The following is a 52,529-nucleotide window of genomic DNA, read 5'->3' as shown; positions in this document are numbered from 1 at the left end:
TTGCCCCTTTTTGCCAACATTGTCAGCTGAAACGCAGCGCAACTGTGAATGGCTTTTAACAGAAATGAAAAGTAACGAATAGCAAACAGTACAGGAGCATCTATCTGCCTGATGTGAAGATTTGCCTATTAAAGCTAGGATAGGTAATGTTATTTTTTTTATTATATTTGTTGAAAATGTAGTTATCTCGTCTAATCACTTCATTCGGCCTGAATGAAATCATCGAACTCTACCTCTGCACTCATTGATCTTCACCAGTCTTCCACAAGCTGCTAGCTCAACAGCTGTGAGTGCTGGCAATAGTCATGTTCGTTGTTAACGTTCACTATGATAATTTCGGGGGAGTGGCTTTGGAGGGAGGCCTGAAGGGACAGGCTGTCAGTGTTGCCGACTTGGTGCTTTTCCCGCTACGTTTAGCAACTTTTAGAGCTAGTGAAACACTACAAACCCTGGGCTGGGCTTTTTGGTTGGGTCGTTTTTTTAATCTACCGTACTCTTGCTGGTTTCTCTAATGTTGCCGACCCTGAATTTAACCCTCAACTGTGAAGGCAAGTTCCTCAGTGGGCACCACTAATAGACTGTGACTGTACTGGCTGACCATGATAGTGTAAAATAAAAAATCTGAATAAGGTTGTCAGTGGTGCAATCTGTCAATCGTTTTATAGACCACAGAAGTTGATCTCTTAAATTAAATCTATTAAATACTCTTAAGTTTGGGTTTCCCTAAAGCATCATATTTCGGTTCGTACCACATCAATTACAATTACACTTTGAATTAATATCAGATGGAAACCTCTGGGTACGATAAGTGAAGCCAATGTTGAAGTGACTGAAACCTGCATTCTTTCTAATGGCCATTAGGGGGAGACTTCTCTGGTTGCAAAAAGAAGTCTGATTGTATATAAATCTATGAGAAAATGACTCTACTTCTCACTTTTTTATTACCTCAGTGAACATGAGTTTATGATCTCAATCGCTAGTTTAGAGTCTTCTTCAATGGATTATGATGTTAATTTTGTAAATTGTCCCATTTAGAGTCAAATAGACCATAAAGCAGGGTGTGCTTTAGGGTGGGGCTGCCTCATGATTGACAGGTTATATAGTGTAACAGGGACACTGTTTCTGAAAAGAGATGTTGCTGTAGAAAATTTACATTTGATCCCGAGCGGTGTCCAACTTGGCTCTAGAGGGGGGGGGGGCGACAGAGTGTACACATGTAGTACCAATCACTTCTGAGAATGAATTAAATGACATTTTATGATATTTCAAAAACCTACGTGATGAAGAAATTCTGATAAAATGGACCATGTAACCTATTTGAATCACTCAAAAACATATATATACACAAAGTACTACAAGATACAAGATACTACAAGTACTACCACAATTTCACCTATTTTTCACCAGGAGAAGGCGAGCTATGTTCTCCGTTACCGATCCCAGGCGCGACCTACGTCACTTTTACAGACACCCCGCATATCAAACAGGACCAGCACAACACACTGCATCGAACCATATCCAAACGTCTCTCCGTGAAACCGTTCAAAAGTTACATCGAAGAAGCCACACAAAGCACAACACCACACTGCCAAAACATTAGAACCGTAGCATACCTTGAGGTAGTTTCCAGGGCGAAAACGGAGAAAAACGAAGTAAATCCAAATGAGAAATATGTTCCTTAGCTCATTGTGTTTGTCTGAAACCTATAATGGCGATTTTCCGTTCATCTGACACAAGATGGTGGTTAATATGCCGACTGGCGATTCATACAGGGGCTTGGGGCGGGAGTGCGGCACGGTTTTGGCTTTTTAGTGGCTGAAAATTCTGTCAATCACTTCATGGAACACATGGGTGTGTTCCAAATATCCTCCCGGATCTAACGAGATGTCACATGACAACATGCACCCACCACAGGCTGAGCAAGCGCTCCAGAGACACAGACAGAGACGAGGAAATTGCATGGAGGAGAGATATGAGAGGTCAAAATTATGCCAAACAGCTCTGTTATGATAGATTGTACAATATGAGTGACAAACAAAGTGAAATAAATAGTTATATAGTATATAAAAGTACAATGGAACAGCTGCAAATCCTGGTTCGAAAATGAGAATTTGGCATGTTTTTTCGTACATAAACACCTATAACTGAGGTTTGCTTCACTTTATTTACACCAAATCTTTTTGTGAGGCACCTGCACCCTTTTTGCTATGAATTGGGAATGTTTTAGGCTTGCCAGAGCCTCATTTAGCAAATGTAAGTGCTTTTTCTTCAGGCGAACCTGGGAATTTTCCCAGGTTCGTAGTCTTCAGCTACTATTAACCAGTAACATATACACAATATTTATTCATCTCAACAAATAAACTCACAATTCCTAGTGTTATTCAACCATCAACATTTTTAAAATAGACCTTGTAGTTACAGAATTATAGTCTTTTTAGTATGGGTTACAATTTTCGAGCAGAGGACTAAAAATAGGCCTTGTGGTTAAAAGGGTTACTAAAAGCACAAAAACCTCGGGACATCAAACCAAAACTATGTGCATGGCCACATACCCTCAGTCTAAACCAGACATGTTTTAGCTGCGTTTTTCAGTCATCCAACAGAACAGATGTGCTTTGGTTTTAATCAATACAGTCTGTCCAGATGGCGCGATCGGCTACAACTCAAAGCATCGTCTATCTTACATTGAAAGCAGGGAGTCGCCGTGTGTCCTCATGGGTCTCCATCTTCTATGATGGACAAGATATCCAGTGATATGCTTCTGGTATTTTTAAAAACAATGTTCTTGCTCAGAGCGCTAGCTAACATTGCAGATGCAGCAGACTCTGATGGATATATCTGAGTGGTAGAGAGGATGTAGATTTGTCCTAAATACTTAACTTTCGGCACCGAGCGAGGACCATTTGGGGTTCCAGCGAGAAAGTTTAGCGAAGAGAGTGTCGTAGAATGCACTTTTCAGAAACGAATATCATGAATGTTACATACATGTTATATACCCAGTTAAAGAAGAGATTCTGGGCAACAATATCCTGTAAGACATTTTACACACTCCAAACACAATTCTACACAACTAATATAATCAACTAGAAGATGTATCACAATATCACATATTTTTCGCCATGACTCAGCGAACTACGCACTATGGACAAAGCTACGAACACAAAGCTAAAAGTTAACACGGACAACCAATACATCAGAAAGCACGAGAATTCGACACAGATTCCAGAGATATCTTCAGAATTTCTCTCTGTGAAACCATTACAGAGCTATGAGCAAACAAGCACCAGAACCACAAACCGCTTTATCAATAATAATCATAAATGCACCATACCGTGAGCTGATTTCGTGAAGAGAATGGATACATTCCCGGTTATTTACATTCAAATATGTGTTCGACGTATATCCTGTTTGTCATTGAACTGTTTCCTTGAAGAAAGGGGGGTCAATCTAGCTTAGGGGAGCTGGGGGTAGGGATTTTACTTTCGGCATATCGGATTTTACGCTTCACGAGGGACGGCGCGGTTTTGATTCTGACTGGCTAACGATTCTGTCAATCAATACCACGTTACCCCAGTTCAATTCTATGGACTCTGACACATCGAAGGAGGGTTCATTCACTGAACTCGACCAATGGGCTGCTGAGGTAGGTCTCCACAGACGCAGAGAAACTGCAGTCAGACGAGACAGCTCCATGGATCACAGACACAAAACAGGGCTCAGATAGGATTCAGGCTCTCAAAATGAAGCCAAACTGTTGTATTTGGATAGATTGAACACTATTAGTGATAAAACAAGTGAAATATATAGTTATATAGTATATACAATTACAATGGTTCCAAAATGACAATTTCATGACCTCGCCTGACCTCTCTGTACTAAAACCTCTCTAATTTTGTTCTGCTTCACTTTATCAAAGTCAAAATGTGCAGAGAAACTGTTCACATATTGTGTTATGATTTGATAGAGGTTTAAACTTTCGTTAGCATCATTCAAAAGAGATACTCATGCTTTCAGTGCTTTTTTTTTCAGGCGAACCTGAAACTTTTCAATTTGAGCTGTGTGCCATCTTTATTTACTCTTAACCAGTAACATATACACTGATATTTACACATCTGAACAAATCTCACAAGTGTTACCTTTATTATAACATCACAATTATTCAAATAGACCTTGTAGTTGCAGAAATACACTCTTTTTAGTATGGGTGTGCAATTTTCGAGTAGAGGCCTAAAAATAGGGCTAGGGTAGGTCAGAGATAATGCAAGGTGAATAGTATATGCCAGGGGTATTCAATTATAGTTCAACGAGGTCCAGTTAGAGAGAATATCCTCTTGCAAAGGTCTTGCAAACATCACAATAATGTCTAATTTGGGCTTTGACTTAGTCCAATATATATTGAATTAGCCAACAGTTGTATTAACGTCTGTATGTAGTCAACAGCTGACTGTCAAATCAAATAAAGAAAGTTCAAATGAATAATATCTCAACAATATTTATTGTCAGTTTTCAAATTGAACTGGATGAATTATAAATAATAATTATCTAATAATAAATAAATGTTCTTCTCTCATTTCAAGTAAAATAAGGGATGCATTTAAGAATATATTACATAACAGAAAGCTTTCGAAAAATGTGCATCTTAAAATAAAGTACTTAACTTTAGAAAAATGAATTTCACTAAATTGTCCTGCAGCTTTAAATTCAGGTGTGAAGTGATCTCAACCAAAAAAAACATAATATTATATTTTTCTCATCTTCAAATAACAAATAACAATTCTAAAATTGTGTGCAGGGACTTTATCTGTAGTTATTGAAACCACTGTTAGCTCTATTCCTCTCAGTTAACACATTGTTGGACAGTTAATTAATGTGTTAGGATTGTGATCATTGGGCTCTTAGATTGTTTATTATCTGTGACTTAATTTCGGATTTGAGTGGGTACGTTTGCTCAAAAGAGTTTGATTTTTAATTATCACCACAGTCTCTAAACATATGAAACATAGTGGTTTTAAACTTCCCGTGGGAAGAATGAAGATATAAGAGTTCCATTCTTGGTTAAAGACTCTGGTCTCTCTGACCACTTTTCTCTTTTGGAGAACATCATGTAAAATAACTTCTCTGACTCACGTAATACTCCTACTCTTCATTGTCTTTCCTCGTCTCTCCTCTGTGTGTGTACATCTCACAGAGTCGGGAAACTTGTCAGAATACACATATTTCATTGGCTGAGCAGCATCACGTGGTGTGATTTACAGCGCATGTAATTGGTTGGTGTTTTTCCTGGACTGCTGAACGAGTGCCGTAAAGGCTAGAAAAAATCCGTCAAAGCGCCGTCAAATTTAATAATTCTCAATTATCTATCGGTTTTAGGTCCAGGGTCCGGATACGGCGGCGTCTGTTTCTGGATCCACTCCGACTATTAGTGACCCCTGGTATATGCGATGCAATTGCATCGCTAGACAATTCTGGTGTGTTCTTGCCCAGATCAGGGTGAATGTGATGTTGAATTGTACTTGAGGGGCGTGGAGTACAGGTGATGTCACCGATTTTATTGTAGGATTTGTCTGTTAAAAATCAGGGTAGAATTACTTGATTCTCTCTGGAAAAGGCAAATAACTGCTGATGCAATGGCCACTACAGACTGACCAGAAGAAATTGATGGCATAATAAAACCAGAGACCAATAGTGAAGTCAAATCGTCAAATCGGCGTAAAGTGGGTGGGCCAATGATACCTTCTCCACTTCCCATCCTCCATACCATCTTCATGCTCAACCTTCAGTTTTACACACCTGCGAAGTTTCGTGACTGCATCTTGCGCAGCTGTGACTCTATTGCAGAGACAAAGTCTGTCCACAGGCAGACACATTAGACACCAGTTGACTCACACACAAACTCGCTGGTATAGGTATTAGGTTTAATGGTTACGTTACTCTTTTAAAGGTATAGTTCAACAATTTGGAAATAACCATTTGCATGAGAGTTAGATGAGAAGATTGCGTCTGTGCGCTAAATGTGAAGCTCAAGCCAAGAGTCAAGCAGCTTATTTTAGCATAGATATTGGACATAGTTGGAAACAGCCACCCTGGCTCTGTCCAAAGGTAAAAAAATAAAAAATCTCTACCAGCACTTCTAGTTCACAAGTTAACACTGTGTGCCAAGATAACCAACCGTAGCCTCATATTTACCATACCGACATGAGAGCGGTATCCATCTTCTAAATCTAACACTCAACAAATTAGTGAATAGGCGAAAAGAAAATGGTGCGCTTTTCCTTTAAGGATCACCTGTCTGCCGATGGCAAAATATGTATCACTACCGCTGCAGTTATCTCTAGGCTCTCAGATGGAGCCAACCATCTGAGAGCCGACTGAGGCGAGATGCAGAAAGACAGAGACAAAGGGTGAGTAAGTGATGAAAAGCTACAGGTGAGGGAGGAAGCGAGAGTGCTTGTGTGTGCGTGTGTGTGTGTGTGTGTCTCTTTAAGAGCTGGAGTGTGCTATTGAGCAGGAGGAGGGGGGGGGGGGGGGATTGGCTGGCTGCATTGGTTGGCTGCATTGGAACAGTCCTCTTTAATGAGCAGAGATTCTGAGAGCGAGAGACACACACATAGATCAAGAGAGAGAGAGAGAGAGAGAGAGAGAGAGAGAGTGAGAGAGAGAGAGAGAGATCCAGCAGTAGGAGGAGAGGAGATTGTAAGAACCAAGACAGCAGGCAGGAAGGCAGGCTGTGCGTCAGCCGGCGCTCCGTAGGGAAACATGGAGACGAGCAGGAGATGCTGAAGAGGACGAAACACACCATTAACAGGATCATATAGATGGATGGTGTTTCATCAAGCGGGTCAACCTGAAGGCAAACCACGCAGAGGATAAACCACTTATGGACCCAGTGGATTAAAGACCTACAGACAGACTGAGAGAGAGAGAGCGGGAGACAGAGCGGCAGACAGAGAGGGAGACAGAGAGGGAGAGAGGGAAAAAAGGAGGAGAAATTAATCAATTCAGCTGTTTATTTTCATTGTCTGTGTGTGCGCACTTGCTGTCAGAGACTGTGTGTGTGTGTGTGTGTGTGTATCAGTGTGTGTGTGAGCGGATGAGGCAGGAGACTGCATTGCTGCTCTCCAGCACCACAGGACAGACAAAAAGAAGAAGAAGAAGAAGGCAGCCAAGCTGATTACCTTATGTGTTTACCCCATTTTTCTGTCTCTCCCTCTCTCTCTATGCATGTGTGTGTTCCGCCGCTGCGCGACCAGGCAGAGTGTGTGTGTGTGTGTGTGTGTGTGTGAAGGCTGAGGATAAGAAGAGGAGGGTGAAGTGAAGTGAGCTACAGAGTCTGACTTTTAAATGGTCTCTTTTTTTGTCTGATCATTGGGACCGGGCTTAAGGAAAAAAAAAGAAAACCTCTCTTTTTCTTTCTTTCTTCATCGCACAACATGTCACAGCTCCAGTCTGGGCATCGGTGCTGATCAGAGAGCCTTTAAGGGTGGCTTCTATGCTGGAGGCTCTACACCCCAGAGAGGCGGAGGCATCATCAGGTAGGAGGCGGCTGAAGGCGTGGGGGCACTGAACGGTAAAGCAGGAGGAAGAGTTGTCGTAGACCGAGCAGGCCGATGGCCGGGCCGGTGGAGCTGCCTCATGGTTTAAACCCCTGCTGAGAGAGGATAATGGCAGCTCGGGGCCCGTTCTCCTCCTCTCTCACCTGCGTCTGCCACAGAGAAGCAGGAAAGTGCTAGCCGATGCCACAAGGAGCCCACCAAGAGGATGGTGTGAACCGCATCGCCCTTTCTCACCGCGCCGGAAGACCCCTGACAACCCCTTGAAGCGGCCACGTTTCTGTTGCTCACCTCGTTCATCCTCCTTCTTCTCCAAAACCAGCCGACAACAAGGGGTGGCATTGCTCGATTTGCGTGGGAGTTCTCTCCCTCTCCCTCCCACCCTCTCCTCCTCCACCTCCACCTCCTCCTCACCCCTGACCTACGAGCTGCGCTCCGTGTACTGGTTCTAGCACCAACCTGTCCTTCTTCTCTCTCCCTTCTTTTTCTTTTCTTCTTCTTCTTTTTGTCGAGGCTTCAGGGGAATTGCCAAGACCTGTTTCATGCATGTCCACTGGCGGCAGGTTCAACTTTGACGATGGGGGGTCATACTGCGGAGGGTGGGAGGAGGGCAAGGCGCACGGCCACGGGATCTGCACGGGACCCAAGGGCCAGGGCGAGTACTGCGGTTCCTGGGCCCACGGCTTCGAGCTGCTGGGCGTCTACACCTGGCCCAGTGGGAACACCTACCAGGGCACCTGGGCTCAGGGCAAGAGACACGGAGTGGGCGTCGAGAACAAGGGCCGCTGGGTGTACAAGGGCGAGTGGACACACGGCTTTAAGGGACGCTATGGCGTGCGGGAGAGCACGGGGACGAGCGGGAAGTACGAGGGGACTTGGAACAACGGGCTGCAGGACGGATACGGAACAGAGACGTACTCAGATGGAGGTAAGAGGGGGAGGAGACCCACGGGCAGATGCATTGTGGGTGTTTTGGGAGTGGGTTTAAGTGTGTATGTGAGGATGTGTGAACCAACCAGCGCCTGTCAAGGAGTGTTATTTGGGATTGACTGATGATTGTCATCTGTGAAAATGACTCGTTACTTGAGAATGATTGACATGTCGATGTTACAGATGAGACAGATGTGCAATAGGAGGAGTTTGCCCAGAGGTCGTCTCGGGTCATCCTTTCTTCTGCCGTGCCTTGTCGATGCACACACACACCCACGCACACACGCACGCACGCACGCACGCACGCACGCACGCACACACACACACACACACGCACACGTACACACACACACACACACACCCACACACACACACACACACACACACACACACACGTACACACACACACTCGTCCAGAGGCAGGGGGTTGCATCAGGACCGGCTATGAAAATGACTCTAATTTTCTACCTCTGTCTCTTCCTCTCTGTCTTTTTGTCCTCCTCATCCTCACCCCTCAGCTTCATGAGGACACACTGTGTATTTGGAGGCCTTCAATTCAGGCCATGCAGTCTTAAGGGATGAATAAAAGGTTGGAGGGACAGATGAGGACAGCAGCTCCCAAGTAACAAGTCCCAAGAAAAACAAGGTGTTTTAGAAAACAAGGTTGGGCGGAGGGCTGAGACATCAAATCCATGTCTTCACCCTCCATTTCCACGCTTACATGTACCATGCCAGTTTAATTACTCCGGTTTGCTGTAAAAGATCTCGTCAAATACACCACAGAACAAAAACATTCACACTTCAATGGCAGTGTAGGAGCCTAATTTATTAATATTATTGATATAATAATAATATTCTTTCACTCCAACCGAGCTAGTTGTGGTTTTGGTTGGAGTCTACACCCATTTGTGGCTCTGTGAGGCCAGTTTAGCATCAGCATGCTAACATACTGATGCTAAGCTGGTATGATGTTTACCATCTTAGTTCAGAGTGTTACAATGTTTACATTTGCTAATTAGCCCACATGTTTTATTAACAATACTTGACAGGGAAGGCGTGTCAGCTTTGGCTCATTACATGAATAGTGTCTTTTCAAAATAAACTTCCGCGTTCACAGAAAATGTACATCTCCTGCTCATTGTCTTTTCAAAATAAACTTCCATGGTAGACTTACTTACGTTGCAAGTAAGTACTTGCAACAAAACTTCTTGGTTAGGCTCAGGAAAAGATCGTGGTTTGGGTTAAAATAAGTATGTTTGTAACAAGTCAGGTAAAGGACGTCAATGGTGACTTGGTTTCACACGAGACATGAACACTAGTCTCCTGGGTGAATAAGCGGTGTTCAGTCAGCCATTCACCCCAACCTCCATCCTTGGTGGACTTTCACCCCTTTTTAAGAATACATACCTTCTAGGGGTGGGGGAAAAAATCGATACAGCATAGTATCGCGATATTTTGCGTGGCGATATTGTATCGATACACGGAAGCCAAGTATCGATCTTTTATTCTATAAACTATAAACTTTTTGGTACTAGAAAAATAAAATCAATTGCTTTTTCAGTCCTCTAGATGGTGCTGAGTTGTTTTCTGGTGAGGTCAGAAGAGGTCATGGGTCAGTGAGATTGGTAGGAAGTTGGTCAAAACAAAGAGAGACATCGATTGGAGAAAGAAATCAGAAATGTGCTGTCTGCGTTTGAATCAGACGTCTGGACTTATTTGGATTTTTATTTAACAAACAGTTTTTTCACCGACACAACTCTACAGAGATTAACGCGAATCGCGTTAATCGCGTCATTCGCGCTGCCGGTCTCGCCGGGGACTATTTGTGTTCATTCGCGTGAATCGCGCTGGACGCGCAGGAGAGGGTGCGAGGCTTATCGCCCTGAAAGCCGTTCAACTGTCCGCCATCAACTGTGGAAAAAATAGCCTCTATTTCTGCTCAGTACGTGTTGTGGAAGTCCCAGATATCACGGGGAACTAAACGCCGTCATGTCTGGTTCATAACATAGTCCGGAGGAGCTCCGTGGATTTCATAGAGCTCACTGTGTCTAGTGAGACACACGTCGGCTGTTTACTACAGCTGTATGAAGACAATATAAACTGATTTTACTGTGATTTAACGGCAATAAACCGACAAAAAGGGACCCCGAAATAACTACGTAATGACGCCCATTTGTACTTGTTTTCTCAATGGAGCTCGGATCGATCAGTGCTATTCTATGCTAACATTGTAGCAGCTCCATCAACACTCAACATACCGTCATCTAGACGTAAATACAGCAGCGTCTTTTTCATTGTTTGCACCATATGGTGCATGGGCCTGGTTGCATGTGAAGTGTTTCGCTCACCCGCTCAATCTGGCCTCACAACGGGCGTTAAATCTGCCAACAGCAGCCAGGCTCATGGGGAGAGTGCAGCGCATAACTGGCTCTCTGCCCTCGACGTCCACGCATCGCAGGTTATACCAGGCAGTTATATAACTCTTATATGGTACTAATAGAAGTTATAGACATGTTTGCATTCAGTTAAGTTTGTCAGGTGCATGCAACATTTGTGACAGTGTTGGTCAGTCTGTCTGCTTGACAATCCCATTTTGCTGCAATAAAAATGATTGAAGTGAGATGAACAGACTGAAAACTTTATCTTATTAGATAAAACATGTTGACACAGTTTTCCTTTGGGGACATAATTTGCAGTTCAAAAAAGGTAATACGTTGCAATATATGTTATCGCAATACTCAGCATATTGCAGTATCGTGATAATATCGCAGTATCGTGATAATATCGTATCGCGGGATCTCTCGCGATTCCCACCCCTAATACCTTCTAATACTGACACAGATGGCTTTATATTGGTGCGTCTCATACAGTGACGTATGTGCCTAAATGCATAAAATGTGCCTCTGTGCCTCTGTGCTTTTGTATCAGATGCCAAGGGCCACTGACCAAGCGTCTGAATTTGACGAGTTGGGAGTGAGAACAGGTTGTTCTTGGGAGAACCCAAAGATAAATCACCACTGAGGTGGACGTTAAAATCTAATCTAATCTACACATTAACTATAGCTGAGACTGATGGGAATGTCATTAGTTTTGCAGTTATTTGGTCATCAACCAAAGTATTGCATGAATTGAAATGCTGACCAAATGATGGTGTTCGAAAAAAAAAGATCAGAGTTGAAACAATTCATCTTCTGGTGACAATGAATGTCTGTAATCATCCAACAGTTGTGTCATTTCACTCAAAATCACAAATGTGAACCTCATGATGGGGTTAGAGGAAAAGTCACAGGGTTGCCAAAGTCATTAGGCGTCGTCTTCTGGGAACCATGAGTAATGTAGTTAAAGTTTTGTGCCACTGCATCTAGTGGCTGTTAAGATATTTTGTGGTGGTTCGACTGATCGGCATTGCCGTCCCTAGAGCCATGATGCTAGCATGACAACAAATACAACCAAAACAAGTAGGACGCCAGAAAGATCAAATTGTTTTACTATTGTGACACTTGCAAACTCTCTAAATCTGAAAGTTCTGCCAGATTACGTTTTGGCCACTTTGATCCATGTAATATATCCATGACTACATGTTTCTACAGTAAAAAACTAGAATATTTTTATAATTTTTTTTCATTTATGATTCACGATTTCTACATGTAAACATCTTTAATTTGTAAAATATTCTTTTGAAGTATCAGATTTACCCTGTAATTGAAATCAGTGCCATTAATGCACTATGAGTCTCTTAGACCGAGACAGTCACTGTTAATGAGACACCGCACACCATATGGATTCCTGCATAAAAATAGACACATGCGCACGCACACACACACAAGCACACTCGCACACACCCACACACGCACACACTCACACACTCACACACGCACACACGCATACACGTTGTGCGTGCAGAAATGCACACACATGAAATCTGGCGTTGTGAGTTGAGCAACAGAGCTGACAGCAGCATACACGCAGTTAAAGCTTTGTTACATAACTCTACAACTTGCAGGGCGTTTTACAATGCCGGCCTGGACCACACACACACACACACACACACACACACACACACACACACTCCTGAGCTGCCCGATAAAATCCGCAGACCAGACTGGTTTGAATCAGGACAAGGGAGACGATAACCAGACAGATGGGGCAGACGGACGGATGGACGGAGGTGGGGAGGGATAGATGGATCGACAGATGTACAGATTGATGGATGGATGGATCAGTTAAATGATGAACAGATCATGCAAAGATGGCTGGTTGGATGGATGGATGATTATTGTGATTGCTATGAGAGATTCACTCTAATCAAGGGAGGAGTGAGATGAAGACAAAATGGATGAAAAAAAATTGATAAGAAAACCACCCAGAGAGAAACGTGTTGGAGAGACGCTGTAGCTCTGTGAAGTATTTGAACCCACATACTGTAAATGCAGCAGAGATTGGCCTAGTTATGAGTGTTTATCTTGCTCAAGCAGTACACTGTGTCCTTATTATAACAGCATGTATTTGTCCTTTGTATAAATATATGAGGTGGAATTATTTTAATGGAGAGAGTGATTGATTAAGCCAGAGCACAACAGCACACAATTTAAAAGTAAGATGATAAGAAATAAGGCTAGAATTATAGATATTAAACAGGCATCTTGACCCACCAGGTTTTTGATATTTTTGTCTTTCTCTTTCTTTATTTCTATTGTTTTTTTACAATATGTAATTAAGATCATTTTACATTATTAGTCAAAAGTAGTCTTCTAATTATGTCATAGATCATACCTCCCTCCCTCCCTTTGGTATTTAGTTTCTTCTGAAAGTTTGAGAATGAACTTGATTCACACCAGCAGATAGCATGCGCCCTGCGCATCAATGCTACAGGAGTTTCAGGCTACAGATTAACGGTGTGTTGCTGAAGTTGTTTGTAGAGCATCAATCCCCTTTTAAAATGTGTGAAAATGAAATACAATTAGCACTTAATTGCTTTTGACAAGTATAAAGTTGGCAGCAATCCCTCAATCCGGTTGTTAGGTGGCTAGCTAGTTGGGACTTGTGTTAGCATAGCATCCTATTTAATATTAGTTAAAGAAGAGCTGTGTGAATCTTGTGGCAGTGAGCTGATAGTTTTCACCACCTGAATTTTATTTAATATCTCCAGGTCAAGATGCGAAAGACAATCATGTCATTCTTTAAAAGAAACAACAGAAAGCTACAGTCTTGCCCTCAGTCGGGAGGTTGATAGTACAAGAGCCCCCAAAACGCCCAGTATCATCCCTTCACCCGAATTTCAAAAATACAAATATTTTTATCTTGTCCTTGTCGATTCAACCAATCATAAAATATACCATTGGTTACATTTACTTCAACCAGTTTAGCATGGCGGAATTGGGAAGCCAGCTAACTAGCCAGCTGTCCACTAGTTAGTAGCTAGCTTGCTAATTCCACACTACTTTAATGCTACACTGGTTACAGAAAATGAGCTGTGGACAGAACCAAACTGGACGTAGTCATCGTGATGTCGCACCATTGGTTGGTGGCCTACTGTTTGTAAGATTCGAGTTTGGCGTTTTCGCAGTTGCCATCTTTGATTACGGCTGTTGCCATGTTGTTGTTTTGTGCAACCAATGAATTGAAGTTACTATTTTTGGAATTATTTTTGGAGTGACGTGGAGACGCCGTATACGGCTCTGAAAGCGGCAGCGACCTGTCAATCAGCATAAGCCTGCCCTAAAGCATACTCCGCTTCATGGTCTATTTTACTCTATTTAGTAATTGAACATCATGCTGTATTGAAGAAGACTTGAAACTAGAGATTGAGACCATAAACTCATGTTTACAATGTTTACTGAGGTAATAAATCAAGTGAGAAGTAGGGTCATTTTCTCATAGACTGCCATACAATCTTCTTTTTCCAACCGGAGGAGTCACTCCCTGATGGTCAGTTGATAGAATGTAAGTTTTCAGACTCTTCCGCATTGGCTTCACTCGGCAGAACCTGAGGTTGCCACCTGGGTTGACCCCACTTGGCACTGCCCACATTCAGCAACAATTCGCGCAGGTGGGACTGTGCCCGTAACAGTCTATCTTTGAAACCTCAGAGTTATGTCTTATCCATAGCAATACAAGTCAGGAGCCAAGACATCCAAAGATGCTCTGCTGCCTACATACCTTTGGATCACACTGTGCACCTCAGAGCCAGCTACATTTCCCACAGCCAGGTCTAAGCTCACTGCCAGTCCCACTCTCCCCTCCAACACCTGATGCCACGTTTCTCGGAAACACTCCTCCTCTATCTTATCTCTGCTGTTTGGCTTTTGGTTCCTCTCCTACGTTTGCCAACATTCCTCTCTCTCCTCTCCTCCCACCTTTCGCTTTCCTCCCTCACTCCACTGCATTTCCACGGAGCCGCTCTGTACAGTAGGGTTTCCATAGCAACGCTCACCGACATGCAGCAGGTCAGCGTGTCACGAGGGACTGAGTGTTCCTCGCCGCTATTGGCCGCCCAGCCGGCACTACCGGGCTTTGATTGGCTGGCTTGGCCTACCGGGCTAATGGTGTTTACTGAGATGAAGAGCTAAGCTGACTGATTACCAACCACGCACACACACAGAAAGACAGAGAGAGAGAGAGTGAAGTAGAAAAATAAAAAGACCGCTTCAGTAATCATTTTAGTGAGAAATGAAGTGAGTCACAAAAGGAGAGGCAGAGATTACAACTGTCGCTGTGTACGACGGTGGCAACAGCTAGAGATTACAGCAGCAGTGGGTGTTGTATCTGACTAGCTAATACACCACACACAGTGTCAAAAGCACAGAAACTCAGTCAGCTGTCCCCCTTGCTCCATGTAGACACACACCGGAATTAGAAAAAAAGCATTCTTATCAGGGCACATCCAATGGCAGACGCAACATTGAACGACACTCGTGACAGCTCAGCGGAACCTCCCTCCTGTCCCCCAGCTGTTGGCAAATACGCCACATTGTAATTGTATTACATTAACATATCTCACTAGCTTGCTAAAGGCCGCTATCAGTGCAGCAATTATGTAAGCTGACATAATAAATTCACTTCTCATGTTTAAGTACACCCAGCAACTACATAAATGATTATCTATGCTGAGATGTGATAGGTGGGCCAAATGAAGTCAAGAACCTGCTTCCTTTGGGTTGTGTAATGGTTGGACATGATGTTTGGAAGCTTGATGACGGGTGCTTGGAAAAGAGGGTATACATGCAGCCTATTTCAGCGTGTGGGAGGATGCTCTTCAGTGCAACTGTGTATTCTATCATCCCGTAACTAAGACGTGTTTCTCTGGACCACTCACGCACATGTAGATGGGTTGTGTTCAGGTTGGAAATATCGAGGACCATTATTAGGTTGGCCATCCTCTTTTCCTCTTACCCTCGGGGCTCTTGCTTATGTGACCAACCTATCATCCTTCCATCTTCTACAGGTTTATTATTAGCCGTAGCATTATTTTCGGACATGCACTGAGTAATGCAAACACTTTATTGATGGCTGTCATGGTGACAGCATCTTTGATGCTCACTTGTCAATGATACTGCGCATGATACTGTCAGGTTTTCCACCTAACCTCCACCTGCCATTGAACAACACAACCTCACAGCAGTTTGTGAAATAGTCCTGAAATGTAATCTATTGGTTTCATATCCCTTTTTTTCATGTAGCTCAGAACGACTTCTTTTGTCCGGACGATATTATGTTACAATACAAAAGTTAGGTTTCGGACAACCATCATGGTTGGACTGAAAATAACTATGTATAACAACACTTTGGGGACAAAGAGTTTTTGTCACTATTTAATAATACATCACAAACTCTGACCATTTCATTTGTGTGTCCACCACGAAAAAGGATCCTAATTGACTTTCCATTGGCATAATTTTCCATCAGTGACATACTATACTTTATCAACCTGCCATGTTACTGGGCTGCATTGTAACTGCACTGGCGTTGATTGTGTTTACATTGAGGATCTTGGTTTGTCCCCTGTGGCTGTTGAGTCCAGTTTATCCTAAGAATGAACTGCTAAATTCACTGGTCTTCTCATGCATCTGTTGATAAGTATGGGATAGTAACACCAAGTCCTCTGCAAAGTACAGGTTGTCCAGCTATGTCTAAACTCTTGTGCTCTGCGAATGGTTTTGATTGTTGTTGACAATAAAAACCAGCCAGTTAGAATAAAAAACAGGACGGTAGGCGTCCTTGACCCTTGAGGTCATTGCCTCTCATGTGTTTTTGTTTAAGAATAATCCAAAGAGTCTTCCTATCCATGCCATCAAATACTCCTTAATTACATGGATATAGATCAGAAAGCTGTATTCCATCATTGCTCAATCCCGATACACAGAGTTATGATTTGGTCAGTACAGGATCTGTCTCTGTGAAATCCAGTGTGCTGCTCCTGTTGCTGAATGCAACGAAATGCTGACTAATTCCTTTATTCTGTTTAAGATGATCCTGTTAAGCACTTTTCCTGGTATGGGTGAGTGAGTGTGATCTCTTCGTAGTTGCTGAGGTTGCCCTGTATTGCAATCTTTATGGGTAGAACATCTCCACCATGCTTTTAAGAAGGGATGTTGGCAGGTCTTGCTGCCTTTCCTGATTTCCGCAGGGTGCCTTTAAATCCACCCTGATTCTAAGTAGATAAAGTATATCCTTTCCTTAATTGTGGTCAAGGTTAGTTTAGCAGAGTGCATGGATGTTGATGAATGCATTGGTTAGTGCAGAACCCACAACTTTCCAAGAAAATGGACTCTCTTTGAACACCACATCTGAAAGATTAGTAGTCTCAGAAGGCAAACATCTCATAGATTCGGCCACCCACTTGCTGTTGAAGCCACTGTAGGAGCCTTATTTGGAGCCGTGCCATTGTTCCGAAGGCTCATTATTCTGAAACCCCAATAGTCAGAAAAATATCCTATTGTCCGAAAGTCATTTGTCTGTCAGCCCGTTATCCTGAAAGCAAACTCCCATTATTCCAAAATCCCATTGCTCGGAAAACAAGAACCTTCCGTGAAATGAACAGAAGCACATGGCTAAATATTAAGCAGAATGACATCATCAGACCCTCAGGTTGCACTATTTTTTTGTTTGCCTACATTGGCATGACCCCCCCTTCTCTGCCTCTGATTGGCTTACCCTAATATTCTTACCCTAAACTAATCTCACTCCTCCTGCCTAAACCTAACCATAGAACTATAGAAGGCAACGAGTAGTGCATGCCTTCCTCAGGAGGAAAATAATGTGGAAGGTCTGATGAAGAAATTCTGCATAATACATAATAATTAGCCATGTGCTTCTGTTTGTTTCAGGGAGAGTTTGTATTTGCGGAGCAATGGGCCTTCTGAACAATGACAGTTTGTTTTTGGGATAACGGGTAGTCGGACAAATGGGACACCTTTCGGGCTGTTGGGGTTTCAGAATAATGGGTTGTTGAAACAATGGGCAGCTCCCCCTTTTGGGGTTGCTTTCCATCCTGTATACATACATATGATTGAGATTTGCAGAATCAAAAACGATTAACTGAGCACAACCCATTTGTAGTTATTTGAGTTATTTGTGTTCATAAATAATACTGAACTATGATATGTCACGAGGTCATCAAAACAAAATTGGTTACACAAGGACAAACAAGGGCGGACATTTTCAAATCACCAGGACAACGTCACACCACCATGTTATCGTGAGTCTTTTTCATGACATTTTTCAGCAGATAAATAATCCTCAAATGGGAATCTGAAAGAGTCAGACAGAAAGAAGGCCTAAGCGAAATCTCTTAAACGGATAATGGTCCCACACAGTGATTTACACAGGGAGAGGTTTAGCTTTCAACTGACTTTGCTTGCTTTCAGTGTTCGGTGATTTTCCCACAGTTGGGTAGCTCGTCTGCCTGCTCTCTGTCTGTTTATGCTGCCCGTCTGTATGGCTTGTTGTCTGTCAGTTGTCATGTCTACCTGTCTTTAGTTACCATCTGTCTTTCCTCTTGCTTTCCTCTCCAGCTGATGTGTCACGGTTACCTGATCTTATTGGTTATCTTGACAGATTTGTTTCTTCTTCTTTTTCCGTCTTAAAATACAATATGCTTCATAGAAAAGTGATACAAAATAAAAATCCACCGGCATCCACGTTCAAGGACACACACTTCCACATGCAGTGCACCAGACTTTCTTCTGTTCAGTTCAGAACAAAAGTGACTGGTCACCCATAAATAGTGGAGTCGAAGAAAATCCACTTCCTCAGCATTTGTGCCTCGATTTTTAAAATGTCCCAAACATGCTTGTTATACAGCGGAGAAAAGTATTCAGAAGTGTCACTCGCATTCTGCTTTTTTTTTGCCATTGCTAATACGTACCTCCTCTACTACCACAACAACCCCACTGCAGGCTTTAGCTTATGTAACGGGAGTGGTTTGATGTTTGTACTGAGGATTAGCGGTGCTGTCTGAAAACTCTAAAGATCTATCTTGGAAGTCTGCCCTCCAACACTGCTGATACAATACTAACCGGACATTCTAATGAGGGAGTGTGCCCTGCAAGCACTTGGGATGGCATGGTCCTGCAACTTCTCTAAAACTCGTAATTATAAGGAGACCATGTGAGAATTGAGTTTGGAGGAGGAGGGTCCAAAAAGAGCATTTTGGTAGTCTCACTTTTTTTGTGTTGAAAAAGCACGTTAACATTAAGATATTAAGGTTAAAGGGTGCACCATCTGAAAGGTTCCGCCCCACACTGGAAATGCAATCTTATTATTATTGATATTTCAATTTGTATTATTGTCGTCGGTGTAATTATACATGTCTTTAGCTATGGTTATGGAGCATTGGATGAGAACTGAAGAATTCAAAATCGCTGCCACTGGCACAAACAATCTGAGACAAAAAGTAAACTGCGTGCGAGACTTGACCTTGTGTCGTCTAATCTTGCACGCCCTCCCCCATTACTCTCACACACACAAACACAGACAGACTCCGACATGCAAGTGCTGACGTGGTGAAACAACACATTAATAATTCATAAAACAACCAAGTTCAACTCCCTCAGTCCCTCTTTTGCGTTCTCTTTTTCTCGCTGCTGTGCTTTACGGATCAATATTTCGAGGTGTAAAGTAGTAACAGGGGCTACGATGCGGTGATATAAATGCACATGAGCTACTTTGAAGCCTCTGAAACAAGTGAAAGGATAGAAAACCAGAGATAGATGATACAGTTCAAACAAACCGGCAGAATTCACCGATTTTGACAAGTGTCTTCGACTCCTGCATCCTAAGAATGAAACACAGACCCTAGGAGACAGATGGTTTTTAACCTAGAAATAGAGAACAGACGCGCGCATTTGTTAAAGAGACAATTATGAATTCAGCCTTGGGGTTTGGCATGTGATCAAATCGCTGTGCCTCTGTGATGTTTCCGCAGCTTTGATCTCGCCGCGTTAACTCTTTGCGTCCGGCCGCCTCGTGCCCGCGGTAGCCTCGGCCTTGGTTACAGGCCCATATGATCCGTGAGTGCTTCCTGTTTGGCCTCCAGGCAGGAATCACTGAAATCGTTTTGGCATGCGAGTTGTGAAGCAGATTTTCCTCACAACTGTAGGGCCCGGGGTTGAGGCCTTTACATATACAGAGGTCGATTTCCTTTTCAATACAGCTGTGACAGGTTCATGATGAGAGGAGAATAAAGGAATCTGCCGCTGCATGTCAAAGCGCTTCTGTGCAGAAATGCACAAGTTTTTTTCAGACTGTTTAAAGTGAGTTCCTCGGTCTGGCAGATGCTCGTGTTATCTATGTGTTTCCGTGTAATGCACCGATATCGCACACAAACTGTATATGGGTTTGATTTAGAAGGAATATCAGCACCAACAGCCTGCCTCTCAGACTGTCTTTCAGCACCATGGAGAGCGACATGCCCACATTCAGAAAGCAGCCTGTGCCCCACTGAATATTTCATTTACTCAGGCATTACAGGTCCAGGGTGGTATAAGCTTCCAAAGAATCATAAAAAAGTAAAAACACACATATAGTTATTCACTCACACTCTTAAATTGCCAGTTTCATAGCAGTCTGAAACAACAGCCATTCATAAAGGTTATAATGTTCAGCTTTCGTTGAAACTCTTTAAGAGAGGTTGTTCATTCAACTTTGAGGTCATTTTGGTGGCTGTAGTTTGCGCTGCCGTTGAAACGTTTTGTTATTCAGAGAAGTTTTTTTCTATTTACTGTTGGTGTGGACTCAAAAAAGTCACAAATGTGATGGCTTCAGACTTGAAAAAAATCAAACAAAGGCTTCACTTGGAATTTAACACCAACGACTCTGGACTTTACGTGGACTTGAGCCTTTTGACTTAAAAATACTTAAAAACACCTTTCTCTAAATCAACTTACGTTAACTCTATTTATTCCCTTCAGGTCGACACTTAATTCCCCAGATGTTTTTTTTAAATATATTTTGAACAAACTTATTTTATCAGAAAAATACAATTTTTAAGAAGTATTCATTTTTGTAAATAAAATATATAATACTAGTTTGTTACTCACATTATGGTTTGTTTAGGACCCAAAACTCAAAGTTTAGGACTTACTTGGCACTGGACTTGGTATTTGATTACAAAGACTATTTGCAGTGTTTCTGTTTAGCAACACTGAGGCAGCTATACATCTGTGTGTAGTTTAATTCAGTACTTTACAAATGAGGGACAGATAGTTTAAAATACTCTGTGGGAGCATGCTAAAGTAAAAATATAGTGAGTAAAATATTTATTTGGATGACTGACATCTAAGGTTTTCCCCTCACTCGTGAACAAGACCCAGACACTCAAACTCCTTCACTAGGGGCAGTAACTTGCTCCCCACCGGGAGGGAGTAATCCATCGCTTTCCGGCAGAGAACCATGGCCTCAGACTTGTAAGCTCTGACTCTCATCCCGGCCACGTCGCTCCCCATTGCGTGCCGAATGTCACCGTCTGATGGAGCAATCGGAACCACATCATCTGCAAAGAGCAGAAAAGCCATTCTGAGGTCCCTTTACCGGACACTGCCCCTGGCTGTGGCCTGATATCCTGTCCATGAAGACCGCCAACACAATCGGTGCAAAAGGAACAACCCTGGAGTCCAACACCCGCTGAAAACATGTTTGAATTACCGTCCGGAATATGGACACAGCTCATACTCCCGCAGGACCCCCCACCATTTGTTAGCAGTTAAAATACAAGAAATCAACATACTTGACAGTTTTAGAGTAAATAAAATCAATTATTGGATGTAAATCAAACTGCAACATCAATTTGGGAAATATTCTTACTTGATTTGTTGCAGAGAGTCAGATTAAATGATTGATACCCAATCTCATGTCGATAAGTGAATATGAAGCTACAGCCAGCAGTCTGTTAGCTTAGCATAGCATCCGAGCATCAACTTTTCAGTAATTGTTTGAGCAGAAATATGACCTGTAGCAGACAGCTGATATTTTTTTTCCTCCTGTCTGATTCTACCTGTTTCTGCACGGTCAGCAGAGACACTGTCCCACAGAAACACAGGTGATGTTCTGTCTGTGGATGCTCAGGACTGTGTCTCTTCTTCGTTGCCCTCTGTTTCACTCTCCTGCTCTAGCGGACATTTAATGAAATGGTAATCCTGTCACGCTGTTGCACGGGTGTTTTTGTGTGTGTGTCTGTGTGTTCTTTGATCCTTCTGTCATATGGTCTTACAGCTGTGTGCTGACATGATTACAAAGGCCTGGCCAGATGTGCTGGCCAGCTGTCTATGACACTGACTTTGCTTTTGTGTGTGTGTGTGTGTGTGGGAAGTATAAGAGGCAGCATATTGTCATAATGACAAGGGCAGGTTCAGAGACAACACCGCTTCTCACTCAAGTCTATTTTTTTCTTCTAACAGCGCCCGTGGATGTGCTTGTTGTGCCCATGTGAGTGCGTCTGAGAACGTAAGCAAGAATACGATTGGCTCACGACATAGGCTTCATTCAGCGCTTCCCACTTCACTGACACTTGAGCCCACCAGGGAAATGTGTGTGTGTGTGTGTGTGTGTGTGTGTGTGTGTGTGTGTATGTGTGTGTGTGTGTTTGCGATAGAGATGGAGAACGTGGTTGCACTCCTTATATGGCCATGTAGTTTGGTTAGGAGCGAGTGCGTTTGCAACAGAATGAATCAGAGTGCTGTTACATCAGAGGTACGGGCAGGCGGGATGGATCACTTGCACTCTTATTGGAACACACACTTCCGTTTCAGTGTGTTTGTGTGTGTGTATGTGTGTGTGTGAGAGAGAGAGAGCGAGAGCGAGAGGAATGACAGAAACACACATACTCAGATGGCCTACTTTTCAGCAACATGGGGATGAAAGGACTGTTATGCAGCAGCGAGTGCGGGTTGTGCAGAGAGACGCGTTGTGAATGAATGGGAGTGGATGGACAGAATACAGTACAACTACTCAATTTGTTACCTTTCAAATCATTTGATGAAAAATACGACTGTATTCGACAGCACAAAGAGGAAGTGAAGCACTCTGATCCTGCTGATGTTTCTCAAAGCTTTACTCAGGCCAAAAACCATAACGTTTTGCCAATAAGAATCATTTCATCACCGTGCACAAAAAAGGTACTTTTCGTCCAGCCATGGCTCACAAAAAATGTGAGCCTCTATTGTCCCTCCATAAACACACACATATATTCTGAACTATCCACCGAGTAAGCACAGTATAAAGTAAAAAGAAAGAGTACAAGTGATTACAATAACAGCTGTTTTCACCAGTTAAAAAAAAGAATCGACCAATCACTGCTTAGTGGGCGGGATCAAAAACGGGAAGGTCATCTTCCTACCTAGCTAGCCAGCGAACCAGCTTTAGCGTCATGTAGTGGAAATGTGGAAAAAGATTACTGTTCTCGTCCTCCTGTGCAGCACTAACCTTAACATCCTGTTATATAATCAGCCCTATAGGTTACTACATAGAAAAGAATAAAAAATAATACATAGAAAATTGGTGTTGATAGAGTTTTCTCCCTTTTCTTTAGGAACATTTCAAGGCCAATGGGTTGGCGGGATGCGGCACGGCTACGGAGTTCGCCAGAGTGTCCCCTACGGCATGGCGGCCGTCATCCGCTCCCCGCTCCGTACCTCCATAAACTCTCTCCGCTCCGGTTCGGAGCACAGCAATGGCACAGCTCTGCTGGACCGGACCGGGGCGGTGGTCCCCGGTCCCCCTCCTGTTCCCGGCACTTTGACCACCAGCATCTCCATGTGCAGCACGGGCAGCAGCGGCAGCAGCCCCGCCGTGTCTCGCGGTGGTTTCGTGCTGACGGCACACAGCGAGGCCGAGCTGCTGAAGGGGAAGAGGAAAGGCGGGCTGTTCCGGAGGTCCATCCTGTCCGGGCTCAAGCTGAGGAAGTCCGAGTCCAGGAGCTCCCTGGCCTCCCAGAGGTCCAAACAGAGCTCGTTCAGGAGCGAGGCCGGGATGAGCACCGTGTCTTCTGCTGCATCTGATATCAACTCTACTATCAGGTAACAACAGGAATAGATGATGTATGATTTGAATGCACAAAACAGTTTCTCCACATATCATTATGTCGAAATGATCTTTTACCATACATCCATATGATTTTGGGGCAACCCACCCAACCCTTCCTCAAGAATCCCAGAATCCTGTTTCACGCAGTGAAAATGAAAACTCATTCAAAAACAAAACAAGCAACTTAATAATTGGAGAGAAGAGTGTGTCAACTCTGTCCTGAGGTAATGGAATGAATGAAAGTGGGGAGGAAGGTGGAGTGAGAGGACAAGAAAGCATGACGTACCGAAAAGAGAAGCCGTCCTTCATGTGAAGGACTATAAGGCAACAACAGGCACCTGTCCTACATAAGTATCTGTAAAATGGATTGGCACGCGGTCCAAAGGGGCCAATAGCTCAAAAAGGTCAGCTTACTGGTCAGCTGGCCGGATAAAAGGTTTACATTGTGATATCCAGCGATAAGCCTGTTGTCTTCGTCTCTCCGCTCCGCTGTTGTCCACTCGGTTTTCTTTGGACATCTCGTAGTCAGACACGGAGCGTACGTGCTGCTGGGTTCATCGTGAAAACAGCAGCGTCCTTGACTTGAATGTGTTGAATCAGTCGCGTACCGCTGGAAAGACTTGGTGTAGAATTCCAAGTACGCTGGATTGAAAAGGCACCAGTTACTAGACGACATGAGTCAGCAGCTCTTAATCCTGTTTTTTCCCCCCATTCTACTGCTGTACACGTACAAATAAAAGCCTCCGAGGGCTCGTGTATGAATGCAAGATCAAATACAAAAATTCTATGTAATATATTGCGATTAATCAATTATTTACCAATGTGTTAAATATGCTTCTCATTTGAACATATTATAGGGCTAAATCTTCTGCCGGGGCCAGTGAAAACATACTAAAGGGAAGTAGAGATCTAATTAATGGGCCAGAGGAGGCGAAACGAAAACAAGCTTGTGGATCCTCGTTGAGCAAAACACTTCTTATTCCCGACCAACTTTAGAAGGACTGTGCAGTGGCTCACCATGAGGGAGTGTTAAACCAGGGGTTGGTGTCATATGAATAGACGGGGACAAGGGAATGAGGGGGGAAATATCTGTGAAGCACTGTGACTGTATTGTCAAGTTCTTGACATGTACATTCTTCACAAGAAATCCTTAAAAATAGAAAAGTTTTCCATTTGGGATTCTGGGATTTGATCTCTAATTTAAATATTTGTTTCAGGATGTTTTGCTCTAAAGTATGAGGAATAGTTCAACTTTTTGAGGAATACAATTACTTTCTTTCTCTCCGAATGGCGACTTATATCAATTTCATGTCCGTGGGATAAGTATGTCAATTGAGTGAAGACATTGTTAGCAGAGCTTCGCATAAAGACTGTAAACAGGACGAAACAGTGATCTAGATGTTTACGTCGTATCTCATTTATTTGATCTATACGCAGCAGAAATATACAAAAACATTTAGGGGGAATTTCCTTCGGGAAGTATTTCTTGACAAGCAAAAGTCGGGCTTCTGGGAGTGTTGTTGTCATGGTGAGGTTGCAAACTTTAGTTCCGTCATGCCTGTAAAGAAGTACCCATGCTCACAGACCAGACCTGGCAACCCATGCTGTAACCGGTGCACAGAAGTGCCAAGCAGATTGGCAAACTTATTCGTAACTCCCCCTAAAATCATAAATTCTTATTTTTACTTTGTCTTTGTGTACTAATTAAACAAACGAGATACAACATGTCAGTTTGTTGAACTTTAGAGGTGGTGGTAGACATATTTTCCAACTTTGGACAGACTCAGCCTAGTGCTTCCAGTTTCTATGCTAAGCTAAGCTAACCACTTCCAGATTCCAGCTTTATTTGAATGCACAATCTGGTAGAGCTCTCATAGCTCACCTGTAGGATGTAGGATTATTCACTGAACACACCAGCCAACCCAATGCGACCTTTCACCTTTCCAGTCTCGGAGACGCAGATGCAGACTTGGCCGTCGCAGACGACGACGTGGACGCCACGGCAACGGAGACCTACTGCGGGGAGTGGAAGAACGACAAGCGCACCGGATTCGGTGTGAGCCGGCGCTCCGACGGGCTCCAGTACGAGGGGGAGTGGCTTAGCAACAAGCGCCACGGCTACGGCTGCACCGCGTTTCCCGATGGCACGAAAGAGGAAGGGAAGTACAAACAGAACATCCTGGTGAGCGGCAAAAGGAAGAACCTCATCCCACTCCGGGCCAGTAAGATCAGAGAGAAGGTGGACCGAGCCGTGGAGGGAGCGCAGAAAGCAGCCGACATCGCCCGGCAGAAGGCGGAGATCGCTCTGTCCAGGTAGAGGCCTTATGGTGGTTTGTGGATGAGTCTGTCTCTCTTGTGTTTGTCATTTCCCACCTTTCCTTTAGTTGAAGCAAAAGTCTAGTTTGTGTGTGTATGCTGACGAGGTCATGGCTAACGTATAATCTAAATTGACGTAGCCCTTGAAAGTCCCTGATATCCCTATAGTCCCTATATCCGCACAAACGTTTCTGCCAAAGTTAGACTGATTTTCTTATTGCACACGAGAGATTTCTCTTTTTGTGTTTTGTTCGTTTGCCTCTTTTTACTGGTTTGAAGTGGGTGGGGCTGTTGGAAAAGTCACAAATTGGTGTACTTCTGCACACTAATCAGGATTTAGAAATATGCACCAGGTCAAGTAAAGCTGTAAAGTCAGGTCATACTTTATTGTAGATGCTCCAACTTGCCAAAGCTTATGCAACAGTCTGCTGCATAAAACACTACGCTGCAATGATGAGCATTCATGATTAATCAAATCATAAACACAACATCTTCAAACTGAACTGACTATACTGAATCCCCATTGTCACTGACTGAATCGGTAGCTTTCTAACAGTGGAGACTGTGGAGCGGTGATAAACAGCATGTTACTTCCTCATTAAAAGGTTTCATAGAAGACATTAAAAGACAATCATAATGTAACAATTGTCTTGCCATTAAATGGACATTTTAAGCCTCGGTTATACTCCCAAACGGACGCATACATGGACATGTGCGGACCTCACGAACGCCTCGTAGTTCCGTTTACTATCCGCTGAGAGCCAGATGAAAATGGGTGACGTTCGAGACAAGGGAGTTGGGTGTGGCTGTGTTCACGTTGCCATTGTGCGCATGGCCTCCAGTACATTACATTCAGTGTCAACAAACAATAGTTATAATAATAGTAGTAGTCTTTCCTGCAGACTTTGCGAAACGCTTTGTTTGAATCTTGTAAGGCAGTAATGATCCACGAGTATTTACTTCCCCACTTCTCCCGCTACCTGCAGTAACGTTTTTGAATTTTGGCTGGATGTTCACCAGATCTTAAGACATCAGGCCTCATGGCAGCGATGGATAGTTAACTCCTCTCTCCATAAATGATTTCATTCATCAAGTTCATCGCTCTGTCTCGTCGTTATGCGTAGCTGTTCATCAATTTGTGGCACCACTGTACACAGCTAAAAAAAGCAACTACAACAGCAAAGCAGGCTACGGACGTAACAATAACCATTTGTGTGCAAGACCAAAATAATGTTTCACAATGATCTGTATTTATTGTTGTATTAAAAAACTTGGGTTTAGTCTAATTTATTGGATTTGGGATTCAGGGACTCGTAATTCGGAACCCTTTACTGATGTCTCCATGTGTCTGAATCAATGGAGGAGTTGGCTCTACACATGTAAACCCTTGTGGATGGCCCCATTCCGCATTATAATTGAGATCAATGATAAGATTAAAAACAGGATTAGGGTTAAGAGGAAAGTAGGGTGATGGTACAAGTGAAACAGCAAGCGAAGTGAGACCGTCTGAAGCTGTTAAGAGACTCTTGATGAATGGAAATGAGAGCCGGCGCTCATTTTAACTCTGCTCATTGAACTAAAACAATGAGTACAGTTGGGGTTACGATGTTAATGGGCGTGCCCTGACCTTCTTTACAGCAGCATGAAACGTTTGGACCGCAATATAAAGCAACAATTTTTGTTTTTCAGCTCAGGACTCTCAGAAATTAATTAGCTGTCCTGGGACCTGTAGCCATGGATACTCATCGATACTCTTGTCATACCCATCAGAAGTAGGCCTATGACCCATTTTGGTCCCAGACCTTGTTGTTTCAAGGAACCAGGTTAGAGGGCCGTGGGCACAGTAGTTTTGTGGTAGCACTTGCTGTCAAAGCTTCTTTTTTCAAACATTATTTGCAGATTGGGTTTGTGCAAAAAGGTTTGAATAAGAAAAATGAACAAGTGTCAAGGTGAACATTTAGATAATGAGTTCAAAGTGGGGATACACACTGAGCCAACAATGTGGCTGCTTGCTTCACAGGAATCTCATTCCAAAGTTGAATTTATACCCGCGAAAAGATGGTTTGCCTGAGCCAGTTCTCAAAAGTGATACAGAAGGTCACAAGTGAAATATCTATGTTAGTTCCCCACTGGCTGTATTGCTATTTAAACTTCTGACTTAAAGTACAAGTCCATTTAACTCTGATATTAACTTTTTCTTTCCTTAAGCATGGTTCCCTAACCTTTACGCCAGAACCTCTATATTAAATACATCATATCAAATCACTTTTCTCAGATTTTAAATACTCAAGACTGTTTAAGTTCAACCCCTGGTAAGATATACTACGACAAGGAGTTGATACAAGGATCCCTGTGGTTCTGACCAAGGAGCTCACAAACCACCAGCAGCGTCTCAGCAGATCTCCGGTTAAGCTAACAATCCAGATGAAAAGTGTTTGTAGTGGGAAGTTGGTTCACCTCAAAATAAATGATCCGCTTAGGCCCAGATGTTTCTTCCCTTATGTAAGTCTATGGGAAAAAAAGTATTTTTGAGCCCTATAGTATCAGGTGACGAACCCAGAAATTGTAATTCCACTATGTAAAATTAGCTTCAAAGCTCGGCACTCTTCCTGGTGGCTTCCAACAGGCATAGAGAAAGAGCGCAATAAAGCCCCGCCCACACTGTTTAGGAATGCAATCCATCGCTCTCCATTGTCTTTGTATTGCATGAAGGTGCCTCCTTGTCAATTCCGTCTGCTAGCAAACAACAGTATAATGCTACGTGTGCAGCAAGCATTCTGTCCGAACGTCAGTTTTAGGCCAACTTACATTCCAATAAAATGACACTAGAGCATTTTAACAGTCTGCAACTTGTGTTATAGTGGAATATGGATACATCAGAAAGTTGGCGTACATTGACGGTGTGTAATTGCGCAATTAAGGATCACATTGCAGCTCATTTTCGCGGCTGCAGCCCTCTCGCTCGATATTGGTCGAATTTTAGAAATTGTTGTTCCCATTCATCACTTAGACTCGAATACATTGGAGAACAGGGGGAATGAGAGTGGCTTCAATCCTCTCATGTAACTTTCAGCTAGAAAGTAAATATGCGTATATATATCAAAATGTCAAACTATTTGTTTCAGGTGCTGGTCGTTTGCAGGTGTCCTACGGATTACAGCTTCAGACAAATACAACAATCTTTGGAAGTTTGTCGTCACGGGCTCATATTCTTAAGGCAAAAAAATGAATACTATTTTTTTAAAGTAATTATTCCCTTTTGGCTTGGAAAATGAAATCTATTTGGATTTTTTTTCTCCATTTGGGTTTTTTTATTTGCTGGAAGTGTGTTAATCAAGCCTAAATGTCAAGCCTCAACTGTGTGGATATTTGCTACAAAATCAACCGGTGGCTTGTATTTCAACACCCAACAACGGAAAAGAAGCAGATACTGTAACATAAGCGTTATCCACGAAGATACATCCTCCCAGTGCCAACACACATTTTGGCCTCTATTGGATTATGTTGTAAAACAGATGTCCTGTCCTGCAAAGGAAAGATATGAGCAACAATTGGGATGAACAGCTGCAGAGCGAAAGCAGCCTCAGATAGCGGGATAGTGACACTGAGTTTGTGAATGAAACCGGCTGTCTGAAAAAAATGGGGGATCTGATTAGCAGCTGACCTTGAACCAGATCAATAATGTGACACACGCCGACATCATGGTCGATAACTGTAACTGACATGTATGTACAGTGTATGCATTCGTGTTGGCACGTGTTCGAGGGAAGATCCCCCGTTGAGATGCAGATGGACAAGCTCGCCGGGGAGAAAAGACACAAGAGTCTGTCAAAGAGTCGCAGAGATGAAGGGAGTGTAGAAGTGTGAGTTAGAGACAAAGAGACAATAAGAAAGTGAGACGGGAAAAGTAAGGGTGAGAGAGATTTTCAATATTCCAACAGTGGCAGGCAACCTGAGAGAGAGCAGAGAGGCTCGCACACAAACACACATACACACGCACACGCACACAAACAAGAGGTTACACGAGTCGAATCATTAAAGATCCAATCCTATTAGTCCTGACGACAGTCTTCTGCTGAGGCCACAGCTCGCTACAGCCGCTCACCTAACTCATCTCACACTGTGGATATAGAAAGAGAAGGAAAGGAAGAAATGTAGACACATTAGAGTTCGTATATTACGGCGATTCGATCTCTCCATGTTTTTACGTCGCGACAGATTGAGACCTCGAGCGCTGTTTTTGTTGGGTTGTAAAATACGGCAGCCTGTCAATTTGAATATAGTCTAACGTCAGTGCTTTCACAGTTTGAGCCTGTCAGGAAGTGTTTTACCGTAATACTGTAATGTCCCTCGCAGATTTCAACAGAGCATTACGTCAAGCATCCTGTATTAAAGCGTGGTTCCCTGGTTCACGTCCTCTCAAGTGAAATCAGTGTAGTATGAATTATATTGTGAAAATGATTTGTCTCGCTGTGTGTAACAGCATATACAGTATATAAAGAGTTTATCAGTGTGATTTATCCTCGCAGTACCAATAGAGTATGTAGGCTGTAATATAGATTTATTAATATATAAAAGAGGGTAACCTATTCTTCCAAACAGACCGTCAATGCAAAGTAATAAACAGCCAAACAAATATACACATTTTCTTTTCCCACGGAAAAGCATTCTTTTGTGGTTTTATGAATGTGGGCCCTCACTTATTACAACACAAAATCTTTCCACGGACAGACAGACGGAAATGTGAACACCTGAGGTAGTTCCTGCTACACACTGCATGACTCACAGACTCACAAGGTGAAAACTCTATTCTTTGTAGATGAGGAAATCATCAAGTGTCCTCGATACAGAGATCGGTCCTACGTATTGGTGAAACACCTCAGTAACACAGTGTTGGAGTTGGTGGAGGGCATATTTCTGTTGCTTCAGCGGAGGCTAGCTGTTTCCCACTGCTAAGCTAGGCTGAACATTTTAGGACTTATTACTCAATACAGAGAAATTAAATTGAACAAACAAGCTTATAAAGTACTTATAATTAAGACGAATTCTTTGAAGGTATAACCTTTTACTTACCAATATTTCATTGTCAAATCAATTGTGATACTTTCATCAAGTATTGAAAACACATGGGTAAGATATTCATTATAGCATTTATCTGACAGCAAGTTGTATTTCTCAAAGGTACAACCACATTTCCCACAACCCCACTTTCACCCTAGGAGGATGCTGTTCCTGTCCCGTGTGAAACGAAAAGCTTCAATTATGTTTGGGGTGGGACAGAGTGTCCTTGGTTAAAGTAGGGTGTTACTTTTTGCATGCTTAAAGCAGATAAACACCGATCTCAACCTATTTGATTAAGGGCAGTCAGAGTAGCAGAGGAGAGACAAGACCGAGAGTCCACAGCCATGCTAGCGGCGCTGTGAGGCAAAGCACCACTCGGTGCTCTACCTGCTGGTGGGGAGAGGACAATAACAAAAGGTCAGCGGAGTATCAAAGTTATTAGGCTTCAGCCTATGGGGACCATGAATGTCTGTACATTCAGCTCAAGTCATCCGGTCCTTATAGACTCCACTATAAAGTTGGATTTATGCCATTGTTCTAGAGTTGTTCAATTGTTTGTGACTTGTTACTTCCAATTCAGTTCAAAACTTTCTTTATCCGTCCCTCAATGGGCAATTTGAGGGAAGCCAGTTTTCAAATGCATATACAAACAATGACCTCATTTATATTGATTTCATGGAGGCAATGTGGAATACATGGCACCAGTTTGAAGTAGTTGTAGAAGACATGTGTTGGGTCACTGATACTAGAACCAACTCCATGCCAACTCTTTCCCGATGAAACTAGCTCGCAGCACCAGCTCCAAAAGTCACTAAATCTAGCGAGAAAGTTGCCAAGTCGGCAACACTGACAACCTGTCGCTTCAGCCACAGTGTGGACTGTGCGGTTACATTGGAGCCGGTGGAGCCCGTAGAGAAAGGGGACGCAGAGACAGAGCCCCTGTGATTCATTAGACTTCGTACCACTGAAATATGTCTGTGTTCACAAAAGATTTCAATACAATTGAAATAGGTGTCATTTGCTATACTAATCCTGGATAAGGCCAACCCATCCCCGTCATTGTTTTCTTTTTCTTTTTTTTGTTCAGTCATTAGCACTCAATCACAAAATTGTACGGCTATTCTGCATAAACTATAAAGTAACAGTTAAGTTAAATGTATATTATTTGCTTTGGTATTTTTGCCATACACGTATATGCAATGATGATTTCTGGGTACTATGTATGTTGATGTTGTCCAAGGTCAAGTCTCCATTTAAACATGTGACGAGACGATATGACATACTGTACCTAGTCCTGATAGCTTTCTTTTTAAACTCTCTACTTTCCCATTACAATAGCCTAAGTAAGTAAGCCCTAGCTGGCACTGGGGCATGTCCTAAATACTTACGCCACTGGATCAGGTAGGGAGGCAGGTACAGTAGTTCGTCCAATCATTTCATTCGGGCCAAATGACATGAGTGGACAAGCTTATTTCAGTCCCGCGACAGCCAAGGATACCAGATCTTTTTCTTTTTCCCTCAGAGCATTTGGTTTATTGGTTGTTGTCGAATAAAGGGAATTTCAACAAATATAAGAAGATCACTCACTCTAGCCTTGAGCTGCGCAAGGGATCTTTGTGTTTTGCCAATCAGTTTAGAGCTGAGGTCAGCAACACCTTGAGAAAGGCACGTAAACCTCCAAATAAATAAAGGAGTTTAAATACTTCCAATAAGAGAGGAATCCGTTTTCTCTGATCCAATCCAAAAGAGTTTAGAGTCCGGAAACTTTCTTACTGATGACTGTGCTTCACCTGTTGCACTCTTTACATTTTCTGTTATGCATTACATTATATAGCCAGAATGATGATGTCTCCTACATTTAGAAGTAGTCAACAATCTAAATTTACACTACATTTAAAAAACAAAACTTATTTTTCTCTGTCTTTGATGAGTTCTTACGCAGCATAAAGGGCTGCTCAACGTAAGATGCACATATTATAACGTATTATAAATGGTGATGCTCTGAGTATTTGCCAAGTTCAGTGCAGACGTTGCAGGGAGGCGATGCGGGTTGCCGGTTTTCTCTGATAATAAAAACAAAGGTTGGCACTTTGTTATGATCTGAACTGTACCGTACATACAGTACAGTTGTAGCCTGGTCTGTAAATCAGCTCTTTCTCTGTGGTACACACATGCGCAGACACACAGAAATGTCTAACCCAGATTCAGACAGCAGCATAGCCCGGGACAGGACAGCCTCTCCCTCTCTCTAACTGTGTCCCAGAACAGTGCGGCAAGGTATTTCCTTGTGGAACACCAGGAGAACACCCTGAGAGGTGAAACACAGTCACGGGATGTTAGCTTCAGAGACTCTTGGAGCTAAATGAGAGCAATCTGGTTCAAGGATGATGCAGCACTTTGTCCAACTTTCCTGGAGTGCGTGCGTGCGTGTGTGTGTGTTTCTAAATATGTTCACAGGCTTTTTATGAACGTTTATCCAACTTCTTAACGTCGATTCCATGTCAGGAGGCAGAGAGGTCAAAGGTCCGGTTCGGCTCCAAAATCCCGGAGCTGGTACAAAGTCTGTGTCAGCTGTCCACGTGCCTGATGTTACAGTAAATCCCACATTTGTATGTGTGTGTATGATAGGCGCATATGTGCCCTGATCACTGCGGTCACATGTGCTAATGTAACTGATGTGGCGTCAGGGCTACCTGTGATTAGTTGGTTGTTGTTGTTGTTTGTGATTAGTTGGCACCAGATAAACACACCGGTGACTCACTGTGCTGTGTGGACGGAGCCATTCACCGCAATCCTGTGACCTGGTTTCATCAGCGAGCAACTAACACACACACACACACACACACACACACACACACACACACACACACACGTACACTATAAGCAGTGATGCACACCGGAAAGCTCAGTTAGTTATTCAGGTATGAATCACCCTCATCAGCTGGTTCAGAGTAATGACAGAGATGATGGAGGAGCTTAGCACGAGTCCTGGATTAGACTCTCTCTCCTCGCTTCACCTCAGCGCGCCAGTGTTTGTCTTCCTGTGTGTTGTTTGTGTGTATGTGTGTGTGTGTGTATCTCTTTCATCTACTGCTTGCTGTAACTCGCGTCTTCTTTGCTGTCTGCCTTTATCTCCTTTGTCCTCTTGGCCTCCCTGTCCCGGGGCTATATGTAGCATTATAAACCTCCACATACCTTTGTGTAAGTGTAAGCCATACTGTAGTAAAGTTGACCGTTCGCTAAACCCCTTCCCTGAACAGCAATTGTCCAATCCATAGAATTAGAATCGGAGTTGAATGGACATTCACATTCAAATCAGCGTAGCAGGAAAATGTAGTGGCGGACATTTTTATGTGTATCGTTGCCATTGCGACCGTTGTAGCTGGCTAACTTCTGTATAAACTAAACCAACTTCGAAGTCAGGGAGGTTTTGCAGTAATGACTAAAACAAGCAGTGGAGTAGTAAGGTCACGGACAGTAGGGAGCCAGATGAGTAGAATTTTACAAGTTAATGCTTCATCCACACACTCTTGTCACAGCATTTGAATGCACATTGCTAGATGACGTTCACGTTAGCAAGCTATGACGTTAGCAAGCTATGACGTTAGCAAGCTATGACGTTAGCAAGCTATCTAATTAAGCAGCCGTATGCTAGTCAGCTCGCTAATTCTTTAATATTAGGACAACATTCAATTTGCAGTTGTATAGAAGAGGGGAAAGCAGCAAATCGTCATATTTGAGATGCTTGAATCAGCATATGTTTGGTATCTTTAGCCACTCTGGCGGCGTGGCTCTGGGGATGGCAGTCTGTCGGTTTGGTCCAGATTGAACAACTTTTAAAAGAACTGCCATGAAATATCATACAGACATTCATTGTCCCCAGAGGATGAAGCAAAATGACTCTGGTGATTGCTTGACTTATTCTCTAATGCCCCCATGAGGTGAATATTTTTAATTTGCCCATTAGATGGTAAACATTATGGGCCTGCTAAACAGCCCAGTATGAGACCAGAGCAGAGACAATCTGCATCCCTATTTAATGCATCCATTGCGTGTGGCTCTTAAAATTACAGTTCGACCATCTCTCTCATAAACCCTGTTCCTTTGTGTCATAACCTCCCCTTTTTTTTACTTTTCGCTTTTATGTAGAGGTTGTCAATCTTTCGGGCACTTAATTTGGAAATGATTCATTGATGTTGAATACGTAACCCCTTTTAGCTCCATCTTCTTTCTTCCCTTTCAGTCGCTCCCCTTTCTATATTACACCCTCTGTACCTCTCCTTTGTCACACACTCTCCTCCCTCCTTATCACCTCACTACTTTCTCTCCTCTTGCCATACATCTGCAAACCTTTTTTTCTCTTTTCCTTTGGACAGAATGTTGTGTATTTTATCACCATTGAACAGGCATCTCTTTTTCTCTCCAGGCAGAAATTCATCCTGAAACAGGTTGTTCCAGGTTGGGACAGGAAATTGTGGGGGAAAGCAAGAGAGAGAGAGACAGAGACAGAGAGATTAAAAAGAGTTTTTTGTGGCTTGGTGTGAGCACCAAGGTGAGAACAGGTTGTGCCAAGAGTACGTTCGCATGGGAAGCAGTTTAAACCTTGGGAATATGAGACTCCTGTCGAAATTTCTACATGCGATTATGTCATGTGAAACAGGAAGACAGTCATCTTCTCTCTTCTCACACCTCACCTCCCCCACGACCAACAGGCGCGCACTCACACACACACACACACACACACATGGTGGTGTTGAGTATACTGTGGGCCCTGGCATAGCAGCGCTGGCAGAGAGTGCAGCGAGGGGCAAAGAGAAACATTGAGGCAGAGAGAGGAAAAAAAAAAAATCAATAGCCATCGACATGCAACACTGCATCAAGACTGTTACTGCCCAGAGAGAGAAAGGGGGAGGGAAGGAGGATGGAGAGGTTATTTTACACGAGTCGAGAGCCCCTCAAATGACAGCGAAAGATAGGCGAAAGGAAAGAGGGAGACAAAGGTGAGAGGAGGGTTGTAATTGAGAGAAAATATCTATTTGATATAACCAGAAAGAGAGAGAGAGAGAGAAAGAGAATGAGAGGGAGGGACAATAGGCGGATGAAAAGGGGATTGTGATAAAGATGGAAGGAGCAATTAGGAAGAGGCATAAGGGAACATGGGAGGAAATAAAAGAAAGAGCGAGGGAGATATGAAAAGGAGGCTAAAAAGGAGCAGTTAGAGGGATGAAGGAGATGTGAAAAGCCCCACAGACAGGCAGGGAGATGAATTATTTTGTGAGAGTAAACACATTTTCAGGCAAATGATTAAACAGATGAATACAATACATACTCTAGCTCTGTAATAAATAAGTTACTGCGTGAGGTATCATGTAATGTGTCACGCTGTTCATAGTGTTTGTGTGTGTGTGTGTGTGTGTGTTTGTTTTTTTCTCACCGTCTGGCTCAGGTGTCTTTTATAATAAGATTCGTCAGCCACGACCACGAACAATAGAGCAGATGACTCAGATGTGAATGATGGAGTGTACGCTGCTCTTTTCATACCTGAGAAGAAATGATTTACAGGGGCTCATTGGGGATGTGACTGTATACAGATGTATCATTTCAGTTCTCATAAAAAATGTCAGATGTTCGTCAGATATCAGATCTTAGCAGCTGCGATTGAGAATTGGTGGGTCATCTTCCTAGCTAGCTAGCTACCTTTAATCAGTATGAAAAACGTGAAGTTAGCGGGTCTTAGCAACCACTGCCGCAGCACCAGTTTAAACTGAAAATGATGTTGGTGGGTTGGATATATTGGTGAGGGCAAAATAAATAAAAGAACCCCGCCTTCCTGCAATAGATCATCCACATCCACACCAAGCCAGCACATTTTGGAAACACAGTTAGCATGTGTAAATGATGTGCGCTGATCAAAGCGTCCACCCTAAAGTTCAGGCCCCCCCCCCCGGACCTTTAAACCAACACGTTTGTCTTTCTGCTAGCTAGTAAATGGCTAGCTATCTAGCTAACGCTAAATTGGCAGTTCTTGATTTAATTGATTTTTTTTCTTCTTTTAATACCACATGGTTGCACATGCAGTGCTTTTTGTACGCTAACCGGCTGCTCTCACACAACCAGCGGCTCCTCACAGATCCAAAAACTTTGACGTAAATTTCCGAATAGCCGTTATTTGGATAAACGGATCACATACTGTGAATTTAAATTGTTACTTTCTCACCTGAAAAATTATTGAAACTTAATAACAGCTTTTTAATTTAAAAGCTTAATAAAAAACTTCTAGCGAGTAATGGTAAGTTATTTTACTACCACTTAAACAAGCATGAGATTACAAAATGGCGCAATGTGGAAGCGGCCTATAGTTCAGGCAAAGAATATGGTGAATACAAAGTTAATGGAGGTGAACTGGTTGCCTTCTGAGTCGTGTGTGTATTGACACTTATGTTGATAACTTTATATTAAACCAGGGCTAAATCAGTGAAAAACTCAAATACTGTGGGGCATTGTTGGCACCTTTAATGTCCCAAAGGTCAGTTATTGTATTTTTTTTTTATTTCTTTTTTACCGATAGTACTTTTGGACAATGTTTTTCTATTCTGTTCAGCTCTTTTGAACAAGGATGCCTTATCTCCTCCCAACCCCGCTGCACAATTCCTCAAAGGAATTCGTTTTGGACACCAATGCCAGCCAATGATTTTGAATGTTCAAAGTGAAAAGTTTGAATTATTTATTAGACTCTGCACCGTCTGTTTCCCTGTCTTCTGTGCGTCAGGACGGCTCATGCGCAGGGTAAAGCAGAGGCCGCGGTGGGAGCAGCTCAGAAAGCCCAGGAGGAGAGTCGCATGGCGAGGGTCACCGCCAAGCAGTTCTCCCCTTCCTTCCAGCACCCAGGAAATGGTGGGCACACACAACTCATCGAAATCACAACAAGCATATTTACTCATATGTCGATAATTAACAAACCCAGCAGAAATATAGTTAACACATGTGACTTCACATGCGTGAACAAACAAAACACACGTGTGTGTGTGTGTGTGTGTGTGGGATGGTGATAAAGGTCAGTGTTAACCACCCTCCAGCTTTGCGTCTCTGCCTCTGTCACTCACACTTGTACAGCACCGCAGGTAGCCAACCCACAAGAACATGCACTCCTGAGCGCAGTAACACACAACACACACACACACACACACCCTGACTTCATGACTACTGTACACTCCCACACACGGATACCTGCGATGACAGTGATTGTTCTTTTGCCATCTATTCTGCTCTCAGCGGCTGTCTGTTTCTATCGCGAGGAGATCTATGTCAACAAGTACCAGTGCTGATATTTTGTTTGTGTTGATGCGTACACATGCTGGGCATCATCATGTGCCTAACTGTTTCCTTCACAATTTTTTGCAGATAAAAACTAAGGGACAGTGCAGAAATGATTAGGATTAAAATATTTATTATCATCCCAGATTCACTCTTCCGTTGGGAGATTTATAGTAAAAAAAAAATGTTTTAAGAGATTAAATAGTTACATCACAAAGATGGCTTTGCATTTTTTTTATTTTTACGATGCACTCTTTGGACCAGCCGTCTGGAGTAAACATCTCCAGCAGGCCTTGTCATGCCACTCAGTATGTTGTGTAATTGATTTGATGGACATTTTTATCATTTTTTTCATGTTTGCTATAAATTGTGTTGCGTTTTATGTCGACAGTGGGGTCCAAAGAAAATATGATAATGTTGGAGGGGGGTTATGCTTGAAAAAATCCTCAACATTCACTTTCATTCTGAAATAATATGCCTGTCATCATTGGCTGTACTGATACATGCGCTCACATTTAAACAAGTAGTATTCGTCACGTAAAGCCAACAAGCACACGGACAGCTTCATAGCTTCCACCGCCTCCCAAAAATGTCCGTCACCTTTCTGATGTCATCTGTCCTTTGCAGGCATGGAGGTGCAGCGCCCCAAACGCCAGGTGTCCAGCGAGGTGGAGGGCGAGGGGCTGTCGAGTAGCGTCGGCACCGCCGACAGCCCCGACCTCTACGTGAAGAGCGCAGGCTCCGACGACCCCTCGAACGACGCTGCCACCCCTGACCTCAGCCCCCCTTCCTCCTCACCGCCCCACACGCCGCCTCCTCCCGCCCGGCCGTCCCAGCGCAGCAAGAGTGCCCGCTTCCACCGGCAGACCGCCGTGGACCACGGGGACAAGAGTAAGGAGGGTGAGAAAGGTGGGGGAGGAGGGCAGACGGAGATCCAGGTGATGGTGGAGGGGGGAAGCGGGGGAGTCGAAGGCGACGGAGGAGGAGTAGGAGGAGGGAAGGGGGAGCACCCACGGGCCAACAGCTGGAGCGAGGACAAGAGGAGGGGAGTGTTGTCAAAAGGGGAAGGTGGGCTCAGCGGCCAAGGAGCGAGCCGGACCAACGGACACAAACACAGCTCCTCCAATCACAAGTCCCGGGAGCATGGATCATCCAATCACAGACAGGCCAGAGGGGACAGGTGGACGGAGTCGTCCTCGTCAGCCTCTTGGACATCGGGGCACAGGGGCGTGCACGGTCGGGCGGGGCGGCTGCTGGAGCAGGATGAAGAGAAAATGAGCAATTATGAGATGGAGATGAAGCCTTTACAGCCCAGAGACTCCACTACCCACAAGCCCCATGAGCACGGGGAGGAGAGGCCCGGGCACAGTCATGCTCACGGAGAGGGACGCTCGCACACAGTGCAGCGACAGAGGCATAAGAACCGAGACGGGAGGGAGGGAAAAGAGGGGAAAGAAGGGGGTAAAGACTCAGCGCACAAGCTGGACAGAGCGGGGGAAAAGATGGATTCACGGCCTCTGCGTCGGGACCTCACCCTCTCCCCCCCTCTGAAGTCCTCCCCCATCACACCGGAGCAGCAGGACCACAGCCTCTTGCAGAGCAAAGGCAACTCGGTAAGACTCATACCGAGCACACCAGCTCTGGTACACAAATACAATACTCAACAAACTCTGAAAGATGAGATTAAAGCTACACAAGATTTTGCGTTTCACAAAACTGCTGGTGTCCTCAACACGACATTGCACTTTAGGCTACTCGCAGGCGCTTCGTATAGTCAAATCCCCTTTGGTGCACAGGCAGTTTGAGTTGAAATTTAAGAGAAAAATACAAAACGGGCTCTCACAGCAGTACAGAAAGCACTCTTTCCAGAACTCACCTCAGTGAACAAATGATTGTTGCCTTCATACCTTCACCTCAGCAGCCACTGTGAATTACATTTACATTTCCGAAAAATTCCATCAGTGCAGATTTAAATCTTTGCCACGACCAGACCTCACCGATGAACTCTCGAACCTGTGAATATTTCCTGGTTTAAGAAATTAGACTGGAAGATTAAACGATTTTCTTGGTGCACTGTTTTTGGGGGGCATGACATCAGTAGGGAGACAAGTCAACGGCTTCCACTCTGCTGAAGTGTCCTTCAGTGAGACTCTGAGTCCTTGTCAGCTGCAGGGCTGCTGTTGATCTCTTACCTCCACGTGGAGAGGGTCAAGGCCAATTTACAGGATCAAAAGTTCTAAATCAGTGAGGTCTTTTATTTTTTTAAGTTCACATCACAAGTAATCATATTTTTTGACTGCAATAGTCTGTTTCATCCCTTGTAAAACATCAAGTCAATCAATGCTGTAGTTTGACTACTAAAAAGAATATTAGTTCCAAGATGGTTCTATTATACATGTTTGTAGCACACATGACATGATGTAATGTAGCACAAATTTAGATAAACAAAAACAAAACGTAAAAGAATTTCTAACTTTTGTGAACTTTTATGTAAAGATATGGAAGCAAAGAAATGCCATAATAATTCTGCGAATTATAATTCAAACTTCATAAAAAAGAATACATTTTGAAAGTCCAATCTGACCTCAAAAGTACAGTACACCCCCTCAGTGTTTGCTTGAAGGATCACGCTGGTGTGGTTATACACAGCAAAAGGGTTTAATCAAATAGTAATATTATTTAAGAGAAAATATTAAAATATCGAGATATATTACGTAAATGGCTGCATAGCCTATATCGTCATATTATTTATAAACCATGTCGCACAGCGCTACTGCGCAGAATACCATCTGAGAATTATAGTGGACGTACACAGCTTGAGGAATAGTTTGTTTTGGAGTCATATGCACACCTCCCTTGTTTCCTGATCAAATGGAACTGAAGCAGATATGGGTCAAGTTGCAGCGCTTCGTTCACCTGTAATATCATTTCTGAAATACCACTTGTGTCCATGAATCCGATTGCACGTTCTTGTATTTGGCACGAACGGCTACGAGTTCACGCTTTGACTCATCCCTAGATTATTCTGCTGTAAGAGTAGCTGCCTGCTGTTTCACAAACTTCTGTTTTGATCTTGCGCAACATCAGGGGGGGGGCTGCTAAATCCAGCAGCTCATTTTGAACATCTGGGTTCATCAAAGTTCCGTTTCTGGGCAGCTGCTCCGGACGACTCTGGGGCTGTGGATCATAGTTGTACATGCGCATGAACAGTTCTAAAAAGTTTCCTTTATTGAGATCGTCCACATTTCCCCAGTGTCTACGTAGGAGACAACACAATATCCCAAACGACTTTTAGATGGTCCCAGTTCCTCTTGTTAAGTGAATAGTCCATGGCAACACATTCCCCCAGCCAGCTTTGAAACTTGCCCAGTGAAACGGAGTGGGGGCTTGCTCGTCTGGTGTTTTTCACACGCCTGACATAGATGCTTCCAGTCCACAAACCCCTCTCTCGCAAATGGGCCATCTGCACCATTTACAGAGAAGCTTGTCCTTATTTACATCGTATTCCAACCAAGAAAACTGTCCACACCACTTCGATGAGAAGCACTTTGATTTCCCGTTCTTGACAGGTCAGTGAGGTTGCCTTCAGATTTGGCTGTGAAGGTGGTTCATCAACTGCAGAAAAATTGGCGAGTGAGTTTGAATTTAGCAATTAACGTGCGATTTGTTTTGTACAAATTATTCAGCTTTGGTCTGTTACATTCAGTTACCTACAATTTTGTGTTTTTTAGAAACAAAATATGTTTTGATCAAACTTGGCTGGGTGGGCCATTGAGTAATGTGGGTTGGCCAGGCCCATTACTGGCTACGCGCCTGGCCTGAACCTCTGCATGGCTCTGTTTGGCCCTATTATCACCGTGTACGGAGCATTTGTCATATCTGTCGTGTCACTGCCACACATTGATTTGACTAAAAGGATTTGCAGCCCACTGTCATGAGGATACATTCCATCCCCAGTGACATAACACAATGTTATCCCGCATATTAAGATAATCCTCGGGGAGAGGCACAAGGTTTAACCTTGTGAAATAAAGCAAGATTTTTTTTTTTTGTGCTACGAGCAAGCAGGGGGAAGGATTACGCCGTTTTAATATCATTTTTTGGCTACGTCTTGACTCAGGCTGGTGGACGGCCCCAACCACGCTAATCCTGGATGATAGTACGGTCGCAGCATTAGCTAATGAAACCAAGTGAAAAAGCTGCAAGTGAAAGCCACACATTATAAATACGAGCTCTCTCTCTCTCTCTTGCGCTCACACACACACACTCACTCTACGTGTGTGTGTAAACTGTTAAACACAGTTCCACGCTCCTCACACAACTTGCTCTCTTTGATTCAAATTTGTCTGCAGCAGTGTGACGACTGACACTGTGGATGAAGTCGGTTATTTAGTAGTTCAGTGACTGCTGCTGCTGCTGCCACCTGCTACGTGAAAACATAAAGCCTAAAACACACCAAACACGGATACACAGGCGGAGAGAGAACCCCAGCGGTCCTCACTGCACCTTAGTAACAGCAGACTGGCAAACTAGCCCCTTCCTCACCAGAAGGCCCCCTATTGGTTAACCGGCGCTCTGTTGCTAGGGAACAGCTTATGCCTTGCTTCAACGGCGGCCAATCGGTGGGCGTGTGTCAGTGACAGGGGGGTGGGTGGGTGGGTGGAGGTGGTGTGTGTGTGTGTGTTTGTTTGCAGCCGCAGAGAAGCAAGTGAGATTTGTGTAAGACAGGTTCACAGCACACAAAGATACCATCACAGTCTGATATATACGCTGCAAACACCATGCTAACACTGGGGCTGCTCACACACACATACACACAAAGGACCTCCTTTTACCAATCAATCAATCAATCAAACTTTATTGATGTGGTGCTTATTGCGCAATATTGCAATACAAAAGTGCATTACATAGAAACGAAAAGAAAAAGCGTACTTTTTTTTTTTTTTACCTTATCCAGTATGAAGCCTCTGTACTGAAATAGCACTGCACCTCTGTGTCCACTCGATGAAATGAACCAGTCGTCATCATGGAACACAGAAATGAACCTGCGTGCATCCCAAAGGCTCATACTGACGGGAACAACACCTCAGTGAGACGTGTCCCCAGACGACCGAGCCCTTCATGGCCCACAATAACAAAAACTACCATGATGATGAAGAGATCTTGAATGTAACAAAATAGAATGACATTAAAGATGAAGGAACAGGTTCGTGGACACACGATATATCTCAAGGATTCTTTGCTGAGAAAACGTCAACAGATTGTGATGCCATCGTCAACTCCGGATAGACATTAAAACCTGCTTCTCTATCAGTCTCAGTGGAAGATCATGGAACAAGTGAAAGGCCTGAGCCTATAATGAAGGAGCAGATTTAGCAGGGACACGTCTTTAAAGCGTGTTTGACATGTTATCAGTCGCTGCTCCAGGGAGGGATATAAAAACCACAGGCAGAATCTTAAAATGTCCAAAGAAGAATCGACTTTAAAACAGGTGTATGTATACATAATGTGTCCTCGCCTGCTGACTGTGGTCAGCACACACACGCTGCTGCATTTCGGGCTGGTCTGCAGTTTATGTAAAGCTGTCTTAGGTGGGCCACAAAAGGAGGCATTACAGTACTGTATTCAAGCCTGCTGGTGATAAAAGCAGGCATAGGTCTTTTGGCATCTGCGTCTGAAAGATGTGGCTGTACTTTTGCGGTATTTCCTAAGACGATGACAGGCAGTGCTGGTGATATTAATATGCGAGCGTAAAAAATTCAGACGAGGATCAAAAAGCAGACCAAGGTTACTGGCTTGGGGCTTGATGTTTAGTGTCAAGGATTTTAAGTAACTGCACAAAGTTCTGTCTCAGAGCCTGTGTTCCAATTATGAAAAGTTCTGTCTTTGATCAGTTGTTGGAAGGTTTGTGACATGAAAGAGCGGGTGGTGGTGTAGCGTGTCATTTTCATGCAGACCCAGACTTGCACTGCCTAAACCTGCAGAATTGTCGAGTATTTGCATATGGTCTGCATGGCAATGAAAATGTGGTCCTAAAATGGAGCCTCGGGGCATCCCACAAGTCAATATTAGCAGAAGAGTGGTCACTAACGCCTCATTTTCACTGCATGGTTCGCTTCGCCTCGACTCACTGTTGGTCCCAGGTCCATTTCTCTATTTTGTTTTCCAATGAGGATAGTACCCCCCTCGGTGTAGAAGGGATTCTCAGGTGATCGCCACAGGGACAATTGTCTCTGACAAATCAGTGGTCTGCAGTGTTTTAACTCCACCTTATGGGCTCAGCTCGCTTGGAATTTCAACTAAGGTGGAACCAAAAAAGTACCAAGTTACTGTTCACAACTTTTACTGATGAAAAAACCCCAAAAAGAGCGAGTCGAGTTGAGTCATTTGTGAGAACAGCTGCGTGCTGCTGAGACATGAGAGTAGAACTGAACAATACAGTAAATCTGTAGGCAATAAAACAAAAGATTAGAAGAAGAAGAATAGTTTGGTGAGTCACTGCGAGCAACCATATGAAGTTATTCAAATAACAATGTGAAGCGTTATAGTTAATATAGCTTTCCAATGAATTTTCTGAATAATTGTTTGAAAATGGCCTGAAAAATATAAGTTACTTTTCTTTAAGAGATGCTTCTCAGTGGCAGTTCTCAGTTCCAGGGGACGCCAGTAAGCAGGTAAATGATTTGTTCTTTGCCAGCACTTCATCCTCAGGATAATAAGCATTCTGTTATAAAAAGGTGTTTGGTAGGGTCAAGGGAGCTGGTGGGGAGATTAAATTGCATCTCTCTATTAACGACAGCAAAGTGGTTCATCGTAGTTTCCAGCAAAGGGAAAAGAACAACAAATGGGGGCTTACACTGTTTGTTCTGTGATTATACTTAACCTGATCTTTGTTATCTCTGAAGAGTACCGCTCTGTGCTCTGTGCATTTTAATGATTTCACACTCGGAGGATTAAGAACAAACCGCCTCTGTAAGTAAATAGTAGTTATTTAAAAAAAAATAGGTTGCGAGTTCAGCAGTTTTGACGGCAAATCTGCAATTTTACTGAGTCATGCTTCAGGATTGAAGAAATAATGGTAGAAGTGCTGATTTCAGAGTGCTGTACCAAGATTAAAATAGATTGATTTAGAAATACATTGATGTAATACAATAACATAAATTACAACAATTATCAAAGGTAGTGGGAGATTTTTCTAAAATAAATCAACGTAAACAGCTACACCTTCATACATTTCCTTTAAAGAAATTAAAAAAGAGTTCACACATGGGTGGATGGATTATTGAACAGGCCTAACAGGCACAGGCCCAGGGGGTTACTTAAAGAGACGCGTACCAGCCAGTAAGAGATTCAAAATGTCCATAAAGGAACATTAAACGACCACAAAGAGACACAAAAAGAGACCAAAGAGATACAAAACAACAACAACAAAAAGACGCTGAACAAGAGGTGATAGGGCCTTTTGCATGTCTGTGCCAGGGGGCCCTTTGTTTCATGCAATCTGTGAAAATGGACATGCCATCTTACTTAAGTCTCATTGTTTTTTCCTCACATTGAGGGACGACTTAAAGGTATGTGTGTAGCATTTCGGAGGATCTATTGGCAGTAATGGAATATACTATTACTGATGTTTTCATTGATTTCAGTATAATCACCTGAAACTCAAATGTGTTGTGTTTTCATTAGCTTAGAATGAGAGCAGGTCCTCCTCACAGCACAGTCCACTGTAGTTCTCCGACACGCTTGTGAAACTGCAGTAACGTGATCCGCCGAGTGCAAAACCGCCCTCTGAATTTCGTATCTCCTCAAGAGGTCGAAGAGAAGGTCCTGAGAGATGCCATGGTGTTACGGAAGAAGCAGAGGGGTGTTCAGTTTGTTGCAATCTGCAACCACACCACTTGATGGCTCTAAAATCTACGCAATGGACCTTTAAGTCCAGAGTTTTTTTCCTCCAAATTTCTGGTGAAAATTCTTTTGCGCTTTTGAAATGTGTTAACTGTAAATTACACCATCAAACAATTCTATCAAGCAGGTCAAATCTAAACGTACTCACTTGAGTCCATGGGTTGAATGTTCAGAATTGTTAAAGCAATAGTTTGGACATTATGATAACTAAACTTAATCTCTAAACTAGTATGGAACTAGAGGCAGCAGCATTAGGTTAGCTTAACATAAAAACTTGAAGCAGCCAGCCTGGCTCCGTTCAAAGGTAAGAACATTTGGCTAGCAGCACCTCTAAAGCTCACTAATTAACTAATTATCTTGTTTGTTTATTTGGTATAAAAACTAAGAGAGAAACAAACAAGTTGCTGCTGCTTCTGCCCGTGGCTGTAGCTTCATTTAGAGTACATTAGAGTTCCCTCAGATAAGTGTATTTTCCAACTTGTCCTGTTGCAATGACCTGAGCTTCCATATGATTTACTCATTGAGAATACTAATTGTGAATGATCATGCTCCTTCGGCACCAATGAGATAACTAGACTGGAAAATGATCTAATTATTCAGTAATCAACAAACCATTTTTTAAAAGAGTGGAGATGGATATGAATATCTACAAGTCGGGAATTGTACTACATGCATGGTTGCATGGTTACATAAAAAGCACAGATTTCCTTCCTAAATTGAGGCAGAGAAGGTTAATGATCGGAGGATTTCCTCCACCTGGTCTGGTAATCATCTATGACACAGATCTGTGATAAGCCTTTCACCGGATTGATCAACAGAAACCTTGTTAGCAGCCACTCTGGACAAATTCATTTACAACAATGTTGCACTAATGCTGCTTGATATCAGCGCACAGTGTTCTCAGAGTCCCATTCCCCCCCCACTGCAACTATTAGACTCGATCAAAACCATACTGTAGTCCTGTAGGTGAATCCTTTGAGACCAAAAGACCAAAAATACACTTTATGTAAATACTTGTCAAATGTTACATTTCCTAACAAAAGGAGACTATTTGCGAGGGATTCTGCGTGGGGTAAAAAAAAAGAAAATCTGCTGCATTGATAATAACGTCAGTGAATATACTAGATTCACTTTCACATATTTACCCAGAGTGGACAGGTGGTCAGAAAGGCCGGCCTTCACCCGCACGACCCAGGTTGTCAGCCAGCATCTGCTTAAGTGTCACTGAGCAAGACACTGACTTCCCGCCAGCTCCGGGCTGCCGTTCTGCAGCCGAGCTCGCCCTCTGACCCGACTCTGTCAGAGAAGCTGGGCCTCCCCGCGGGACCAACGCGGGATTGTATTATTTATCTTAAAGAAGCAAAATTGCTCCTTCATCGCTGCGCTTCGTAACACGGATCGCCGTCGCTGCCGGGTCTTATCTCCACACGCTGCAAAGACACTGCAAATGTTAAACAGCGTAACAATTTCTTGCGATTTGTGTTAGATGTGACCATTTGTATTCATGTTTCCAGAAACAAAGCAAACCAGATAACAAGAGAGAGAAGTACAGTGGGATATCTTATTAGATTGTCTGAGGAAATAGGGTTGACATATCTAGCAAGGATCTGGTTCCCAGAGTGCTGCAGAGATAACATGTATTTGTAGGACAACCCCCCCAGAAGTTAGCATCTCACTGGCTCCATCGACGAAAAAACACAATGGGATTTTTCCATTGGAAACACTGCCACGCTTTTCCCTTCATCTTTCAAACAGCTCGAGCAACATTGTTTTAAAATGTGCTGAATAGATACAAGTTCTTTTCGTACTTGCATGCTATTTCTAAAGGAATATGGGCTGGATAGAGAAAAGAAGAAAAAACAAACTCTGAAGAGACCATCAACCACCCTGTGGCTGACAACTCACACTCCGGATTCATTAGTTTTAGCACCACACAGCAGCACTAAAGTAAAGTATCAACACGTATTCAATAAAGGACAACATTGCTGCTGTCAGGTGAAAACCTTGCTAGAGCATTGTGTGTGTGTGTGTGTGTGTGTGTGTGTCTGTGTGTATATATATATATATATAGACCCCAGGGCTGTACGATTTTCAGAACCAGTAAAAAAGGCTCCTATAGGGGAAGCGATAGTTTCCAGAATTCCCCTGACCGCCGTGGGATTATTGACGCGCCTGCAGTTATGCAAGGTCCAATGAATGTGATATTAAAAGTGTGAAATGATTTCAACACAACAACAAGATCGCTTCAATCACCAATAACTTAATATGAACACATTAATACAATGAAGGACAATCCTCTACTTTATGTTTAAAACACAAAGCAACCTACCACCTCATATTTAACCACGAGTAGGTTTGGAGGTTTGCGTTTCCCTTTACTTTCTTTTCAATGAATCCCCTAATACTGCATAGCATGTTTATTGTCATATTAATATCCAACTGTGGTAATAAGAAATGCGTTGATTTGGTAAACAAGGTGACTATAAATGACTGACATCAGTTGTGTGCATTAGAAGGTTAGATATACTGTCTGTATGAAAACAGCCTTGTGTGTGTGTGTGTGAGTGTGTGTGAGTTTGTGCGTCCTGATTATTGACACTCTCCCCTTTCCTCTCTCCCTCTCTCTCCCACGCAGGCCTACAGCTCTATCCTGGTTGTCATGGTGATTCTGCTCAACATTGGAGTGGCTATTTTGTTTATCCACTTTTTTATTTAAAGACAGCACCGCTTTCAGAGTCAGCCTATCTATGCTACAAGAACTATACATTTCATGTGAGTATTACGACGAAAACCTGCAGCCCCCCCCCCCCCCCCCCCCCCCGCCCCCCGTTTCGTGTTCCCCCGGCAGGAGGACTGCTACCGGCTGAGGGCTCCACCGATATTTGGGCTAAAGGTAGCTAACCCGTGGCTAACCTCAGTTTGGTCCTGCCTTTGGGAAAAAGAGATGCTGGAGTGCATAGTGAAGTGGACAACAGAGGGGGTAACCCAGTCCTGGACTGTGAGGAGGCGATATAGTTCAGAAAGTGGACCCGTGAGCTCCAACAGCTCCGCATAAAGACTCAAGTGGGCTGATCCGGTCTGATCCCCGGGCCTTGAGAGCTGCATTACAGCAAGATGTCTGCTTCCACTGTCTGCAGACAGGACTGACGAGGCAGACTTTTTCTTTTTTTTCATCTTCAAATCATAGTTTTCAACAGATTTGTAACTTACAATTTATTTATTGACATTTTTTTTCTCTCATGTACAATATGTTGATGAATATATTCTTTATTTTGTAACCCTCCAGCCCTCTTTATATAACTCCTGCCTTTTTGGTTCCTCCGCCTGGCCCGGATGTTGTTACCGATGGTTCAAGGTGTGTGTGTGTGCGTGTGTGTGTGTGTGTGTGTGTGTGTGTGTGAGCTGGCTAGTCATTGCTTTCACCACATCCGTCTCATTCATCCGTCCCCGTGCTCTGATATCTATCTCCTCTCATTCTCTCTCCATCACGTGTATGATGTGCGCGTGTTTGAAATAGGTTTATTTGAGCAGAATGAGAGCGTTTTTTCCCCATACAATGTGTGTTAGAATGGCAGCGTGCGTGGTCTCCCCAAGTAGCTCCGTGGCCTTTCGCGCTTCTCGTGAACTTCACGAGAGCTGCTCGCCGCTCGTCCACATCTAGCTCTTAGCATTAACTGACGTCTCTTCCCCTCCCACTCTCTTCCCACCTCCACGCGCACCAGTCAGAGGACGGAGCTCCCTCTGAGTCAGTGGTGGTGGTGGTGGTTCAAGACAGGCCCTGTCCTCGGCAGAGAGCTGACCCTACTGTACCAGTGGCAGAGGCATTCGGAGGAAGTACTGCATCCACCGGAGCCCAGCCTGTTGTGTAATACCAGAAATATGGCTTCAAAGGGCAATGTCATACTGATAAATCAGTGTCTCCCCACTGCTTCTGTCAAACACATTACCTGAAGACAGCGGCGACATCTTTTACTATACTTGCAAGATGTCTGAAAAAACAAAAAAAAATACGAGTCGCCCGTGCACCCGCCTTGCTTTTGTAGCGCAAATTGATAAAAGTACAAAAATGCATGTATTTGTACTGTAATATCTTAGTCGTGAGTTGAATCTGAAAGCAAGAAGAAGAAGAAAAAAGCTTTAAGAAGTACATGTGACGTGCTGCGTTTTGATTGGAGCATTGTCTGGAGAGGAGGCTGTTTGGTACCCGTGATGCTGAGACAAAACAGCAGAGTCAAAAAGAAATCTTCTTACGGGCTGTGATTGCTGGGTTAAATGAAACCGATCGCAGAGTGTGTGAGTGATGCCCCGAGCGGCCTGGCAGCAACTAAGTGTTTGGAAGGATTTTGGTGAAATGATGCAGGTATAGGTTGTGGCGTGGTAGCGAGCAGCGGCCAGGATCGAAGTCAGGATTAACCGCCTCCGTTTATCAGCTTCTCCTCCAACGACCCCAGACCCTCAATGACAGACAGACAGACAGACAGACAGACAGACAGACAGACAGGCATAAACACCAGTCACAATTTGTTTTCATAGTCAAATAAAGACACCGGGTTTGTTTCTGTGTGTGTGTGTGTGTGTGTGTGTGTGTGTGTGTGTGTGTGTGTGTGTGTGTGTGTGTGTGTGTGTGTGTGTGTGTGTGTGTGTCTCATACCAACCAGCCTGTTTCTGTTAGCAGGCGCGCACATGATCACTCATCGGACTGTGTGAACATGTGTGCGCATCATCCTCCTCCCTCCACGGGATGGCCGAGCAAGTTGCCATCGGTAACAGCTTCCAGCGGGGCAGAGAGGTTCGCTGTTGTTTTTCCTGTCCGACGCAGCGTTCCTTGAAACTATACGGACTGGAACCCAAACTTGGCACATTTCTGGTGTTGGTCCCCCCCCCCCCCACATATTATTACAAGAGTACAGTCTAACGTGCCTGCACCGCGAGAGGCAGAACAATGTATTTTTGTTTCATTTTTTTGGTCCCAGACTGAAAAAAGGTTCAAGAAGCTCTGCTGTATGCCATCAGCCTGGTGACGATGCCCTGCATCACCCTGTTAGTCCGCAGCATGCTACAGCATGCCAAGCTCTCTCTATAGTTTGACTCTCTTCTTTCTTTCTTTCTTTCTTTCTTTCTTTCTTTCTTTCTCTCTCTCTCTTTCTTTCTTTCTTTCTTTATGTTTCTGGGAATTACTCTGTTTTGTTTTTGAGTTATGTGGAGAAAATAATGAAAAGTGTTTGAAAGAAAGTGACTCTTGGCTTGTTTTTTTAAATCCTGTTCTCTTTCTTTGTGTTGCTGTGTTGTGTCTTTACAGTTAATGTGTGTGTGTGTGTGTGTGTGTGTGTTTGTGTACCAGCATCCCTGATGCAGAGAGGGAGTGGCACGGGGCTGGTTAAGAGGGAGGGGTGCGGTTACTATAGCAACATTAACTGAATTTTCCTCTGTCAGTGGAGGGGCGTGGTCTGTGTTCGGGGGGGGCGGGGTTTACCTCTCGAGACCAATGTTCTCAATGAGAGTGAGGATGGGGGGGACAAGAGAAACTAGAGAAGGTGAGGGGAAACGAGGGGTAAGACGTGGATGGAACAAGTACTTCTGCGTTTATTCAACATGTAAACATCTTTTGAGGGGGATGTTTCCATCATCTGTGACGAAGCATGGTCAGGTGTCCCGATGGATGCAACACCACATCCACCAGCAAGTGTCCTGCTGCATCAGGTTTCAACGCGGACATCTGCTGCCATCCTCTGGTCCTCGATGTGAATTACATATTCAAGGGTCCCTTGATTCGCACAGAGGAGTGAACTATGTAGATACTATTTAACTGGTCGGAAGCATTGCTGCTGCCACCCAAGACATTACGTATTTGAATCATTACAGGGGCTTTAGTGACTCACCAGCCGGACTTCCATCCTCTTGGTAGAACTATATTTCAATAGAATTATGTTACCC

The 52,529-nt window shown here is 43.5% G+C and overlaps 1 protein-coding gene across 1 annotated transcript; it reads left to right on the top strand.

Annotated features, from left to right (window-relative positions):
• Positions 1–8,096: 8,096 nt before the first annotated feature.
• jph3b (junctophilin 3b) lies at positions 8,097–49,311 on the top strand (the record flags this gene model as incomplete). Its single annotated transcript, XM_079162271.1, has 6 exons — positions 8,097–8,478; positions 23,506–23,992; positions 25,947–26,312; positions 38,146–38,270; positions 39,318–40,303; positions 49,231–49,311. 6 exons carry the CDS (start codon positions 8,097–8,099, stop codon positions 49,309–49,311), a joined length of 2,427 nt encoding a protein of 808 aa, XP_079018397.1.
• Positions 49,312–52,529: the final 3,218 nt, after the last annotated feature.

This window comes from Pholis gunnellus, assembly GCF_910591455.1.
Source record: "Pholis gunnellus genome assembly, chromosome: 7".
NCBI classification, from domain to species: domain Eukaryota; kingdom Metazoa; phylum Chordata; class Actinopteri; order Perciformes; family Pholidae; genus Pholis; species Pholis gunnellus.
Note: the sequence above shows the minus strand (reverse complement) of the source record. Positions and strands in the feature narration are given on the sequence as shown.